The sequence below is a fragment of the Thunnus thynnus genome, chromosome 13 (genome assembly GCF_963924715.1).
Source record: "Thunnus thynnus chromosome 13, fThuThy2.1, whole genome shotgun sequence".
Lineage (NCBI taxonomy): Eukaryota > Metazoa > Chordata > Actinopteri > Scombriformes > Scombridae > Thunnus > Thunnus thynnus.
Window position 1 is genome coordinate 8,425,144 of NC_089529.1, and position 72,089 is coordinate 8,497,232.

General features: G+C 39.0%; 3 protein-coding genes across 6 annotated transcripts; all 3 read right to left on the bottom strand.

The window, feature by feature from the left end:
- Window positions 1–8,180: 8,180 nt before the first annotated feature.
- On the bottom strand, window positions 8,181–28,349 carry LOC137195357 (protocadherin alpha-C2-like). The gene is made up of 4 exons (XM_067607628.1): window positions 25,558–28,349; window positions 22,842–22,900; window positions 18,708–18,793; window positions 8,181–12,449 (listed from the first exon to the last, which is right to left on the bottom strand). Exons 1-4 carry the CDS (start codon window positions 28,096–28,098, stop codon window positions 12,139–12,141), a joined length of 2,997 nt encoding a protein of 998 aa, XP_067463729.1. The 5' UTR covers window positions 28,099–28,349; the 3' UTR covers window positions 8,181–12,138.
- An 8,080-nt stretch (window positions 28,350–36,429) lies between these two features.
- On the bottom strand, window positions 36,430–44,349 carry LOC137195358 (protocadherin alpha-C2-like). Of its 4 annotated transcripts, none has more exons than XM_067607633.1 (3): window positions 41,777–44,349; window positions 40,209–40,245; window positions 36,430–39,263 (listed from the first exon to the last, which is right to left on the bottom strand). In XM_067607633.1, the coding sequence occupies exons 1-2, from the start codon at window positions 44,210–44,212 to the stop codon at window positions 40,234–40,236; spliced, it is 2,448 nt and encodes an 815-aa protein (XP_067463734.1). In that variant the 5' UTR covers window positions 44,213–44,349; the 3' UTR covers window positions 36,430–39,263; window positions 40,209–40,233. The 4 variants fall into 4 exon arrangements, with proteins under 4 accessions (XP_067463734.1, XP_067463733.1, XP_067463731.1 ...); XM_067607632.1 differs by having other exon boundaries at window positions 36,430–39,266; XM_067607630.1 differs by lacking the exon at window positions 40,209–40,245.
- Window positions 44,350–47,692: 3,343 nt separating this feature from the next.
- On the bottom strand, window positions 47,693–52,798 carry LOC137195359 (protocadherin-10-like). Its single transcript, XM_067607634.1, has 4 exons — window positions 49,993–52,798; window positions 49,085–49,146; window positions 48,885–48,997; window positions 47,693–48,567 (listed from the first exon to the last, which is right to left on the bottom strand). The coding sequence occupies exons 1-4, from the start codon at window positions 52,519–52,521 to the stop codon at window positions 48,296–48,298; spliced, it is 2,976 nt and encodes a 991-aa protein (XP_067463735.1). The 5' UTR covers window positions 52,522–52,798; the 3' UTR covers window positions 47,693–48,295.
- Between the last annotated feature and the right edge of the window lie 19,291 nt (window positions 52,799–72,089).

Here is a 72,089-nt window from a genome sequence, read left to right on the forward strand (position 1 = left end):
AGACTTGACAAGTTTGGAATAAAATTTGCCATATAGTTAACCAAGCCTAATGCCCTCTGCAGTCAGTCTTGTTTGTTAGTTGTGGCATCTCCTCCACCTCACTTGTTTTCTCTGAGTTGGGTTGAACCCCTTTCCCTGACAACTTGTCACCCAGGTATGTCAGCTCCCTCACCCCAAACTCACACTTCTTCTTGTTCAGTTTTAGCCCTGATTTCTGTGCCTTTTTCAGTGTTTCCCTCAGCCGGGAGTTGTGGTCACTCTGGGAGTTGCACCATACTATCACATTGTCTAACAGCCAAACTCCTTTCATGCTTTCAAAGATCTGGGAAACAATCCTGTGAAATACCTCTGGAGTTGAGCAGAAGGTAGTCTTAGGAAACAGTACCTTCCAAAGGGGGTATTGAAGGTACAGAGTTTTGATCTCTCCTCCTCCAGTTCTATGTGATAGAATGCAGATTAGGCATCTAACTTGGAGAAATAACTTGCACATGCCATGCATGCTAAGATGTCAGCTTTAATGGGGAACCTAAAATGTTCTCTTTTAATCCATTTATTCACGTCATTTGGTGCCAATCACAGCCGCAGTTTTCTATCTTTCTTTTCATTTATCATTTGTGAGTTGACCCACTCTGGGAGGTTCCTCAATTCATCTCACAATTCCCAGTTCTGTCAGCCTGTCCAGCTCATTTTTTAATCTGTCCCTCAGTGCTAATGGCACTTTTCTGGCTGGGTGAATGACAGGTCTTGCATTTTCTTTGAGCTGTATCTTGTGTCTACCTGGCAGCTTCCCTATGCTTTCAAACACTTCTTGGAACTCTTTTGTGATCTCATTGTGCAGTTGAGTCTGGCCCCTTGACTCGGTGGCTAGCTGCACTGCTTCTTTGTCAATAACATACACTCTCTTTATCAGCCCCAGCTTCTCACATGCTCATAATCCCAGAAAAGGCTGTCTTTCCTCCTCTACTATAGAAAACAGTGCATTGACCTTTTTCTCTCTGCATTTCAATGTCGATCTTCGCATACCTTAAGTGGGGATTGGCTCATCATTGTAGTGGTACAGATTCTGCTTCTTAGGAGAGATTTTTGGTTTCTTCTGTAGCTTAAGGATCTCTTTCCATGGCAGGATGTTCACCTGGCCCCCCCTTCACCTCTCCTATATAGAAACACTGATCCTCTTCTTCACTGGTGTCCAACTCTCCACTGGCTCCATGCTCCTTCACAACCTTTACTTTACTTTTACTGTAGCATTGCAGCATCTGGCAAAATGATTGATGCCACCACATTTCCTGCATTGTTTTCCAAATGTGGGGTATTTCCTTGGTGCATGGATATTGCCACAGTGCTCACAGTCAAAAGTCTCTGCCATGGTCTCTTGTTGCACTACACATGCCCCTTTTGCCAACCATTTTCCTGCCCTTTTAGTGTTTATAGCATCAACTTTTCCATCACCCTCGCCCTCAAATGTCCTTAGCTGTTCTTTGTATTTTCTGAAACTTGGCTGCCTTCTCTATGCTCAAATCCTCACTTTTTTATCTCAGACTCCAATCACAATTGGGTCTTGTATCATTGAGTCACGCAGTATTCCAAAATTGCATGACTGGCCTTTGATTCAGAGGTTGATTACGTACTGTTCGATAAACTCATTGTCTCCCTGTGGTCTATTACGGAAAACATACCTCTTATAAGTCTCAGTCTTCCTTGGTGTGGAATATGCTTGAATTTAGCAATCACAGCTTCATAGTTGTCGTCTTCATGTTAATTTCACGTGAAGGTATTATCCAATGCTGCATGTCCTGCGATGGTTAGCAACAATGCCATCTTCATCTGCACCAGTTGCAAACAGATATAGTTCAACACTTTGCTTAAAAATTTTCCAGTTTTCGGCTACATTGCCAATCAGTGTCAAGTCTGCTTGCTGGTGAATGGAATCCATCTTTCAACTGTTTATATATTGGAAAAAGAACCCCACTCATTCAAAAGCAACTTTACTCAGCGAACAAGTTTCTTAAACACTACAAACTGGAGTGTCCTCTTCAGGCATTACATAAAACAACATATCAATACAGTTCTTATTTTGTCATTTCCTGTGAACATGGAAGTTTATTTTGAAAAGACAAGGTGCCCATACATGATCAGTGGTAAAACCACTCTATGCTGGCTGTGCCATTGTTTTCCTATGGGGAGAGCGATGGCGCCCAACTAGGTCGAAGCGCTACCCTTGGCGTGGTGCACCGCCCGAAATTGCCACAGAGTGCTGCGCTCAAAGTTAAAATTATTTCAACTTTGACCTTCGTTGCTGCTGACCTTTCAAAGCACAACCAATGAGATAACAGCTGTATGTGACATAGCCAGAAGCCACACATGCAGGCAGGGGAGGTAGAAAATGAAGGGAGAAAAACTCATATTCTGTGTTTCTCTGAGTTCCCCAAACTTTATAACACAACATTAAAAACACACCACGATCTCGCCAGGAAAAGTAATGCAATCGCTAGGGCCTTCTTTTGAAATAAACTCAAAGGCATCATACACAAAACGGTCTTTGACTGCAACTGATGGCATCTGGAGAAATTGGCGGCAATGTTCTTCAAATACCCTGGTAGCGTACTTATTGCCTATAAACATGTATAAACATGGTGAACAGCTACGTTGCCCACTTTTTGATGACATATACCTGTACTGCGCTTTGCCTCTGCACCAATTGTCTGCACTGTGCTGTGCGCCCTACCTCGCAGTGAGTGAAGAACAAATTTCTTATCATCTGAAGGCAACTTAACACAGAGCACAAGGAGAGAAACAAGCAATAAGGATGAACGGGGAGAGTAGGCTACAACAGGAGTTTAGCTCCAGTCAAGAGTGACAACAAGCTCTTACGTTGGTCTATGAACTGCAAGGCTGACTTAAGCTGGACCACTACACCATTGATATATATTGAACAGCCCTGCACATGCAAAACTGATGCTAGAGGGTTACCTAGAGTGTCATTGTTTGAAGTGTAGGGCCACTGACCAAGCTGCATTATTTGATGAATTGGGAATGAGAACGTGTTCGTCCGTGCCACCAATGAATTCTCATGTGCCAGTTTTCTTGTGTGTACTGGAGGTCATTTTAATGATTTACGCAACAACAGTTCAGTAGTCAACAACAGGGCGACATTGTGTGGAATTTCTGCATATGAGCAGGCATTTGATTATGCAGTAAAACACTCAATGTGACTGTATGTGTGCTTGCAAGCGTTGATTTATGACAAAAATGTCATGCAAACACATTGTGACAAGACTCCTTTCACTCCTTCCTCCTCTTCATCCTCCCCAACAGCCTTCATCCAGTGATGTCAAAATTGCAAAAAGAACATTTAGCCTAGTCATCTATACCTGTATGGACTCTTATTTTGGTTGTCATCTAATGTTACTTGAGCTCAGTCAAGTGACCTATGTTTGTTGTCACTGTCTAACGCTAAGTGACAACTGTCCTGCCCTGTACACCATTAAATCCCCCTTTGCAGAGGAAAAAAAAACACATTCTTGCAATGCCAAACACTTTTTAAATGATTTTTAAACTGGCTTCAACAGAATTGCTACCTAGGCCTATAATGTTCATTGATTCTGTTAAACAGTCATACCTGAGTGTTTGTTTGATCCTACTGCAAGATGTCTTGTTTTCTTGATTCCAAATGTCAGGAGGTAGTTTTCTGCTTTTCTGTTTTATGCCCTCTTAGGTCCTCAAGGTTTGAGTGACTTTGTCTTCATTTCTTAAATCCCTTGGTGGTAGAATTCAAACTCAGAGGGGTCTGCAGGCATCCAGTTCTGCAAAGCAATGCTGCTTAATGAGCCCATTTTTCAATTTCCCCGATTCTGAACTAATCTACCTTTTATTGATCAAGCATAAAGCCAAGCTGTGTCCTCAGTGTATCCCTTCTCCTCTTGTTTTGGTCCTGCTGATCCATGTTCACTCCATAATCACAACATAGCAGTATGCTACAGTACAGCTGCCCTCCAACACACTGTCCTACTATGCCTTGCCTTTTTACCTCCTCCTCTCTCTCCTCTCTCTAGCTCTCTCTCTTACTCTCCTCTCTTATTTCTGCCACTACCCTCCTTCCCAACATCCATGCATCCTGATCTACAGCTGGGTGGAGAACGAGAGCAAGGGGAGAGAGAGAGAGGAAGAGAAGAGAGAGAGAGAGAGAGAGAGAGAGAGAGAGAGAGAGAGAGAGAGAGAGAGAGAGAGAGAGAGAGAGAGAGAGAGAGAAGTGACTTGCATCAGTGAGGCAGGGACTGTGTGTAAATTACCATGCAAGTTAAGAAGCAGGAAAATGCACTGACAAGAACTGTAAAACAAATATAAATGTAGACAAAGCTGTATTAGTCTGAGGAGGCAATAAAATGAAAAAGAATAGAATAAAATATCCTTCAGAGTATAAATCCGTATTTGGTCTGTTTGGTCATGGACAGTCACAGTATTTCAAGACAATCATTGATATCAGGGTATATTAATTTCAAATACAAATGTCTTATCTAGAATTCGGTGAGATTTACATGTAAATGCAAAATGCTTACCTTGTATCACTACCATGAAAATCTATCCAGTACTGTTACATATTATCTGGACAAACATGAAGCTGTTTTTGTTGTTTACAGAACTAAATAAGTGTTCAGTAATATCCACCCTCATCATTTTTATTTACTGTTATTCTATTTATCTTCTTGTGAGTTTTTAGCAGAAGTCTTTGTCTAAACTAGTAGTTTCCTACCTCTCCTGAACAAGCATTTGTTCACTTTGAATTTATGTATAGCTGAGTATAATATGTGGATGTCCTTGTGTGCAAATCAAATCTTTTGTTTTTCTAAAATACAAAATATATATTTTTGTTAACATACAAACAAGTTTATAAATTGCATTGTTTCACGATTAAATTATCATCATGACTTTTTTTTTGGTCATTTTTTTTATAATATGACTGCTTGGAGTATAGTCTGAGGCAAGTTTGTCAAGTGTGTAATACTACAGGAGTGACAACAAGGGCAGCAAGTTTTATACATTTAAACATTTAGCTATTGGATTTCCAACATTGTTTCTGTGGATAAGTCTTACACACATGTATCATGTTACACATAGAGCTGGGCAATATATTGATATTATATCAATATCGAGATACAAAACTAGATATCATCTTAGATTTTGGATATCGTAATATTGTGATATTGCATAAGTGTTGTCTTTTCCTGATGTTAAAGGCTCCATTACATTAAAGTGATGTAATTTTCTGAAATTACCAGACTGTTCTAGCTATTCTATTATTTGGCTTTACCCTCTTGGTCATTGTATCCATTTGTGAAAGCACCAATAGTCATCCCTACAACATTGTTCAAATATTGTATCAAAAATATTGATATTTGATTTTGTCGATATATGTTGTACCTCAAGCACTTCCAAACATTGAGCTGCACACAGTATACAGACTGTATAGAAAAAAATAAAGGGGTCTCTTTATGTTCTTAGGGTTTATTATAACAGACAATGTAATATTTTTTAGCATTTTCACACCATATGTAACGTGAGAGGATTGTCTCAAATAGCAGGTGGTTTACAAAATGTGACAGTTGTTATCAGTAATTAATAAAATCCACAGTTACCATGTTGAGATTGGTTCATTGGAGGCCTGAATGTGCTGCGTTCAGTAGATTGCACTCATATTCCATCACTGCAGCCGTGGGGAACATAAAGCTGACTTTGTGAATAGCAAATTGTTCTATAGCCTCAAGGTGATTACACAACATTGTATCACGGAGAATGCCTGCTGTGCCTTAATAGCAAGGCACAACAGTTTTACTGTCACTGTAATAGTTTTGTGTGGTTTGCATTTAATCATCCCAATAGTTGACTCTTCTTTAAAGAAGTGTATAAATATTTGTAATCAGTTTCTTTCCCTAATTTTTTACTTTTAGACTCTTCTCTATCTGATCCTATTCATAAAGACTGATGATACGTATCACTACTTACAATAGTGACAATAAGCTGATAATGGGTGACTTCAGTCCAAGTCTAAGAACACTATATTACTGGTTAATTAAGGGCCACAATGGAGTTATTACAAATACAATCAATAATAATGAATAATGAAAAAAATTAAACCAACATGTGTGGGTGAGGAAGGCTGGCATTGTCTGTACAAAAAGGATATTGTATTTCTAATGGTTTAGATGCAATTAAAAAATATTCTGGTCAGGTGCAAAAGCATTTCAAGCAAGTAAAATATTGACTGAACTGAATGAATTGGCAGGACTGGACTTACATTTATTTAAAGCTGCATTCACAAAAACGGCCACTAAGGGGCAGGTGAACATCAAAAAGATATTTTAACAAAGCTTTTCAGACCAAGTTTAGTTTAGATTTTGGAGTTTAAGTTACTTTTGAAAACAGGGAAATGTGAACGAGAGTACCAGCATTTTTTTTGGAAAATTATTTTTGCAAAAATACAGCTCTGTAAAAAAGTTTTAGGTATTGGATTCTTATCCATCAGGGAGGCGTTTGATCGGTCTCAAATTTATTCTGCAGCCTGACAATAACGCCAAACATACAACCAAAAATAACTCTTTGGATCAACAAGAAGAACAGGGAGTCCTGCAGCAGATGGTATGGCCCCCTCAGAGCCCTGATGTCAACATCATGGAGTCAGTCTGGGATTACATGAAGAGACAGAAGCAACTGAGATGCCTGAATCCACAGAAGAACCGTGGCAATTTCACCAAACTGCAGGTACAACAAACCTGCCAAGTACCTTGAAAAACTGTGTGCTGGTGTTCAGAATAGAATTGGCACTATTTCGAAGGAAAAGTGTGGTCACACCAAATAATGATTTCATTTAGGTTTTTTCTCTTTATTGTACTTTGTTTGAAGTTTATTGACAAATAAAAACAATTTATAGCATTATTTTTGTAAGCATCCTCACTTTATTTTCACTGCCTACAACCTTTGCACAGTACTGCATGTTACATGTTACATTTTCATTCATGCACTGATTTTCAAGACTAATGGGCCACGAAAAGTCCTGGTATTGTTAAAGAAATGATAGGAGGAAAAGACAGAAAAGAAAAATATTTATACCATTGCAGATCAATCCTTTCTGCCTGATATCAATAATATGTGTGACGGGTTGTTCATTATCTATTTATTGTTATTTTTCAGTGTTAGAGAATATGAACAATGTGGGTCAGTTGCCAGTCTTAGTTTCCATCAGTAGGTGTCAGTATTGCTGGAGAGATGGACTCTTGGAGGAAGAAGGGGGATGTGAATTAATGATTTCTCCAGTCTACAGACAGGTGGAGCCCGTGGCACAGACATCAACAGAAAGCTTCCTAGACAACATTACAAATGAGGCTTCATTGCTCAAATGGAGGAAATGGGGAAAGGATTAAGTTCCCATGTTAAGCAGTATCTAACCCTCTATGGTCTCCTTGAATCCCCACCAGCTTCAGATTTACTGATATGTTGCAGCTGACACTTCATTTTTAGCTCTGTGGAGTATTCCAAACAGATCATATTGCTTTTATTACAGTATTAAATGATTCAGCCATGAAAAGTTTTATAAGTGACTTATGTAATCTTTTTGTTTATTGTTAAGTCTTGTAAGGAGTCTTTGTTCAATTGATTTTTTAAAAGTCACTGGGCAGTTATTTGGGTAATGTTTCCTTTTCCATGTTACCATCTGTTTTCCATCAAGATATAATTAATCTCACACTGTTTTTCATTTGGCAACTGAATATGTCTCAAATGTGTTGCAACAGTTTTAATTCTTGCCAATAAACTAGGATGTTTATGGCTTGGCTGAGTTGAACTTCAGTTGTTAGGGGGGTAATTGATTCAGTACGGACAGAATGTTCCAGTTTATGACCAGAGATTTCCTGGTACACATATTGTCTGATGGGAAAAGATTTTTTAAATAGTTTAACAGTTTAACTAAAATATTTAAAGGAACCATACTACATTACTACATTCTGTCATCCATTTATGTTTCATTAACAGTAGTAGTCAGGTTGTCTATAATATGCTGTTACCCAAACTTCTGATTAATTACTCTTTCTTGTTCCAAATCATGGCCAACTCTATCAATAAAATATATCAGGTAAACCTTCCCTTGACATAGACTCATGAGTTCGTACAGACCAAAGTCAAAACACAGCTTAAGATATTTAAGAAAAACTTTATTTGTGACTTATTAACAAAACACATTACCAGATTGATTAAATCATAAGAATCACTATTATCACCTTAACAATGATAAGCAGGTGTACAAAAAAAGTTATTAACAGATCTGCACTGTCACAGTCGACCGGCATGTGCCACTCACCGCCACACCCAGCGACTGACGAACATTCACTATACACAAGCAGAGAATACATCAACTTTAATTTTTTTTCAACCATTTTATGTATTTAAATTTTTTTTCTTACTTTTCTGCTCTTTTTTTCTCTACTAGGCAAGGAATAGATATGGAGGGTGAGTAAATGATTTCACAATAGTGTTTGTTTGATCATCATTTCAAAGCTTAACACAAGTTTAAGGACTGATTTTCTTATCTATGAAAATCATAAGGGTAAAAACAAACAAAAAAAGGCATTTCATAGCATAACACAATAGCATTATGTATATCTAGAAGATTAAATTCATTTTCAACAGGATAAAAAATGTGATTCTTTTAGGTTTTTCAACAAATTACTGTTTGCAATTGCTTATATGTATGTATTTATGTGTGGATGAGTGTGGGTCAATGTGTGTGTGTTTGTATCGCCTTTGAGAATGTGTATCAGAGGTATATGTATTCCAATACGCATTTCCCAGTGGAAAAACATATCTATGTATATATAGTATCTATATAGTATCTGTTTCCTTTGCTTATAACATGCAAACAGCCACTTGGTGATCTGACAGCACAGAAGTACACCTGAAGGACAGGGCAGAGGGGAAGGAAATGTGTGCATGGGAGGAATTGAGCATGATAGCAGCACCTATATACCCCTACTGTGACTGGTAATATGATGGTCTAACAAAGGAACACTGAGGTGCGATTTTATGACACTTTCCGTTCCATCATCTACTGCTTGTGGTACACTTTCTCTACCATGCTTGACCAGGGTTTCACAATATCAGGACCAAAGACTTGCAAAAGTTTCCTCTTCATGGCACATCCCAGCAGCATTATTCCAGACATTTGTGTGCAGTAATTAAGCAAAAAAAAGCATAATTTTATGATCTTGCCAGCTGTGATTGTTGACTTTGACCTTTGCTTGCTTGCTGGTATCATCTTCAATTGCACCACCATCTTTTATGTCATTGCACTCTCACTGGTGCACCATAAACAATGTTAGTAATGTGTTTCACCTCCATTAACTCATAAGAGGGTTTCCCCCCTTCCAAGTCATGTCACCGACATCTTTCCACTGCTGCTGAACTGCACTACACTTATGCTCAAAGTGGTTTTAGTCAGCCTGGGTTAATCAGCTGTCACTAACGGCCGACACAGAAATACCTCGGCTCGTGCAAAATGGGAATGACTCGCCTGATAGTTTCTTCTTCTTCTTCTACGCTGAAGCTACACAATACACGACAATGACTGCTACTTTCTGACTCTTCTTTTACCCTTCCATCTTGCCTCATTACATCCTGTACAGCATAATCTCAGTTTCTGCTAACCTGTCACATGTCCTTACAATACAATGCGTATAACTATGCGAGAGATGACAGAGCTTCCAACAATGAGCAATCAGAAGAGACACGCCGGCTGAAGCGCCTAAGTTCAGTTGAAGTTTAACCTAACAAATGATGTGTGTGAGTGTGTGTGTGTTTGTAGTGTATGTGCGTGTCTCTACTGTATGTGTGTATTCTGTGTGTAAATATGCAAATACACAAATGTTACTGTGTTACAACTGCACAGTTCATTGAAGGAAAGTGACTTTAAAGATGTCTTCCAACCATGTTGATTTGAAGAAACAGGAGTAGAGGGGGGGAACAGGCAGCGGGCAAGCAAATCCTACAAGCACTGAAGCAGTCGAGGCAGTGGTGCAGGGCTTGAAGAACAACTACTTAACATTCAAAGACAGAAGTAGAGGGATCAGGCTTGAACAGAAATGAAGCAACAAGCAACGTTCCTGCTTTACAGCCATATAATACACTCCCATATTAAGGATGGCATTGGCCTTCAGTCTTAGAGTTTCCAGAAGGGGGGTGTGTATACTATTTTAGTATATTTTTATAGTTTGTGTGTTTGTATGCCTGTATGTAAGAGAGAAAGAGAGAGTGTGTGTGTGTGTTTGCTTGTGTGTATGCATGTGTAAGCGGCAGAGAGAGTCAGTGTTTTTGTACAATAATGTGTGTGTCAGACTGGGTGTGCTGATACACAGCGGGATTAAGACCCCGGTGACCTGTGCCATATTCCAAGAAAAGAGGCAAGGTCAGGGGTCGGTTGCATCAGCTGCACGTAGGTTCCCTTGTTACATCCAAAATAGCCACTAATCCCGATTCACGCATTGCTAAAATACAAGCGGCAGCACCACAAAAATCTTAAGTAACAACTAAATAGTTAAGCAAGCAATAAAGCAGGTGCAAATGATACGAAGTCACACAATTGCACTCACTAACAGTAAAGCAGGATTTTTTTTCTTTTTTTTTGCGCATAGCTTATTTTTTCTTTAGTAATTCCATGCCATTTTAAAACTTAAAGGACTATCTTAGTGATTTCCACCCATTTTCTACTAATTATGTATACTTAACATTATTGCCAACCATTTTCCAATGGAGTTGTATATTTTTCAGGTAGAATCTGGTTCTTATTCCTTTACAATATGAATATGAACATGCTGAGACTTGCTTGACATTTGTAATCCATCATGTCTATGTTGAGTAATGTTATTGTGATAATGCAGTGCAGTTTTCAAATGAATCTCCACTTGAGCTATATTATCATGTGATGAAAATGTAACTTAAATAACAATGAAAGCAGACGTGTTCACTTCTGGATTTCTTAAACAATGATGGCCTGGGATCTACAATTCCCAAAACACAATTGTGTCCTCTGGAAAATGGTAAGCAGTGTCGTATACATGACTTGTCCTTTAAGAGTCAATCCAATCGTATCAATAACCAATCATAATTTATATGCCAATCTAGTCAACTACAAATCCATGTGGTTTGTACCCATTAGCAAGATAATTCCATTACTGACTGGCTACTCATCTTAAATCTGAATGTTATAACTAGCTACAGTCATAGAATTTCCCCCTTACTTAACATGGTACAATCGAATTCAGTAACTTTCTAATTGCAAATGAACTAGCAGTTATGAAGCCACTACTTTATACCCTAACCTGGGAACAAACTTGCGCATAGTTGGTGCAACCCAGTCCAGGTCCTCAGCCTCGACAATGTGCTATGTTACAATGAAACAGAGCTCTTCATACGCTTGTGGTCCAGCTTGTCTCAGCCACCTCATTCTCTTAAAGGCGCTAATCTCATGATATATATACTGTATGTTGTTACTTTTTCATTTTTCTTTTTTTTTTATACAAAAGACCACATTTTCTGAATTTCTACAAGGCCTCCATAATATTGAAGACAAAAGCCTCTGTTTCATTTTCTTTAGTTTGGCTTCCACTTCACCTCCAACTAGGTGAGCCAAAAGGAAAGGGGGCTGCATAAAGACTGAGATGCCAACACAGGCAGCCTCAGCTGACAATGGTCAGATACATATAGTACACCTTTACAGGTGTTTTTGTTTTCATTATACAAACTAGGGGGGCAGTAAATCACAGAAAGGCAAATCCAATCCAATAAAATCCTTTCTGTTTTAATTTGGTCCAACCTTTAGATGAAGTACATTTGTTTACCATAAACTTTAGACTTTTATAGGCCAAAGTTATTGGCCAAATGAGCCAAGAAAGAGAGAGTAACATGTGTTTAGCAAGTTCGCATGGTGTAGGGAGCCAGGCTTGGTCTAGTGAGGGTTTGGCCACTGTACAGTGTCTATGCAAATATGGTGCAAGGAGGCTCCCTCGGTTCTACAATATGCATTTGGCTTTTTTTTCTGGCTCTGTAATTGGGATGGTAGTTTGTTGGTAGCTCTGTTTTGAAGTCACCCTTTCTCCTCTATTCTTCCCCATCATCCTTTCCTTTCTCCTTCTTGTCCTTCTTGTCCTTCTTCTTCTTTTTTTTCTTCTTGGCCTCCTCCTTCTTGCCAAAGCTTATGAAGTCACCTTTGTCATCCACAGGGCCTGCATCATGGCGGATAGAAATAATGGCTGGGGATCCGGGGATGATGAAGGCTTCAGGAGGAATCTCACCGGGCTTCAGGGGCTGAGGAGGGCCGTAACTTTGTCCGGCACCATATCTGAAGTGCCAGCTGTTGCTGTTGACTCCAGCACCCACCGGGGGTGATAGCTCTCCACCACCCTCTCCATCTATACAGGTATGACAAAAAAAATAAATAAAATAGAATGTCTTATTTTGACTTTAAGATGTTCATAAATTTGAGTTAGGAATAATCAAAATCAAGCAACAACAAGCAGAGCAACAGCCTAATAATAGAGCAATAGCCACGGGGAGTGGATATTTTCAGGACAGCAATTCAGCTGAGACCACAGGAGGGAACACTAGTGGGGACTAACCTTTAAACCACAGGGATGTTTAACTTGGCAATGTGACTTGTATTTGTATTTGGATGATGCCAGCAATATAATCCTACTCTCATTAAGAGGCCAGAGACAGGGATTCAACTGTTAGTGGGCACAAGCATGGACAGAGAGAGGAAGCCAGATAGCAAGAAAAAAAAATGTCAGAGGAAGGGATCTATATATAGAAATATTAATATGTAAAGTGAAAATAAGACATAGTTATTAAGGTCAAAAGGTTAAAGATGCCAGAATGAAAAGGAAAGAGTAGATGAGATGAGCTGAAGAGAGAGAGAGTGAAACAGAGAGAGTGTGAGAGACAGAGAGAGAGAGAGTGAGAGACAGACAGGGAGAGAGAGAGCGAGAGAGCGAGAGAGAGAGAGAGTGGCAATAAGAAAGATGGGGGTGGGCGGGTTTTGCAGACACAGTGCTCTCAGGCCCACACCAGTTCCCTCTGCGCTGACCTACTTTCAGGCTGGATTTTATTTAGTTCAAACACAGGCCCTTGCAAAAAGATTCTGTCTGATTTTTTCTTTGTACGCTATTTATGACATAGCTGGAGTGCTCATCCACACTGTCCCGTTGGGAAGTGCAATATTTTGAAAATATGCATGATGTCCGTACACACAGTGTCCCACTGAGCTTGTGCAATGAGTTCATCAAGTATAAAAATAAATTGGACTATAATAAGAGGAGCTGTAATAGACACTATAACACTGGTCAGTATATAGTTCTGCATTATTACCCTGTTTAACCACAAAGAGCATACATAGAGCATTGGACACCTTTCACAGGGAGACAATATATGTTATTGAGCCATGACCCACTGAAAATTGATAATATATTAATTCATGCAAACATGATGGTGCAAATAATTGATTTTTTAATAAAGCAAAAGAAGTCAGATACTGTAACATGGAGTAACATACTGTAGCAACAACATACCATTGTGACGGGAACATAGGAACACAGACACACATAAATAATTTGTTTTCTACTTGAAAAAATAGAAGTATTCATTTTTAACTATATTAAATAATTAGCATGTGCTGGACCAAGATAATAAATGAAGCATTTAAAATCTGAAGAATCATGGTTTGACTACCGAGAATAATACAGATTTAGATTAGCTTAAGCTTTGTACAATTTTATGTCATTTTACACAATTTTTACATACATTTTTTTAAAAGAGACAACTGCAGCTAATTGACCTACAGGATGTAATTTAGCTTGTTTAATGAGTGTCAGAGGATATCATCTTATCTTACCATTAGAAGAGTTAGCTCTGTAATACTGCAATTGCTCATCTGTGTTTGAGGATTATGACATCTGATGGCATGGTCTGTCTGTCTGTATTTAATCTGGGTGTTAAACCTAGGGAAGAGGCTCTGGTATTTGAAATAAGTCCCATTCAATTGCTATCAATGGTTAGGGAAGGAAAATTGCCTTTTTTTCATGTGGAGGAGGACAAACGTGCTTAAAATAAACTGAAAAGACAGCCGGTGGGTTAAGGGAGATGTGCAAATACTGTGTGGCAGAATGGATAGGCACATTGAGCCAGTAATACAGCACATTGCATTATTGTACACAAAGTACCTCCATTTTATATAACTGACATGCTATTTCCTGTTACTTGAAGCTACTATTTAGGAAGGTGATTTGATGCCCAGTCATAGGAGTGAGAAAATACTTTGTATACAGTAGATATTGTTGATAGACAACTAGAGTTCCAAAAAGAAAATGTAATTTCTTACATTTTAGGTTTCATTTTTACAGGTTAATGTATTAAACTCTGTAATGCTATGAAAACATAGCATTAACTATGACCCAGGGCCAGCACTGCATACTAACGCTACAGAATAGCTACCCATGAACTCAGCTGATGTCATAGTGATATGACACACTATGGTTGGCTGAATATCACTATCAAGCTATCCAAACAAGACTAAAAGTGTAACGTTCTTCATGCTGCCTAGAGGGTACAATGTTCAATCCACCTCACATATGAATATGTTGGATGGAATCTGATTTGGTTATTCATAGATCTATACCACTGGTGAGTCTAAATTCTTTAGGTTTAACCTAAAGGAGAGGTCATGCACCCGTTCAAATTAAAAAAATTAAAAAAAAAAACTTTTCCCTTTTGGAGCATGGACATGTTTAGGTTATGATATACACTATATTCTGTATTAAGTTTAGAGTTTGGAGAGGAAAGGACGACAAGTATACAAAATGGAAATGGTTCGTCTTCTGGGGACCACAATAATAATAATAATACATTTTATTTATAAGCACCTTTCAAGTCGCCCAAGGTCACTTTATAAATCCTGATAAGACTGTTAATACTTAATAAAAGATAAGAGGAAGAACAACAACAACAATGAAATATGTATGCAGATAAAAGAATACAATCATACGTTCACCATGAATGTGCTCAATAAATGTCATTTCTATTTGCTTTAACATTGTGATAAAGCCTGGTGGAGGTCCTAGAGGAAAGGTCATTGGTTCATTAGAAACATTAGGATTCACCATTTTTGGCACGTGAATATTTACTTTAGATTTTATAGATGTAGATCAGATACGTGTGTGGATACAATGTCTTCAAATATAGGTTTAACTACAGGGGTTCTTGGGTCAGTGATCTAATGGTTTTGAGCAGACCATTGTAGTTAGGTTACTTTACTTAGAACAATTCACCATGGTAAAATAAAGAAAATGTGTTTAAAACAGTCCCTTACTCTATTCTTTATCAAAAGCTTTCTAAAAGTAAGTAGTGTGTACGATTATTGAACTGGTAGTAACACTGCAAACTGCACTATACTGTAATTACTGTGTCCCTGCAGCGAGGAAAATAGTACACTGTCACAGCAGTACAGTTGGCTGTTTTGGCTTATGTACACCTGATGGGGCTAGGGCAGCTCATATCCCTATGCATGACCAACTGAGCTAAAATGTCAAGTGGTTGTGTAACACTAATCAAATGAATATTGTCTCTGTGTCTTGGGACATCCCAGGGCTTTCTTCACTGGCTGTGACAAATCCAAACCCCTGACATTGTTAATTAGAATCCTGGCCCAGGTATTAATCAGAGATATTACGGTGTGTGTGTGTGTGTGAAAAATTAATTCCTTACGAGCAGGTCATGTCACCGCTTGGAGAAGTCGGTGCAACTAAGAAGAGCTTTGCTTCCTTAGTGCGACTGTTGTCTGCTGTGCGAATGTTGTCTAACATGGAGAATTATTTGTAACCCTGCCATTGCTTCATATTAACCTATATTTCACAGCAAGTGTTCGTCTAAAATGGATTATGTGTGCAACTGCTAGTAAGCAGGTCAGTATAGCTCCTTGTGAGGAGGTTGCCATGACACCTGATGTAGTTATGTGGGTGTTGGAAGCCTTAAATTGTAACCTGGTGTCCTACATTTAAAATAGGCTGTTATTTCCTGTCTTGTCCAAGATTCTATCTAAAATGAATCCCTCTGGTGGTTTGTAGCACATGCATAAATCTGACAGTTGTGTAGTACTTGCGTTAATATATGCGGCACATCAGATGTATTCCGCATCGAAGTAAACCATCCTTTTCTACATTATTTCCTCTCATTTAACAAGAACCCTCTTATTCTTCTTAATACCTGTCCTTGCCGAGTCCCCTTCCCTTGTCTGCTCCCTACTCCTTCCTTTTTTCTGTCGCTAAATCTTCCATTCAGAGATATGACTGGTTGCCATGGAAACTGCCTTCGCCCACTCCCTGCTGATGGAGGGTGCGGCTGCTGCAGCAATCTCTCAGTTAGACAGTGTTGCCAGGCAACAGGTCACATGGCGTTCCCTAGCAACAACACTACTGCAGGAACCTGCCAATCCTCTTAACCTTTCTCTTTCTCCATCCCCCCACACCTCGGTTTTTTTTTATTCTCTCCATCCCCCTGTACGTCTCCTCTGCTCTTCCTCTCCAAAATTGCTTTTAATGTTACTGGATCTCTCTTTTTTGCATGGCACTCTCTTTTTTTTTACTGATAATAGCTTCTTCTTTGCCCTCTGGCATCAGACAAATGTCTCCTCATCTGTGCCATGGGTCACTTACATAAATGCAGTTTTTGAGGGTGCCGCATTTAGATGCATCACAGCATACCAGACAACTTCATCATTATAACAATTCGCTGGAAACATGAAAATGTGTCACAAAAAAGGCTCCACCTCTTGATGCACAGTAAAGAGGATCAACCTGCAATCCAGTACATGGCTGTGCCTCAGCACTCAGCCACTCCTAACAAATGATTTCCTAATGCAACAATGCACTCCTGATAAATCTGCAGTTCGCTGTGTGCTCTTAAAGACAATATTTGTGTATTTGCATGACCAGAGAGGCAGCTTTCCATCTCCCCTAAAAGATGACACATTTCTCTGCAGCAAACTGGCACAAAGATACTGGGAACCGGTACAGCTTGTGTCTAGTGATAGACAGTAAGACATATTCTGTAACTGACTCACTGAGTGATGGACTGTGATGATACCCTCCACCCTCAAGTCTCTACCTATGTTCTAATTCTTGCTGCTAGACAGAAAATCAATGAATGGAAGCATTGCTGAAGGAAGGAGGGAACAGTGTACAATGTTCCAACGCTGCCTAAAAGCCTAAAAAGTCAACCAACAAAAGCTGCAAACGATGTTTCTGTGCTTTTCTATATCATACTTCAAAATTTTGTTCACACAGTCATTAGTTCTGAGCCAGTGTTTCTGTAAATAATAAAGCACGGGTCATCATTGAGGCCAGCTGTATTTACACTTGTCGTGGTACAACACATTTTCAGTGTTTCCACCCACTCAGGAAAAATCATTTCTTATTAAAAACAGTTGCCTTTCTTGATCTATGGGTCTCCATGCAGCTGGCTGCATTTATGGGAGGATATAGCTGTTTATCTGTGGTTCTGCATGAAGGCCTTCAGGCTTTTGGCTTCTCAGATAAGCTCTGTATGAACATTATACTGGAATTCAAGATTATGAAGATATTCAAGGGACAATTCTGTCAAATCCCCAGTTTTGCCATATTATCTAAACCAAGGTAAAGAAGAAAGATGAATTAAACTTAATATACTAAGGAGAATTTAATGCAATGGATGACTGTAATAGCCATTTAGGTGTGTTGAGAATTGTTTTTCAGTCATTTTTATGCACCTCCATGATTATCACAACATTCATGTTGTTTGTCCTATTGCCCTGTTGCAATAGTTTCCAACCTTTTTGGCTTGTGACCCCTTAAAACAAAGCGAAGACTACAAGAGACCCTTCGTCAGACATTGCATTGTCAACCAGTTAAAAGACAGAGGACTTATTTTGTTTTATTTGAATAACTTTTCGAGGCTTCAAGAGATAAAATAAGTAATTCACAATAAATAATGCCAACGCCCAGGTTGGGAACCACTGCCCTATTGGATTGTTTTAGGAATATTTCCCTTGTTATTTGTAAATACTTTAAGTGTTACCATTACCAGTATAAATGAAAGCCAAATCCATGATTCAGGTTGTAAAAAGAAAAGCAGAATTTCAATTTACCACATTACTTGGTTTTAAACCCCAGGTGCCTTTACCCCTACACTGCCCATGTGCCCAAACTTTATTGAGTACCATAATTGGATGAATACAGTTTAGTTCATTAAGCTCAAAATTAACAGTCTATGAAAATTTTACATTAAATGTCACTTTGCATTTATCCTGTAACACTGATGTTGTCTGCCTGCTAGAACCCAATTGGAGTAAATTTATTCAGTGGCTCTAACATTTGTTTGGTCCTGCTTGTTTTTTTTTTTAACTTACTATGCTGCATTAAACAGGTGTGTATACAATATAACTGATTTATCAAAAATATTACAGATAGCAGCTTCAACAAATAGCTTGAGGCTGTAGCCCATTTTATATAAACCGAATTAGATTGGATTTACAAGTAAAAGGGGAAAAATCAGTTGACTTCTACTTATATCACTTTTCTGTCAGAAGTTGACACTCAAGGTGCTTTTTCAGCGAAGATCCTGAATGCTAGACTTCCACTCACCGGCAGCGCTGGACACAGTGGGCCAGTTCTGGACCAACATCCCCTGGGCCCCCTGCATCACAGAGGACTCCTCCATGTGGACTGAACTGAAAGGCAGAACACATTCAACAAAGTCAGTGAGACACATCTAAAATATTTACTAATTGTTCAATTGAAATTTAACCTCTAGATATTCATCATTTCTTCCTTAAAGATTCTTTCAAATACAGTGTAATGCAAAAAACTGCAGTATTAATCACTTTTTCAAGCCTTGAGAGCAATACTTGCTAGTTGTCTGGGGTGAACATTTTGTGACTACTGTCACACATTTGTTGTGTTGAAGTTGTCCCTAGCAACCTCTTTCCACTTTTTTATTTTAAAAAAGAAGATATTCCCACCATTGATGTAAAATTGTAGGCCTCTTTCACAGGTGTAAAAGCACAAGTGTAACTAATAACAGTGACAATGGCTCTGTTCTATTCAAGTCTCCCAACAAGTCACGACAGTGTGAGCCAACATGCCGAATACCAGGACCCTGAAAACAAAGCAACTAAATGGAATTCAGCAATAATTAAATGTTTTCTGTTTGGCAAATCATTCCAACATGGTTAACTACATTTTAAAAAAGAAGATGCCTACTGAATTAACCCTTTCCACAGATATTTTAACATGTCATACCAGGAAAAGGAGTAATTAATAATGTGAATCATGGCTGCACTCTATTCACATGTGCAGGTTTTAAGTGTATTGTATTAACTGGGACATGTAAATGGAAGAGAGCCATTGGTAATGTTATTAGTAACACCTGTGCTTTTCCTGCTACGGCAAGTCAATAGGTCTGTTGTCTTCATCTGGTGTCACATGTGTAAACTGACTACTGGTTTTATGAATTAATTCAAAACCAGTTGTTTTCTGGTTGCTGAGGACCAGAAATGTGAACTACTGAACCATACACTATGATATGACATATGAGTAATAGCAGTAGATGTAGTCATCATCTCAGCTGATATAAGCAAGTGTCTGTCAAGTGAGTTTATCCTTATTACTTTATCACTGGTGGTGGTGGCCAACTTTGAATGCGAGTGTTGAGGGAGACTTCTGAGTTTTCCAAACTTGTTTCATTTTTCTGTTACATGCTTTAGTGTATTACATGCTTTAGTGTGGTTTACCATGTAACGCCACACTTGCCTTTTCACTGCATCCTTACTATCGGGGGTTACCATCCCAATTGCCATGTTAGCAGTCCACAGCCTAAATGAAACCATCACTGTTTCACTCTGTCACCATCACTGGGAAGTGATTGGGTCAACATATTGTACGTGGCTCTGTAGATACACGTAGGGAGGAGGTGCCACCTGAGTTTCACTACAGTAACTTCAGTATCTTCAGTGTGTGCCCGTAATTTTGCAGCTCCAGTGCCGCATAGGACTTGCAAATGTTTTGAATTCATTCCTGTTCCTCCTATCATCCAGGCCTTTAAGTCCATCAGTATCTACATTTGGACATTATTTTCACTGGATTGGTTTTAAATATTGCAGTGAGGATAAGAAAAAAAGAAGTAATAAAGATGAGCAACATTTGTTTCTGTGCCATTGCTGTTTTATGGAAACTCGGTTTGTGCTGTGTCCATATCATGGGTTTTGATTACAGTAGCTCACAGCATGGCATGTGCAGGCCAAGTATCCATCCTAATGGAAATCCACTATTAGTTTAGCACCTTTTGGATGTTGTATCTGTTGTGAACAGTCAAGCCAAAAGCAACATATATACAATTAATTGTAGTTCTTTTGTTGTTTTTTCATTTTCAACATACTTTGGTTGACATTTATTTACATACTCAATTGGGATACATAACATATTTAATGCCATTAATGGCATGCTGTAAGTACTTCAGATGATCTTGTTATGTAGTTATATTTAAATGTATGGTAATTATGTGTATAAAAAGTAGGACACCCCTACCACACCCAACGTGTGAGAAAAATAAATAAAAATTCACACTAGAAGTATAATATAGACTCTGAGGATGACACAAAGGTGGAGCTCTTGGGGCTTTAGATGTTTTTGTGCTTTTCTGGGCTCTTTTTTTTAAATTCTTCTTAGCTGGTGGGAAATCAACACACTGAGAGATGGCAGAGACAGTTCATTATAATTTCACTGTTACGGTTCACTGTCACCTTCTGTTGACCCTCACTTGAAAAAGGTCAATTAAAAAAACAATTGGTGGGGAGAAAAGCTTCCATGTTGCATATTTGAGAGCTTCATTTTAAATGAAAAAGAAATGTATTTATGTTTTAATTATGTTATATATGCCTGGCAGTATAGCATGTTTTTTATGACTGTAATGTCCAAATGAGTAAACAAACTACACATTTTCATTTCAAAATAATACAAGCTGCCAAATAAACTCTGGATTTTTATATCTTAATATGTTGACTTTGGGTTTTAAAAATATGTTATACTGAATACTGAATTCAGTGGAAAATGGGAAAATAGATGCAAGTTGCTTGAATCAGAGCTGTCACAATATCACAGTCACAATATTCTCAGAACATACCAGTTTAAAACCTAAGCTGAGATTTTTCCCCCTATACATTCATAATGAATAGAGCATACTGTACAGGAGGACCTATCCTGACTGGGCCCTCTGCAATGCAGCACATCTAGCATCTATCTCAAACTGCAACACACTTGTTATGTTGAATAGGGATTTGTCATGAATACAAAATGGCCATGTATGTTCTGAGCAGTGTAAGTTTCAAGTTTTTACATAAGCAAAGGTGTTGATTTAATGGGTGAGAATATGATAGGACTGGTGTTTTCTACACTGACTGGGTACACCAGGAATGTGGGTCAGTAATGTTGGTGCTACATGCTGTGTGAAGTCAGGGACATTACAGCACGCCTCTGCTGGGGTTAATTGTTAATGTGAGCATCTCTGTCTCTACTGTGTGAGTGTATGAGCCATTGTGGAGATGGCAGCGGCAAATTGCAGTGATGATTTATGTTAATCCATGTCATGTTACAGTGACTTGATGACATGATGCACATTATATTACCCTCCACACCACAGAAATTAACACTAATATCCAATTAAATCAAACTTAGCGCAGAAGACTGCACAAACGAGCAGTAAGCATTGTTAGCATGAAATCATGAAAATTCAGTACAGAGGATAGGCATGTGGAAGAAAAACTCATTAGCCCCTGAAGTTCCAGCTGTCCTCTTATCAAATTAGCAGAGCATTTCATTAAATACGCTAATGCAATTTTTGTAAGCTGATCATTACAAAACTTCAGTGACAGATGTAGATGCAAAAAAACCCCAAAACTACTATTTTATCACAACTGTTTTGGATCCTTTTTCAGTACTGCAACATGTAGACCGGAACACATTTACAAATATTTCTAACAGCCTAATCAAATACTGTTTTAATGTAATATTTAGTATATTGTGTGACAGCATATGTATTGAATCTATCTTTGGATTTATATGTATTTGACAAATCTATAATTGGGATTTGGTTAAGCAAATTGCATGCAACAACATCCAGTGATCTCCATTCATCTCCGGACAAAAAGATATAAATACATACAGAAACACACACAGGTGTGCATGCAGGGCAGTTGTACGTGTGCATCAGATAATCTGAGAAAGGTCATAGTCAGCTCATTTGTCCTTCATGCTTCCTGCTTAAAGACTTCAACTGGGGGAAGCGACACTCAGAATGTAGATGACCTATATAGTATTACACTGCAGAGGAGGAGTGCCATGCATCCACTGATGGGAGCTGCACATGGCTTTTCCCAAAGGAAGAATATGGGGTTGAGGGTCAAACAGATGCCAAGAGGCCACTAGCGGTCATTTCTGACAATGGCCGATACTGATCTGCAGTATTATGTTGCAGGATTTGGGAACAATCTTTTTTTCAATAGAGGTCATTTTGAGGTGCACATATCTGTGGAAAGTCTAATGTGTCAATAAATATGTTACTTAGCCATACCATACATTGTAGTTTGTGGTAAAGAGCAACATGAAGGGTCACTGTAGTGGTAGCACAGACTAGGTATAGACATGGTGATTATGATGAATAAAGGTACGTTTTTTTCTAGATGATCAAAAGTTGCACAAGAGTTAAAGATGGAAAGTGCTTACCTCTGCACCCCTGCCCTCAAAGATGCAGAATATCGCCAGTCAGCATTCGGGGCTTTTGGCTGAGCGAGCAAGAGGTAGAGAGAGAGGAGAGGTGAAAAAAGATGAGAGAGAGAGAAGGGAAAGATGGAGAGACAGAGAACGAGAGAGAGAGAGAGAAGGGGGGGAGAGAGCAGAGAGTTTAGTTTGATCTCATACAGTGCAGAGCCTGGCTGGGCCATGGTCTCATCAATTAATCATGATACACATCCCAGCTCTGGATTTGATAGGAGCACTGCAGTCGTTGTCCACATTGCAAGCACACACACACATGCATACATATTGATATCCACAGACGCTCCAGCACACACACACACACACACACACACACACACACACACACACACACACAAGGACTTTAAAAAGGGCAGTGACTGACTCAAAGCCATATTGATGAGTTTTTGGACAGTCTCTCACTCCATTACTCTATAAATGTGAGAGCCAGGAGAGTTATGCCCATTCCCTGAGTGCCGGGGTGTTTTTATAGACCCATGTATGCGTGTTTGTGTGTAGCCGGAGTAAATCTGTCTGCTTCTCGTGAACCTGAGCTGAGTGCTTGAAACTCCCAGCAGCCCTCTGGTAAATTATTGCCTTTAAAAACCAATAAGCAAGAGCCATCATCACCAGAGCAACCATATCCTATACCTCTGGTACGTATTAGCCTAGTGTGAAGGATGTGCTCCCTCAAGGCAATCATCTTATACAAATATGGCAGAAGAAACCAGACACTATATGGAAATGCAACATAGGGTGTAGCTTTGTAAATGTGTAGAATTTTGTATAGGACAAACCATGATTAACATTCTACAAATTGCCACTGCATAGTCTTTTTTTCAGCCAGACAAAGGCAGATCTATTTTTAGCTAAATGTATTTTAAATTACCCTGCTATAATGTTAATAGTGTTGAGTGAGTTATAGTTTTTGGACTGGAGCTATTCAACATGTCAAGGCTGCTCAGACTTCCATTCATTTACCTTTGATGATAGCCAAATTTTGCTGATGATTATGCCTCAAAGTTCAAAGAAGCATATGAATCTCATAGGGGAAAAGTAATATTTTTAATGAGCTAATCTTTCATGGCCATTAATTATGCCTGACCCTCTCATAATTATTTTCCTCATGAGTAGGTACTGCACACATGCGCCGCATAAAATAATAGTGAGCATTTTTATTACGGATAATGCTAAAATCTGTTAGCATCAAGTGGGCTGCAGCCTTGGACCTCGAGAGCACTGAATAAGAAGAGCTGTGTTTAAGATACAAACCTGCTCAGACAGTAGCAAGTGTCCCAGATAAAGATGGCACATTATGTTCTTCAGTTCAATTCAGAGGGGAGTATTTTCTGCTGGTACACCCAGCCTCTTGGACTAAATCTAATTTGCAGGGCTGAGGAACAGAGGCTGGAGGTTAATTTGATTGCCGCTGCTACACTTGTCTTGGTTAGAGATTTCCTCAATGTATAACTAATGTACCAGTGATAAGTTCTTTAAAGATTCATTCAGAGGCAAACTCCCGCCCTTTGGAACTTTTGCTTTAAAAATCTGGCATTAAAATTATATTATTCCAATATTTGAACCATCAGTCTGTCCATCCTCTCAGTCATAAAAGCAGATTACCATGTCTACCATGAAATATGGGCTAAAATCAAACTAAATTTATGACTTCTAGACATAAAGATATCAGCATTTCAGGACTACACACATGGTGTATGTATGCCTAAGGGAAAGCAGACATGCCAGACTTCTTGATGGGGATCATGCAAATTAAACAGCAAGTATATTTTTTATATATATTCTGATATTTTTCATATTCTTTATTTCTGTTTGATGTGTGAGAAATTAAAGCATTATTAATAAAGACACATTATGTTCTCTCAGGTAAACGCATTCACTGTCCTCACTCATCTAGAATAGTTGTAAAGGTTCAGAAAATTGTATGTAAATTGAAGTGTAGAGCAGCCTTTAAGACCAGGAAAATAAGCTTTGTCATGATACAATCTCAAACTATACCTAGTCTCATCACAGCATCATTACTACTTGTAGGTAAATCCATGCATATGTCACCTATAGTCAGAGGCACATAAGCAAACCAAGGATATCTGATTCAAGTCCTCCCAACTAGTCTCGTGTTGGTTTTGATCAAGCCAATTAACCCCAACTGCTCCAGTCTAACTGTTCAGTGTTACTCACTACAAGACTACATGACCTGTTCTTAGTGTAGATGTGATGACAACCTCAAACTGAGACACAAATCTCTGAATCATCAGAAATAACACAGGGCTGTTGAAAAGCATCAAGACTGACACTAATGCAGTGTGAGTGCTGAGCTGGGCTGGGCTGAGTGACTGCACAGTACAAGTGGGAACTGAACAAAGAGAATGAGGCATGCACGGATTCAATTCATTACAGGAGGAGATCAAAGTTGACAGACAGTAATGTTATCACACTAAGAAAATGAAATAACACACAATAGTGTTATGACATAACACTATAATAAGGTTATGACAGCGATAAATAGTATTAACCTTAGCAAAATGTCATGTTGGGTATGTACTTAAAAGTATCTAATATTGTTTGCAACCAAATAAAATTTCATTAAAAGCCACTAATATGTAAACACCATGATTCATGACCTTCCAGTTATGCAGACAAAGGTAAACATAAAAAATTAATGACACACCTCTGGGCACAGTTGCAGCGAGGCATCAGGCATACTCAGTCTGCGTACAAATCCACTTCCACTTGTGAAGAAGCGGTCAGCACCGCTGCCCCAAGTGCCACTGATGGGACGTCCTGTGTTGTAGAACATGAAAGTGTCACTGCCAGAGGTGGCTGTCAGGCAGGTCTTGTAGCAGTAAGTCTTTGTTAGGGAGCCATTCCCACGCACTTCTATGTAGTGAGGCTCCACTTTAAGGTCTCTCCGGAGCACCACATTGTTATTAGGTTGTGCTCCAGCTCCAGCATTGGCTGCCCCACCAGCACTTACACTACTGCTCCCACCATCTGGAGGGGGCTTCTGTGACACACAGCATGGGGAGCAAGACCCAGGCTGGGTGCAGTAGGCATGACAGCGGACGATGGCCAGCACCACCACAGTGACCAGGAAAACAAAGGTGGTGGCACTCAAAGCCACAATCAAGTAGAGGGTCACGTTGGAGAAAAGCAGGGTACTGTGAGGTCGGATGATCCTCTTGGGGTCAGGGGCCACTTTGGGTGGCACCTCCATGACAGCCACGTTGATGGTGGCTGTGGAGGAGAGAGCAGGCTGTCCATGGTCCTTCACCAAGACAGTTAGAGCAAAGGAGGTGGAGTTGTCCTCCAGAATCCTCCGAGTGGTCCTGATCTCACCTGTGTGTTCGTGCACCTTGAATAGGTCCAGGTCAGTGGCTGTTTCCAGCATGTACACCAGCCAGGCATTTGGACCAGCGTCTGCATCATATGCCACCACTTTGGTCACCAAGGCACCAGGCTCTGCATTCTTTTGTACCGTCTCCAAGGAGCGCGTGCCGTTACCCGGAGGGTTTACTATCAGTGGTGCATGGTCATTCTGATCCATTATGTAGATGTAGACAGTGGCGACGCGGCTGAGAGGAGGAATGCCCCCATCTTGGGCTTTGACCTGGAAGTGAAACTCTCTCAGTGACTCATAGTCAAAGGCTCGCAGGGCATAAGCCTCCCCTGTATCGGCCTTCACAGACACATAGGAGGTGACAGGGATGCCATGGTTGTTGTCATTGAGCACTGTGTAGGTGATGCGTGCGTTCTCTTTGATGTCTGCGTCTTGAGCTTTCACAGTGCACAGAGAGGCCCCGGGGGCATTGTTCTCAGTCACATAGACGGTATATGAAGTCTGTTCAAATCGTGGTGGGTTGTCATTAACATCAGCCACATCCACCTTTATGGTCTTCTGGGAGGAAAGGGGAGGGTTTCCTCCATCTGTGGCACTCAGCGTGACATTGTAGGCATCGGTGGTCTCACGGTCCAGGAAGGCTGAGGTAACCAGAGTGTAGTAATTTCTGAATGATTTGATCTTGAAAGGAAGGCCTGCTGGTATCTCCAAGCTCACCTGCTTGTTAGCGCCAGAGTCCCGATCAGTAACACTAATGAGGGCCACGACTGTGTCTGCACGGGCATCTTCCCTCACAGGGCTAGACAAGGATGACAGCACTATCTGAGGGACATTGTCATTCACATCCACCACCTCTACCACAACCTTACAGTGTGCTGCCACAGCCCCGGGGCCCTTGTCCATTGCTTGGATGTACATCTCATAGGAGTTGGTTTCTTCATAGTCAACATTGTTCCTCACTCTTATTTCTCCTGTGTTAGTGTCCATGCTGAACATCTGCCTCACTCTCTCTGGAGTGTAGCTGCTGAAAGAGTAATAAACCTCTCCATTTGTGCCCTCATCTAGATCAGTTGCATTCAATTTAATTACCAGGGTGTCTTTGGGCGAATTTTCCAACAGCTTCACCTTGTACACTGAGCTGTCGAACAAGGGAACATTATCATTTGAGTCCAAGACTCTCACATTGATTTTGGCCGTGCCTGTTTTCTCTGGCGTCCCACCATCAACAGCACTTAGAACTAATTGGTGGTAAGGCGTCTGTTCACGATCAAGGGGCTTTTTGAGCACAAGCTCGATGTGCTTTGTATTTAAGGAGGGCTTGTTAGATACCAGCGCGAAATGGTCGTTTGTGCTGAGCTGATACATACGAACTGAATTGGACCCAATGTCTGGGTCCTGAGCGTTTTCAATTGGGTAACGAGACCCTGGTAAAGCGGATTCTGTGATTTCCAATTGATACTCGTCTCTGGGAAACTGCGGCGCATTATCATTGGCATCCACAATCTCCACCTCGACATGGTGCACCTCAGTGGGGTTTTCGACCAGCACCTCCAGATTAATGAGGCAGGTGTTGGATAAATCACACAGTGCCTCCCTGTCGATCCTTTCATTGACAAGTAATTTCCCATTTTTGGGGTTGACAATCACATAGCGTTTACCGCTGTTGGATGTTACCTTAATTTTTCGGGTGGCGAGCTTTCGAATATCCAGCCCCAAGTCATGCGCCAGATCACCGACCAGTGCCCCATTTTCTAGTTCTTCCGTAATAGAATATCGCAACTGTCCAAACGAAAGGCCACAAAATAATGAAAATATCACAAAATAAAAAGGCACATTATTCCCTATCCGGTTGCATATCCCCGCCACAGCCATTGCAAGCTCATAGGATCCGCAGACGGATTAAACGCAGCCTTCCGCCTTTTTAGCTTGCAGTATCTTGCATCCCAGCACCTCATTAAGGTGGGCTAATTGGTCTCCGGGTAAATGAAACAGAAGCGGCTCATCCATCGTGTTACCCGGCGGAGGTGAATCCTCTCCAGCGCACCCATATTTCCTTTGTCCGTGATGCGCTTTTTTTTGTCTCCAGTGCGCGCTGCTGACGGGTGTGTTTCCCTGCCGCTGGAGCTGTGAGATCCGTCAAGACAGTCAAAATGTTCCCTAATAATAACGGAAAGCAAACGTCTTTCTTTCAATGTAAAGTGTCACCAATGTGTCACCACAACTGTTTTCCCCACTAAGTTCCATTGAAGATGCGGAGAAAATGTTCAAGTGGCCCATAAGAAGGCCCTCTATTTTTTTAGTATGTGCTGAAATGAAGGAGTTAGAGTCACAGCTTATCTGGATTTTAATAATTCCAAACTCATACGTTTCTTCATGTTTTTCACTGCTGTTGACATTATAAGCAATATGAGTAAAACCTTGCATTCTAAATATTTACTTTAGGTTTGTTTATATGGGTATGAACCATGTAGCATGGATGTCCTCCCTGTGTTTGTTTTATTTAAAAGTTTGCAGCACGGTATGCGTGTCCATTAAAATAGGATTTATTTTGAAAATAATAACCGGAAGTAATGCAATTGATTGTAGCTGGCTTGCCCTTGGAAGGACCGTATCCCACCCTAGCGCGCACTCAGACTCCAGCTCTCATCTCCACTGTGGCGCAGCTCCCCTCCTCCCTCCCCACCCATTTCTCTCCTCACATCCCTCCTTTGCGATGTCGGTGTAGGGTCTGGCAGCTAATGAACGACCAACACGTTAAAGCACCTCTAGTATAAAGAATGGCGACCACAGTTAACGGCCATATCATTATTTTTATATTCAGTGACACCAGTCGCTCATTCTATAAGTATATACTGCTGCGCAGCACATGACTGAAACATTTATGGCAAAATTATTGAAATGGAAAATATAAACCGAAGATGTGGTTTAAACATTTAATTTATTGGTATTTATTTGTTTGCACTGTTGCTGATACAGGCATGCCCAAGCATAATCTGCAGAATATTAAAAAAAACAACAAAAAAACATCTCCCCTTAAATGTAAGATAAAGGAAAACGTGGTCACAAACACAGACACATGTGGAGACTGGCTTATGTTTGTCCTCCATTGTCTGAACTGGAGGATGGTTAATTTGCCGGTAGCGATTCTGCGGCGCAGCCTACCGCATGGCGAGCATTTGGGCAAGGCGCAGCGGAGAGAAAGCATTGCACTGACAATCACAACCTTCCCTCCACATGGATCACTGTCAGTGGTAGACCCCAGACTGTCAGGTCACATAATCGTATTTGAGATGCCCGTGCTAGACCCCATAAAGCACAAGTCTCATTTTCTCACTATAACCTATATCCCGAAGAGATACATGATATAGAGATATATATGGGCACGGAAACAAGACGGCGGATCATGTGCATAAAATAAATAAATACAGAAGCTTTATTAGTCGAATACCAGGAAGGAAGAGGATTTCCTTTATCATGTGCAGAAACCAACAACAGCCTGTTTAAATGGTTCATTCTTGAATTTCCATTCCTCATTTAAATGCAAAATGTCCCATTTTTCACTGATTCTGTGAACTGAACTTCTAGGAATTAGCTTTCCATCCCAACAATTGGCAGCCAAAACTAAAGGAAGTATACTGTATGATGAAATAAGGGATACACAAGAAAGTGGTGCTATTTTCATGCTCTCATGTTGCTCCCGAGTTTGCATGTTCACCCTGTGGGTGCATTGGAGGATTTAACAGTTGTGAATGTGGTTGTCTATTTGTGTGACAGGATGATCTGGATAGGTCTGCTCTCTGTCTGGCACCCAGGGTATGCTGGGTTAGGTTGGTTAGATAGGCAGCTATAGGAAATGGATGGTAGGAGAAGTGGGTGAGGTGGTTTACATTAGTAAATATCTTTGAGGAATTAAACATCTACATGGCTCTGTTGAGGTTCATGGTATAATATCATAGCATGGTTAGGGCTCAGTTAAGTTAAAGAAAAATGGCCATGATCGCACACAAATCTCTCTCTCAAACAGGAAAATAACAAAAAAAAGGGTTTGATATCAAACTGAACAGAGTATCTGTTAGTTATACTTCATGTTTTGGTGTTGGTATGTCAAAAACATGCCCTGTCCTCTACTGGTTTCATAGATTAGATGGAAGCTGTTAATGCTGACAAATACTAACTGATTTGCTGTATTGGGGTATTTTACATAAGGGACAGTTCCTCAGGTTCAGGCAGGGTGAGTTGACAGAATGAAAGCGTTAGTGTAGCCACAACAACACTTCAAATCTGGCCTCAGTAGTATCACCTAACCTAGTTTGGGATTTTTGGATGTAATATACTGTATATATGTATATTACAGTTTAATATACAGAGTATGAAATACCATGTAAAAGATTGTCATTATCATTGTCAAATATAAAACTAAGCAGGTTGTATATACTGTACATATACGTATGTGTATACAGTACATGCATATACTATATATAAACCACCTATAAAATGTAAATAAAGTAACTTATTACATGACAATATTTACTCCTATGTGTGTATTTTTTCTGCTTCTTTTTGATTCTCTTTGTTCAGTTTTGCTGTTCTTGTTTTGGCTGTATGTCCATGTGTATCTTTATGAACATTGTTCTTCCAACTGTGTGTAACTATCCAGAGCCACTAAAAGCCAGTGTGAAATACCTTGTACATGTAAAAATACTTGGCCAATAAAGCTGATTCTGATTCTGAAATCATAATCCAGTTAAGCCCATAATCTAATTAAGATCTACTCAGTATGTATGGCTTACTTCAATATTATGTGGGTAATTGAATAATTAAAATAGGGATTGTTATGGAAACATATTGAAGTAGAAAGTGAGTCATACAAAATTAGACTAAACAGGGATTGCTAGGTCAGTAACCATGGCTCTCTTGTGTAAAATTTGTGGTAGAGTCTAGAGATAACAACAATCAGACAGTGAATGCATTAGCAGTAGTTGCTTCATGTACCAAAGGGGAAACTGGAGGAATATGGGACACGCAGCTTTTAGCTGAGTGACAAGCTACAATAGTAGCTGCAAACTAAAAGCAACAAAACCACTAGAAATAAAGAATCAGTACCAACATTTCACTGTGAAAGGGAGGCAACATTTTTTCAGGCTAAAGCTTAAGTCTGGGGAGTCTGTCCAAAACAGACAAGCAAAGTCAGTCACAACAGCTGGCAGGGCAAGGCTGTCCTGATAGCCTTAAGCAGAATAGATCACTGGGTGAATGCATCTAATGGAGGACAGCCATAATGGCTCCTTTGAATAGTCCATGCAGAGTGAGCTGGACCACTATGAGACATTATCACATTAGTAGAAGTGTTATAAAATGTTTTCTCTATCAAAACATAATTTAGTACATGCATACAAACAAACAAAAAAACATAATAAGCTCTGTATACATATTAATGATAAAAAAAAATCACCTGATATTAAAGCAGTACCCTGCTTAAATTTGGGCAAATACAGCCACTGACTTCTGAGAATTATCAGTCATACACTCACCTACACACAAATATGCAAAAAATTTTAAGTTTAAAGAATTTTAATCGACAGAATAGACATCCCCTTTCAATGCACTGTTCATTGTTCACCTGCCTGGTTATAGAAACCGTTTTTTGGATTTGTTGCATAAGACTCAGAAATTGCGTTTCCATAGCAACAGCAATTTGATGCATGTTGCACTGCCAGTTGTGATCACCATTCTAATTTTGATGTAAATTCCCCACACAAAACTCTGCTCATTTAACATAATTAAAATTCAGTATTCCAAAAAAAAGATGCATTTCACTCATGTATCTTTTTACTCATGTAAAAGATTCATATTTATAAAGATTAAATGATTATAATGTTCTACCTTTGTGGATGTTTTTGTTTTCGTCAGTGCATGTGTGCTAGTCATCTAAAACACCCAACACAAAATGGCCAACACAAACTAGTTCAGCAGTGACCCCATGGCAAGGGCAGCCACACACATAAATAACCTGCCACAGGCATCACTCAAGATGGAGGCTAAATCACACTGCACTTAACTCTATCATGGTACTCCCTCTGCCTATCCACCAGATCAACATACACCACATCAGTCATTGGTTCCCTTGTGAATGTAAAGCCTGTTTCTCATTCATGTATATGCTACGCTTCTATATATAAACATTATAATAATCAGGATCTACAACAGTGTTTGCCTGATTAAAACAAAATTTCAAAGATGTAATATGAAGGCAACGAGACAGATGATGTCTGTGGTGATCTTGCATTCCACATGACAGATTTTACAGATGCAGTAACAGATCTGTATTCCTGTCTTGTCCGGCATATGTCTCTAAATCAGAGCGACAACCTGTTCATATCTGTTTCTACGGCGATGCAATGACTGCTTTACATTTTCAAACAGCCCAGTCACACAATAAAATGTCACATCATTTCTCTCTCACATTAGTGGACAATCGCTGAAGACCCCTTTACGGTACCCCTTCAGCTGTGGTGAAGGCTCTAGGTGTTAAGACTCATGACGCCATTGTGCATGGGTTCCAGCCAGGGTATCTTCTCTGCTGATCTGTCACCCTCAAACAAATGAGTCAAGCACCCACATACTGTCTCACACTTGTGACTGTTGTAGTTGCAATTCTAATAGCAAAAAACAAAACAATACCCACAAAAGGTAGAAATGAAGATTTATTTATTCATGGTTTATTGTGTATGGCAACTGCAACATTTACAGTGCGCTTTGTGAAGTACATTTGCAGACAGCTGCATGGATAGACTTGTCTAGCAGGACATAATTGCTCTGACATGGCCGCATTGTATGTGATCTTTAGAATTTATTCCTAAAAATCGCATTAAAAACGACAGGTGTGATAGTAGCTATAGTTTACACTGATTATGATAATACTCAAATCTCATATTTGCACATGATGACACATCACTAACCCTCACATCCTCCACACATTCGGGGCTTAAAAATGCAGACAGAGGGCACCAGAGAACCCCTTCTACTAAAATGCCACTGCATGCCAAAGCTTGAACTGACTGTTGCAATCTGCAGCCTTAAGCAGGGAATTAGCCTCCAAATACTGAGGATAACTATTAAGGACTAAACCAAAATCACATGAATTAATGTAAAAGGAGACTAGTTTTAAGTTTAAAATTCATGTTAGAAATCTGTTAATACAGATGCAGATGCTGAAACTGATTTAAAATGGACTTTCTTATATTTTACTATGAACAAATCTAGACAAGACTCCACTAATGCACATATTCTAGTTAAAATATGCTTAAGCATCTTGCTCCCATCTTGGAAAATCTCCATTTTTAATAATCTAATCCTGAGGGAAGGCAAGTAGGTACAGACACTCTCTGTGAGGTGTTGTACATTGTGAGCTGGAAGAGACATTTCATCAATAACTTTATTTAATCAATATAAACTGTGTTGTGCATGAGTCTAGCTCTGCAGAGAAGGTAGTTCTCTGATTGTGAAGAAATCAGATTTCCAAGTGATTTATGATGAAACTCAAAGACTAGAAATTACACAGAAAACTGCAGCACTGCACAAAGAAATACTTATCATGTATAATAAGGCCATTCATCTCCTATTTTGGACAACAAAATATCATCGGATCAAGCTTATACTACTACTTTAATGTAGATAGAGGAGATATGGATTTCTGCTGTTTACGTGTGATATACATACAGTAAGTGTACCATGGAAACTCTCAAACACTATGTAAGCCTGCAGTGTCACCTGAGAGAAAAGGGTTGGTGGTCAATAACCAGTGGTGGAAAGTAACTAAGTACATTTACTCAAGTACTGTACTTAAGTACAGTTTTGAGGTACTTGTACCTTACTTGAGTATTTCCATTTGATGCTACTTTATACTCCCCTCCACTACATTTCAGAGGGAAATATTGTACTTTCTACTCCACAACATTTATTTGACAGCTCTAGTTACTTTTCAGATGAAGATTTGACACACTGGATAATATAACAAGCTTTTAAAATACAACACATTGTTAAAGATAAAACCAGCGGTTTCCAACTTTTTTGGCTTTTGAGGTTTTACAAAAAGCAGTGTGTAGTCGGGGTCACATTTCAGATGTCTGTGAGTTGTTAACAGCTTCAACAAATAGTGATTTTTCCCTCTAAACCTCATTTCAATAAATATTCAAATGATCCAATATTTCATGAAAAATCAAAGAGAAAAAGTCCAGAAACTGAAACCAGATTTGTGTATCAGCACTTTGTTTTTTCTTCTTTCCTCTCCCATTAATCATCTCACGAACCCTCAAATTTAACTGATGGCCCTTTGCAGGGTCCCAACCCCCAGGCTGGGAACCACTGGACTAAACTAGCTAACTGTATATAAAGTAGTTGAAACTAGCTCCACCTCCAGCAGCTACAATAGTAACATGCTGCTTACACACTGATGCTTTAGTATTAATAATCTAATGATGTCATATATAATAATATATCAGTCAGAGGTACCAAACCACTACTTTTACTGCAATACTTTAACTACATTAAGTTATTACATGAAGTTGATAATACTTACGAACTTTTACTTACGTAGGATTTTTCATGCAGGACTTTCACTTGTACTTTCACTTGTGAGTATTTTTATATTTTTGCTGTATTGGTACTTTTACTTAAGTAAAGGATCTGAGTACTTCTTCCACTACTGTCAATAATCTTCTAATCTTATCCCCCTCTAACATACATACATAGACAATATTAACAATTGCATAGTCTGCGGACTGATTTTCTAGACCAGCCTGTCTCTGTGCAGGGATATATCAGCACTAGATTCAGTTTACTTTAAGTCCCACTATTTAGCATTTATAAGCAGTATATAAACATTTAATAAATGGTTTATAACATACTATGATATAGTTGTAAGCAAATATAAGGATATTTTTGATGTGGTTTGTTTATTATTTATTGTGATGTTATTGTCAGTATTTATCAACAATTATAACTTCTTCTGAAGAAATATTCTGCATTATTACAACTTTGTTTTACTATATTAACATTTATTTCATGTTATTTCTTGTTTTTACAACTACATTATAGTGTGCTATAAACCATTTATTAGTTCATATACTGCTTATAAATGTGAAATAGGGGGACTTAAAGTGAAATGTTAATCTGCAGGTCTTTGAACTGTGAGAGCAAACCTCAGCCTGTTTATTCAGCCATTTAATTTCACATCATTCATTCTATTTGAATCGTTGAAAAAAATCTGATATCAATATTTAAAGCTGCCTTATATGCTATATTTATTTAAGATACTTTAAAGTAGAGAATTAATGTGATTATGTGTAAAAAGAGAATTGTGAGTGAATTGTTTAACAGAAACATTTCCAATTTACCTTCAAGTAAACATTGCAAAAAAAAAAAAAAATACACTTCAATGTCCTGGTTTATCTCAGCAGGATTGCATAACACTTTCAGCACCATGGACAGCACCAGTTTTGAAAATATAGCCCACAGGGAAGGAGAATTGATGGCGAGTATTACAGCAAAAGTCAGCACACATGAATGTAGCCACAGGTGCACTGCTGACTTCCACAGCCTACTTCCAATTCCTTTAAAGCACAAGTAATCTTTAAGGAATTTAAGGCCTTCAATATATATGTAGAATCGTCAGTGTTGTAAAGCACTGGTGAGGTGAGTTAAACTCCCATCTAACAAATCATATAACTTTTTTGAATTTCATATTTTAAATTTGCCTGATTACTGCTTTATTATAATTTCCCATTTCACTCTATTATTCTATCAGGAAATTGCTTTGGAGTGGGAAAGTCATATCAAAATATTGTATGCCAAGGGGAAATGCTCCTTATACAAATTCACAGGGCCCTGACACATCAGTCTCCTGTAGGACCGCAGACTGAAAGCCATGTGTGGTCACAGTGAAGAGCAGACTATGCAATCTGGCTCTAGGCTTTCACTAATCCTGACAAAGCTATTATTTGTCTGCTTCTGCGTTTTGAACTGCAGGCACATATCCTTTATTTAGTTTTCAATTTCCAAGAATTAGCACAGAGCGTTTTAGAGAGAAACTAGGTCAAAATGTGTGTATGTGAGGAAATTTCAGAGAGAGAGAGAGAGAGCATGTGTGTCCCATTCCAGAAGTCACTTTTGATAACTTCAGATTCATCACAGACACAACAGAGAGACAGATTAAAAAGCTTTATTCAAACTAGCATGATCAGGCAGAACATTAAAGCCAAATAAGCAACATCAAAATCCGACAATTAACTAGACTTGAAAATAAAGCAAGGCCATTCTCTCCCATACTTGTCTTTGATCCACTAAGTGGGATGGAACTGGATTACGTTTGATGCAACTCTTGAAGCATACTGTACAATCTGACTGGCAAATAAGCAGAGGAAAAACTGAGCTGTGTACACAAATGAGAAATGACACACTTTGACTATACCAAGCAAGAAGCACAAGCACTTCCTGTGCCATTCAATCACAGTGAATACAGAAGATATCAAAAAAGTCTACTGTATAAAAAACAGTATAAAGCATTTAAATTTACAGTAAATGCATCTACTGGTTCTGAATAGAACATCTGTTCTGAAACCAAAAGGCTGAGCCCCTATCCATCAATGTCTAGCAAATTCAAGGTGGTATTTTATCATGGGGTTAACTGTTAACTTGTAATACTGTAGGAAATGCCATTATTTCATTCATCAAAAGTCACATATACCTTTTACAATGCAGAAGGCACGCAAGGAGCTCATCAGATGTGCAATTTATTAATTCTTTAAACACTGTTGGAATCAACCGGTTCAGGCAGTGATTGCACACACAACATGTTCTCCACAGCAAAAGATCCCTCATTAAGTGTCATCTTAAGTCTGACAGACAGACAGACAGCTGTGTTTATGTCTGGGCAGCCTGCTGTAATATTGACGCCAGGCAACAGTGAGGGAGGAAAAGAGAGGTTAGGTTTTGCTGACTCAGGATATGTAGCTCGATACATCCAGAAACATTCTCTCTTTGCTGCATTACTGAGTGAGTGCTGCAATCACATTTAGATTCGGTGCATTTTTCAAAGGGCTGTCATCTGCTCAGTAGTTCTTATGCACTGTCTATGGGTTCAGCAGTGTTTTTTTTTTCTTTTTTTCTTTTTTTTTGTTTATCTGCAGAGTCAGTGCCAGAATACTGCAACTATAATTAACACCAAGTTCTCCATGTTCCTCCCATTGAGATTTTATCATTTAGCACCCTAATAAGTGGTCCTAATAAGCTCCTTGTTTCTGAGAAATTAAAAGTCCTAGGCTTTGCAGTAGTGCAATGGCGCTACCTTTGAGGTCAAACAGGTCAAGAAAAGTACCCTAGTTTCGATTTAAGTTATCTACACTACCAAAACAACATCATATGCACTAAACTACACATATGCAACACAAAATGCCCTTGAAGAAGCTCACAAAAGCAGCATTAAAAGTTAATACATAAAATATCTATAAAAACATGAAAATTCATAAAACAACACCTTGCCTGGACCTTAGATTCCATTATATTGTACCATGGCAAAGATAAATACATTTTCAATATTCTCACTCTTTTCCATAAACACAGTATTTATCATTACAAAATTTTTTTTAAATTTCTACTGCACCTGTATTTTTAATTGATTAACACAATTTGCACTGAGTGCAATAAATGACTGCAGTTTATTTTGTATTGCCAGTTTTTTCAGCAGTCATAAGGTTGGGAAGATAAAAGCTTATATAAGTAATAAGTAAAATCTTTTTACAAAGAAAGCTGAATTGACATTTTACCCTGTTTTCAATGTTTTACTCTCTGCCCACTCTGACCCCACCCCAATCTGTGATGTCAGATTTCCTCTGAATAAAAATTTTATTTGAGGGGGAACGTCCCCCGTGCTCCCTCACTCACCCCGACAAGCTGTGTGGGACGAGACAGGCTGAAACAGAGTAGACTTTGAAAATGAACATATTTCAGATACAATTTTTCGAAAAAAAAATAAATATTGCAGTGTAACTCCTGTCTCCACAATACATCCAGATAACTGCACAGCCAGTCAGCACACTTTTCTATAAGGTATGAATTGCACACCTGACATTTGTCGTGTCAAAATTTGTTCACCTGGATTACAGACAAACAAAAACCTCAAAGTTTTTCTACTTCTCTGACCTCCTTATCATTTCTTTAGAACTACAGAACATACAATCAAAATGAAAATTTACAGCTTTCTTGTCTTTCATTCTTTTTTTTCATTTTCACACATTCATCACTGTTGAGTACAACAAATATTGTTAAAAAACAGAGAAATCTTAAATCAAATCACTGATTATTTTCATTGGCAAATTACTAGTTGACAGTGTGAGCCTTACTTACCAGCATGACTCATAATACAGTAGAAATGTTTTATAAAAAACAGAAAAAGAAAAGAAAAACACCAAGTGTAAAGCCTGAAATACTGACATAACCAGCTACAGTTCAGTATTTAATCAGATTTATGGAAGAATCATATTCACCCTGATTCATATGTGTATTTGTGAATAGGCGTGTTTTGAATTTTTGCTTAAAAGAGTGTTGCATGATGATGACTTATGTATAGGTTGAGCTACTGATGGTTTCTAGAACTATAGCACACAGCGTAAACCCTGGAGGGAAGGCAAATTAGTCCATTGAGAAGTTTTAAAGCATTGAGGAGAGAATGATTTACTACATGAGGCCACTCTAGTAATGTCCTGATATCCTGCCATAAATGATATCTATGTCCAAATATTTTGAACCTGTAGAATCATGCAGATTCATGCTTAAAAGAGAAAAGAAAGGTAGAAATCTGAGGTGATTAGTGGTTGATGTTTGTTTGGGGGGTTAGAGGGACTAGAGAGAAAGAACAGTAGGAGCAGAGGGACCGAGGGAGGACAGATGTTTCATATCTTCTTTGTGAGTCACAGGGAAGAATTTCAGCCAGAGACTCCCATGAAGAGATGATTATATCATGGCAGTTCTCTTCTGGGTTCCTGCTAAGACACAGAACATAGAATTAGCCCAAAACAGAAAGTCAACCTTAATATAAACTTATAGAAAGTCCTCACTCATGCAACAGTGGATCGTGACTGGTTACTGCCACCATCATTGACATGTCATTGGGTTTCAGGGACATTGAAATTCAGGGAAAGTGAATGAATAACTTGTTTCTATATTTAGGTGCATTTTTTTCAATGTATTCTTTCAAATTAGTGTTGTTGGGTATTCAGAATTTTAGAATCAGACTAGCATACACAGCTAAAATAACATGACAACGCTATTAACCAATATGGGGAAGCATTAAAGCATGCACAAGCAGGCATCACAGTGTGCTATTTGGTATTTTGTGGGCCACTGGTTACGTCCACCGGGTGAGTTTACCAGAGGGGGAAAAGAATAGCCTTCAAATTATTGTAGGACATTGCCCACAGATTTGAAATACGTTCTCGTGCTTGTGTGTAGGGATGCGGAGATAGTTGGTACAGTCACTGCTCTTAGGTACAGTATGTCACATGCTGAGAACCTATTAAGGACAACTCATTCCTTAATCCCTTTTTTGCTATCTGTGCCATCATTTTGCCCTGAATCTCCGCCAAGCTAGCCAGATGTGGACAACGCAACTCTGACCAGCAGCCAATTTTATCCTAATCTCAGCTCTCAGTAAGCTGATAGGTTTTCTCACTTGAGAGACTGGCCAATTTAAATTTTAGTGCTCACAATGGCATCACATTTGAGCAGAATGGTGAGTTAGTGGGGGACAGAATCTGATCGGGGACAAATATGCTATTCTGCTCCATTTAATCATGAAACTGGGAACTGTGACAGTTTATTAAACCAAAATTTTGAGCTGAACCAAAAAGATTGATACCAAATAGAAAAATAGAAAATGTCTACACAATTATAGTGGCTCTACAGGATGTAGTTAGCAACCAGCATACCTCCAGTTGTAGAATGGACTTCCTTTCATTTTGAGTACTTAAGAACAGAAAAAAGAGACAAGTTCAGTGGTACGTGTGAAACTCAGGCAGTCAAACTCACACTTACAATATACAAACATCTTGCACAGGTCTCTCTTTCTCTCTCTCTCTCTCTCTCTCTCTCTCTCTCTCTCTCTCTCTCTCTCTCTCTCTCTCTTTCTCTCTCTCTCCATATACACCTGTGCATTTAAATATATTCATATTGTTTAATCAGTCAGTATATCACTTGTTCCAGCTTAGTCTGCAGGTCCAGCTGTACAAAAGCAAACAACATCTGGGTCGGTTTCAGCAGTTCTACATTGATTACAGTCTACTGTGTGCGGGAGCGTTGCTGAAGATGTGACTGCAGATTCCCAGCATGATGTATTCCATGTCCTTGAAGAGAACCCTTCCATGTCTGGGCTTCTTTGAAGTACTCCCCCTCTTAAAGCCACTAGTTATGCTCTGATTGTGCGTTATGCATCTACAATAAATGACCTACATACCACATAAGACATCGAACAGTGGCACATTTTCAGTTTGTGGGGGCGTTATTTGTTTGGCCTAATTATGCAATGAGATTGCAGATAGTTGGCTCTAGAAATACACTGATAATGAACATCAGAATATGTTCTTATCTTAGTTGTAACTCTTGCCTTTGAAAATAGATGCCTTACAGTCCATTATATATCTATCAAAAAATGAGTGAGGAAATAATTTGGACCAAATGCAGTATTTTTACAGCATCATCCTCAATAGCACTTTGGCCAATTTCTTCTTCTTCTTTTTCAATTGCATCATGTTTAAGTTTTAGATTTCACAAAGAAAAAGTTTCAGTGCCTAAAACTGTGCACATATACATCGGATATCAGCAAAGACCATAAAGTAAGAGACAAACTCTTTACCAGTTAATACTTAAAAAATTATGAATAAAAAGTGAATAAAATAGAATGAGCAGAAACATGATACATTGATACCTAGGGATGAGAGAGGAGTGCACACCAGTGTTGGAGAGGTGCTGACCAGGATGAAAGAAGTTGCACACTAGTAGCCACGATGCAAGAATAATTGAATAAGTTGCCAACTTTTCGACAAGACAGTCTTTTTAATGGTATTGAATCAATAATATAATCAATATCAATACCTTGAAGACGACTCATGTCGAAACATTGGTCAGGTATTCTTACATCGACTACAAGTGTGCAACTACCTTCCTTCACTATATTGATACTTAAGACATTGATAAAAAAGTTTCACATTTTGAATATTTGACCTATTATGACCTATTATATATGTATTCTTGACTACAAAATGATGGTAAGATACATGCTCATTATTATCATCCACAGCAAATACAATAAAACATTGTTGGCCTTCCAGGGAAAAAATAATGATAACTTTTTTTACACTAAGTCCCTCAACACAATTTAGTTCTGCATTGTCTGTAAGCACCACCAACAAAAGTGTGCTGCCATTTAAAATAATGTCCCGTATCTGTCTGTTAACAATAACTCACAACCAACCCCAGCTAGTATTTCACTTATACATACCTCCAGTGTGGATGCTCTGGAGTCTGTGGTCTCACTTGGCCCTATGCTCCTGGGTATACTGGAAACAAAATACCCAGCTCCTTTGGGGATTATCGGCTGTCTCACAACCACTTTGCCTTTCCTGGTCTCTGCGAGGAACAAACTGTACCAGTAGGCATCACTGGAGATCAGGGTAGAATCTGCGATGGTGGAGCTTCTCTGGCTGATCACGCTGTTCCTGCTGATCACGCTGTTCCTATTGGCCGGAGGGATCTTGATGGCCTTTGGCTTTGGTTTTTGACACTTCAGCACAATAATAACCAAGATGGTAATCAGGAGCAGAAACGACACAGCGCCTAAACCGATAACTAAATACAGGTTTAGGTCAGTGAAGACGTCATATTCTAGTGGCAACTCTGTGGTCTCTGAAAAGGACATCACATGTTCTACTGTTGATATCTTGATGGTGACAGTGGCAGAGAGAGCAGGGTCACCATTGTCTTTGGCAACAATCACCAGCCGCTGTTGTCGAGGGTCTCTGTAACTGAACATTCTTGTTGTCCGGATTTCTCCATTGTACTGATCTAGGCTGAAAAGGGATGCATCACTGATCTGCAGGAGCTGGTATGTGACCCTGGCGTTCTGCTCGGAGTCCGCATCGATGGCGATCACTTTGGCCACCAAGTGTCCCTTATCTGTGGACCTTGGTATCACCTCCTCAATGACAGAGCCTTGCGCCCGCCAAGGTGACACTATGAGAGGAGTGTTGTCATTTTGGTCCAGAATGATGATGTGTACCGTCACATTGCTGCTCAGTGGGGGAACACCAGAGTCTCTAGCCTCAATGTGGAAAAGGAAATCCCTCTCTCTCTCATAGTCAAAGGTCTTCAGGGCATAAAGATCACCGTTCTCTGGATTGATGGAGAACAGCATTGACATAGACGTGTTAACAATCTCCTTCTCCATTATGAAATAAACCAAGTACTGGTTCTCATTAAGATCTGGGTCAAACGCACTTAGAGATGTCAATAACGCCCCTGGTAGATTATTCTCCACAACATGGATTGTGTAGAAGGATTGGGAAAACGTGGGAGCATTGTCATTGATATCCAGAATCTCTAAAGTGATGGTCTCCTTTTCAGTTAAAGGCGGCGAACCTTTGTCTGTCACCCTCAGTATGATGTCATATTTGCTTATTATTTCTCTGTCGAGTGGCTTTGAAACCAGCAGCTCAAAGAAACCCTCTGAAGATTTGTTCAGAAGGAACGGTAAGGTCTCTTGCTGACTCAAGCTGAGCTCCACTTTCCCGTTGACTCCAGAGTCCCTGTCGCTGACACTGACCACCGCAATCAATGTCCCAACAGCCACATCCTCAGTCAGTGAACTTTTCAGAGACTTGATGGTCACCTCAGGGTAGTTATCGTTCAGATCTGTGATGAACACCATGACTTTGCAGAGTCCTGACCGCGGGTTGGCCCCTCTGTCCTGAGCTTGTATGTGCATCTCAAAACTCTGACTCTCTTCATAATCTATCACCCCTTTTACCTTGATCTCACCAGAGTTTGGGTCAAGTGAGAAAAGCTCTTGTGTCTTCTCAGAGGTGTATAGTGTGTATGAATATAATAACTGAGCGTTTGTGCCTTCATCCAAGTCTGTTGCATTTAAGGTCATGACCACTGTCCCTGCAGCGGAGTTCTCTGGGACGTTGACTTCAAATACTGGCTGACTGAACAGGGGGGCGTTGTCATTGATATCCAGGACATTAATAATGATGCTGGCTGTGCCGGAGCGGGGAGGGACCCCTCCATCCACAGCTGTTAAAATCAAATTATGAACTGCATGCTCCTCTCGGTCCAAATTACCACTGAGCACTAAATCGACATATTTGGAGCCATCGCTGCCGGTTTGTATATCTATGTTGAAGTACCTGCTTTCGCTGAGATAGTAGGTCTTGATTGAATTCGCCCCCACATCCGCATCCACGGCGTTTGTCAATGAGAATCTCTCACCGGGAGGGGATGCTTCCGAAATGTCCAAGTGCATTGTCCTCCTGCGAAACACAGGCGCGTTGTCGTTGATATCCATGATTTCTAGTTCGATGTTAAAAATACGAATGGGATTTTCAAGTATGACATCCATTTTCAGAAAACACGAGGTTGTTTTAGTCATGCATATGCTCTCCCGGTCTATCTTCTCGCGGATGATCAGCTCCCCGGTTTCTTTGTTGATGTCAAGGTAATTTTTGCTGTGAATGACATCGAGCTTTGCTCTCCGCTGCACCAAACTGCGAACATCCAGACCCAAATCTGTGGCCAGATTGGCAACAAAGGAGCCCTCTTCCATTTCCTCCGGAATAGAGTACCGAGTGATGGAGAGCGCAAATCCCCATAGTGCAATAAAAGCAAAAACACCCACCATCAATCGTGTCCGTGAAGGTGCAATGATAAGCGCCGTCATTATGGTAGGCTATGTTTAAAGATAGAGATGAAACAGATCAGGTTGTCTTGATGCAGGGGAGCGCCGGTGTCATTCTTGCTTCTACGCGTTGTAGCTGTAGCTGCAATAGGCCATGTACAGTACAGCACCGCTGGAGGAGCTGGGCTCTCACAGCAATGCTCTGCAGGGGCGTGCGCAGCATTTGTGTGGCCTCAATGGAAATAAGGGATGCACATATTTAAAGGCAGGTACCACAAATTCCAATTAAGAAATAACAAATTTCTGATCCATTTTTTTTCTTTGCAGCAGCTGCTGCTTGCATTCTATGTTGACCTAAAATATGAAGAACAGTTGTTGGATGTGATGAACACTTTCTTTTGTAGACATATATGTAGCAACAATTTTTGATTCTAAAGAAATTTCCTTTGTGGTTACAAAGTAATATTTCCATGAAGTTACCAAAGGTTTAAAAAACCTAGCATTCAAAATTCTCAGCAGGTATGGTTCAAATAATTTGTTTTATTTGTTTATTGCATAATTAGGAGAAATTCAACAAACACTCTCTGGGCGCTCCTAGGCATTTAAAAAAAAGAAGCTAAAAATGAGTGATGGATTGTTATTTTATTATTGAATTATTAAACATCAGGGAGTCATCTTAATACGAATGAATATTGTCCTTTGAAATGACAAGTAAAGGCAAGGCAAGGCAAATTTATTTATATAGCGTCTTATCCTGCACAAGGCAACCAAAAGTGCTCCATGAAAATAGTGAAATAATACTATAAAATAGCACAGAAATAGTAAAACATTACAGTAAAGATAAACTTTGGGGAGACTGATCGTTGTGCCATAGCTCAAACAGGTTTTACTTTCTGTCATTATTTGTGATTGCTGCTTAATTTTTAATGCTAGGGAGATATTTATTGACATGAGGGGTGATAAGAAGAGGATGACCCTCAACATTCCTCTACTTTAGCTCTCTCCAGTGTCAATTCAGAGAATTACAGGGAGATCTGGACTTCACCCACCACACACACACACGTCATGCTATCTGTTATGTTTAATGGATTTAAGAGGTTATTTTGAACAAATGTATCCATTTGCTGTATCAACCTTCCCTCTCTGTCATGTCTATATTCAAAAGAAAATATATCTGTTGATTATATATTAGTTTATCTCTAATGAAATTTTACAACATTGTATTTTTCTCTCCTATTGAATGTTTTCAGCTACACTGGAAATATTTTGAAAAGTCAGGTAATTAACATTTGGCCAGTTGTTCATGGGAATCAGAAAATACACCACCAACCAACAAAACTGGGAAAAACTACAGGCATTGTACAGTATATCACCAGTATCTGTGGTTTGTGTTAAAGGATTAAAGATTTTCTTATGTAATGGAGCTCATCAGTGAAAGAGGGTTGCTGTCCTGTTGTTTGGCAGCTGTATCAAGTGGAAGAATTATGGTAAGAAGACAGCTTTTTGAGTGTACTAATATTTGAGTACACTTGAGTAAGCCATAATGGTAAACTCAGATTCTGGAGTTTATTTTTTGACTAGTGAGTTGGATGTTAGTCTGACCTTGCAGGGAAACAGAAGTGTAAGGGGAATTAAATGAGTCTTTTCCCTCAAATTTCTTTCAGTATTTTTTTTTAAACTACAAGGGGCTACAGGGCTCAGGTGATAGACTTGGTCAGCAAGACACTTGCACACACTGAAACCCACATTGCTCCCCATATGTGCATCAGAAAAAAATATAAGCCATTTTGAACAAAAGCTAAATTATTTCAATGTAAAACTAGGTAGAATGTAGATAAAATACTGTATATTAAACAGTACCCAGAGAAGAAATATACTCATAACTTGCCAAATAGCTTTGTCAGAGTTAAATCTCCAGTTTTAAGATTTTCCTTCTTGTAGAATGACCCAATGGCCCATCGCACATAGTTCAGATGTACATTTTAATGATCAAATGCGTAACAAATTTGCAATGAACAAAAATGTTGAAAGCATTTTTAGTATTGTCACAGTCATATGTGAAGGTAGAAAGGACAAGAACTATCTAGGATAGATAAAAATCTATCATAAATTATTGATTTTATTTCTTATTTGTCTGGTGCAGATACAGTATTACTTGTAATAGAGATATAGAGGGTCCTGTTTGCTCATATGGATTTTTAATATTATCTTATATTGATTGTTTGTTATTGTTTTTGATAATATATATGTGTATTACTATTATATATATTATAATAGAAACTAAATGTGGTCGTTTGTTTACTGTATGCACCATATATGAGTGTATGTAGCAATTTAAGAGGTATTTGTGAGGGAAAGGCACCCTCTAGTGGAATAAATGGAAACTGTTCAACTCAGCCAAAACTGTGGAGAAAGGTCGGAGCTGAAGAGAAGTAAAGCAACATAAATTGGCCTTTGGACAGATTTTACATGGCACAGAAGCTGCACATATGTGTCTGTGCTTATAGCACATGGGACATATGTATTAGAATGACTGCTAAGCCTGGCTATTTTTGGTACTGGTTGTGATACAGCCAAATATAAATCTTGGCTCACCTATTAGTAATTATTGGCAGGATAAAGTAGTGAGCCTATCTGAATATGTGTTTTAAATTCTGGGTGTTCCAGTAGTCTCTAAATGACAGGGATTCTCCTCAAAGGTTTTATCCATCTGATTCGGTCTTCAGAGTCTTCAAAATAAATCTGAAATTGGCCCTTGGCACTCATATTTTTCTAACACGAAGCGGTTTAGTGAGGCAGTCAGGCCCAGATTAACCCATTGGTCTGCGGTAGTTCAGTTAGAGGCGATGGATCTTGGGGATTAACTCCACAGTGGTAGTTTAAAACCCTGGGTTCACTATCTAAGAACGTCACGAGAAAAGGTTAAATGGCACTCAGAGCCTTAAGTCACAGCACAACAATAATAACAGCTTCAGAAACACAGGTGTTCATGTCATATAGTGAGGATCCACCTGGCCATGACTGTGCTCTTGACTTCTATTTCTAGACTGAGCAAGAGGGATGAGCTGTAAACACAACCTCTGATTCCTCTTTGTGGGGAAGCAGGATTAAATGGTTCAAATTGTGCAGTGGGGTTATATTTGGTGTCCCCAAAATATGACTCAAGGGCTCATACCTGTGACCCCTGTGGAACTGAATCTCATTATCAGTATCCGTGCATAAAATGACTGCATTTGTAAGCAGCTCTTTTACTTCTACTCTTCTCTGCTTACTGAGAGGCAGTTTTGAAGCCAATTAGCTAACTGTGCTCCTGCCACGTTTTATTCAGTGCTCTCATTGCCATGAGATTGCATTTGATCTTATGAATCTGCACAAAGCTCACATACTGTAATTGTGAATACATTTATTATACTACGCTCTCACTCTGATACAAAGAATCTTCAGTGTCAGCTCTTGATGGTGGCAAAATGATCAGTTCAGTTTACTGTCACTGCTTTCCTGTTACGTCGTATTTGTGTTGATGTGTTTATTTATTCATGAAGAAATTCATGCTCATGTGACTCTAGCTGTTATTTCAGAGTGACATAAATACATAATCACCTCAGTCTCTGACACAGCGTATCCTCCACCAATGAAAGGTGTAAAAGTATATCTTGAAGCAGCTTTTCCTTTGAAGGCTATAAGGTTTATTGTTTGCACAGTTATTTCACATCTTTGACACACAGAATTGCACTCAGTACAGCTGTCGCTATAACACAAAAAGGCGGCGCTACAGAAAAGTGACTGGTACTTGGATAACCCTTGTGCTGAAATCATGAACTGCTGAGAACCAACAAGACAGATTACTGCCTTCAAACTAGACTAAATTGATGGAAAAGTCATTTTTTGCTGCTTGGAGATCTCATCGTAACTCATAATAGACCTACTTGATTTCAGTATTTACAAAAATAAAAATATACTTGTGGTGAGGATTGGTATTAAATTACACCAAGAAAAGGAGAAATATAGTCTGCTAGCCTCCAAGAGCAATATTTCCACTATAGTGAAGCAATTCATAGTTAATAATGGAACCAGTCAGTTAATGGCATATGTATCATACACAGAATATACAGTACAATTGGTGTGTCATTTAAAGATATCATTACTTATGAGATCATCATCATTGTCAAAAGACTGTTCATAGTTTGAGATGAATCTCTTTTTCTTCCCAAAAGTAGAAAAGGTGTTATACACATCCAGTTCACCTCTGGGTGCAAGCTTCAGAGTGCTGTATCCAGACGTGGTGCCAGGAATGTATACATTGTGCTGGTAGTCTGGTGGTTCACAATGAGGCTGAGTGTACTTTGGAGTCCATGAGTAGTTAGGAACTGCTCCCTCTTGAAGAGACATCTTGCAGTCTGTAAAAATGTGCATAAATTACAATTTGTATCGGAAGATTATTTCTGCAAAGACCTCATATTTACATACAGTATGTTTCATGTGAATAAGGTGGTTTTAAAGGCATCTTAATTTCAGCTATTTTTCAAATAACACTTCTTGCAGCGACTTAAGCAATCCTCATGTTGATGCATTAAAATCCCCTCCGTTTTGGGGGCCTGGTGTTGTCTGCTTTTTCATTTACCATTTTATATTTCAGACTAAATCCTTAAGTACAGACATAAGGAGAACCTCCACCTGCCACACACCACCCTGATGAGCCCAAACTTCCACCTACCATTCATATGGCTTCCCCAGGTCCAGTACTGTGGTGCCACAGAGCAGGAAATCCCATCAGCATCATATTTTTGTTGACGTGTAAGTGTACCCTCCATATTTGCTGAACTATACCTGAAAAGATAGAGACAACACAAGTATAAATTTAGCTGTGTGCATGTGTGTGTGTGGATGTGTTGTAACTGGCTGAGCTGTATTCACCTCTTGTAGGCCGAGTTGCGCTGGTTCTTGGTCCAGGTCCAGTCCTTGTTGGAATACTTAAGCTGCACAGTTGAAACATAAAAAAACTTTTTAAATCAGTGACCAGCTCAAGTACAAATGCCCTGCCTAGACACAGTGACACGCCTTTTTCTCCCTTGTTTATGTTGGAAGCCAATAGCTGATAAGTTCCATAGAGAGAAAGTCAAGTTTTAGTGAAACAGCTGGAAACCATTACACAGTGTAGCTGACTAGAACACAAATACAGCAGTGGCAGTGTTAAGATCAAGAGAAAGCTTCAAGTCTAGGGTAGAAATGTTTTTCTCTTTTTATCCCTGCATCACTTTTTATCCCTGTGTCAAACACCTTGTCACACTTTGATAATTTACCCAGACTGCAAGGTATGCTGTCACAGCACTGAGGCTATGTTTTCTACTGGATTACATAAAACATTGAAACTTGTTTTCATCCTACAGACAATAAACCAGGTTTGAAGAATTTGTAATAACAAATCTATGATGTTCATCTTATCCTTCTTGACATTTAAGATCATTATAACATTTTATAGTTTAACATCCCTTTATATTAGACAAGTTTTTTAAAAACAAAAAGTAATAAAGAGTGGTCTATGATAGAGCTTGTTGGAGCGCCCCCTAGTGTGTGAAATGCACTGTTACATTTGCTATTGTACTCAACCTTTCTGTCATTTTTAATTGAAGTGAGGACGACTAATGAGAGAGTGGATGTAGTTTTTGGATCGGCCCAAGTGTAACACTTACACCAACTACTGTGTTGATTTCAAAGTCTATCTTTCCCACAGTGAAAAGTTAATATTTTACTGTTTTGCCGGCAAACAACATAAAATAAGAGGCTTCATCTCCACTTTCCAGTATATTTTGAAGTTACTGTACCTCGTTTGGGGTTGCGGCTCTGTTGTTGGTCAGTTCATTACGGTCCAGTGCGCTCCAGCCAGACGTCAGGTAGTCTGTACTCTTTGCATTATTCTGCTGAACTGACATTACCGGACTGCAAGGTTTGAGGAACATGAAGTCACTTTTAGATAATTCCGGTGTCAGACACATTTTATAGCAATAGACCTGAGGAAGTGCGCTGTTGCTGTTTGCCTCTGCGCAGCCGGACGCGCCGGAAGACATCCGAACATTTAAGTTGGACTTTTTGAAAACCTCTGTGGCGGTAGATGTTTCTGAGCGAGAACAGCAGCAGCAACACTCGCTGATGGAGAGGAAGTTGGACTCTCTGTTGGACGGTCTGCCCTTCAGTCTCCTCACTGCAACCAGGACAATTATAGCCACCAGAAATGTGAAGGAGATTGCGCCCAGAGACACGATTAAGTACAGGGTGAAGTTGGAGTTGTGATGTGGGCTTAGTGACAGGTCACCCAAATCGGGCTGTGAATCTGGCAGGCTGTCAACTACTGACAGGATGATGGAAACTGTGGCCGAAAGGGGTGGCTGACCATTGTCCTTCACCAGAATGACCAGTCTGTGCCTTGTGGGGTCTTTCTCCACCAACTGGCGTATTGTCCTGATTTCGCCTGTGTACAGAGCAATGCTGAACAAGCTCGGGTCTGTTGCTTGGAGCATTTGATAAAAAAGACGCGAGTTTTGACCTGCGTCTGCATCCACCGCGTTGATTTTGGTGATAAGGTAACCAGCGTCAACTGATCTGGGCACCGCTTCGGTGGGTACCGTGCCGTTTTGTGGAACTGGTGACACAATTACGGGTGCATTGTCGTTTTGATCCAAAATAAAGATATTCACTGAAACGTTGCTGTTCAGCGGCGGAAAACCGGCGTCTTGAGCTTGAACTGTGATCTGAAAGTTTTTAAGCTGTTCGTGGTCAAAGGATCGCAGCGCGTAAAGGTTCCCGCTGTCTGAGTTTATGGACACGTATGTGGACACAGACATTCCCTGTATGTCACCATCCAGGATAGAGTAGGATAGGTACGCATTTTGACCAGAATCTGGATCCAGTGCGGTCACAGAGCAAATGGATGCCCCCGGCGCGTTATTCTCGGTCAAATATACAGTATAGGAAGGCTGTTTGAAATGAGGCGCGTTATCGTTCACATCAGAAACTTGGACCAAAATAGTTTTCCTAGTGAATAAAGGTGGGGAGCCCATATCTCGGGCGGTGAGGGTGATGTTGTACTCTGCCACTGCCTCCCTGTCTAGAAAATCACACGTTACTAACGTATAGTAGTTCTTAAAGGATGAGTGGAGCTGAAATGGGACGTGATGGGGGATCTCACAGTCCACGTTCCCGTTTTCCCCTGAGTCTCTGTCCATTACACTGATGACTGCTATCACTGTCCCCGGGGGTGCGTCCTCCTGCACAGGTGTGGACACTGATGTTAAAATCACCTCAGGAAGGTTGTCGTTTTTATCCAAAATGTTCACTAGTACTTTACAGTGAACTGCTACAGCGGAGGGACCTTTATCTTTAGCCTGGACATAAATTTCATGCATCCTGGCCTTTTCATAATCTATCACTCCTTTGACTTTGATTTCCCCCGTGCGCGAGTCTACACTGAAAAGCTGTCGCACTTTGATGGGAGCGTGGCCGCTGAATGAATAGGTGATGTCAGCATTGGGACCCTCATCTAAATCGGACGCATTGAGTTTTATGACAACTGTGCCTTTAGGTGCGTTTTCAGCAAGTCTCACTCTGTAAAACGACTGATCAAACACAGGCGCGTTATCATTTGCATCCAAAACTGTAATATCAATTTGCGCAGTGCCGGATCTCTCCGGCGCGCCTCCATCCACTGCTGTTAGGACCATTTGATGCGCACTCTGGTGCTCTCTGTCTAGTGGATTTTGTAGGACTAGTTCTGCAAATTTACTGCCATCACTTCGCGTCTGTATATCTAAAAGGAAATGTTCATTTACACTCAGCAAATAGGTGCGTAGCGAATTGGATCCCACGTCCAAATCCTGTGCGCTCTCAAGTGGGAAACGGGATCCTGGCGCAGCAGACTCCGATATGTCCAGATTAAATTCGGTCCACGGGAAACTAGGAGAGTTATCATTCACGTCCAAAATTTCTATCTCTACCCTGTACAGCTCCAGGGGGTTTTCTATGACCACTTGCAAGTGAAAAGAACAAGATAAACTCTGCTCGCATAGTTCTTCACGATCAATTCTTTCGTTGACAAATAAAACTCCATTTTCTAAATTTACCTCCACATATTGCTTCTTGGCACCTGAGACTATCCGGAATCTGCGCGCAGAGAGTTTATCCAAATCCAAGCCCAGGTCCTCTGCAATATTGCCAACAAAAGCTCCATGCTCCAGTTCCTCTGGGATTGAGTAGCGAATCTGTCCCCAGACTGCATCCAGGAAACAAGTGAACAACGCAAGACGGCACACTGCATGCCATTTCCCACAGAGTCTTTTCTTCGCCCCTTGTGTGTCCATCTGTAGGCTGGATCAATTCCGCAACTCACAACAAGGACTGTGTCTCTAGTCTACCACTCATAGAAGATGATTAAAACAGAACTGTGTAAAATACAGTCTGGAAAAAAAACTTAACATTGGTGGGACTGGAACAGCGCCTGCCTGCCTGAGAGAAAAGAGAGGAGAGAGAGAGATGTGCAAGGGCTACTAGCCTATCTCAGATTAGTGTGCGTTTTGTGTGTCTGTGTGTGCGTGTGTTTATTATTGGCCCTACTGTTCCAATACGGGGGGGGGACGACATCTGCTCGGATAATCTTTCCTGCCTACTAGCCCGATCACATTTATGTCACAGCCTCTAGTCTTTGACCGTAGGTCAAACGTTGTTGTTTCAGTTTCTTTTAAGTGTGTTTCATCATTTTGAACTGAAATTGTTGAGCATAATCCGATACAAACAAATCTTCCTGCAGTATATTCACTCTAATTTATACAAGTGAAAAGTTACAGTTACAAACGGATGATTATTAATCAAGATACTTTTTTAAATGATTTACTTAATGAACTATTGTTGTAACAGCTTCAGATGGTAAAGCTTGTGGAATGAACTTGTTCCTCTGGAGATTTGGAATGAAAGGATTGCATCAGAAACTTGTTAATAAACTCTTGTAATCAAAGCATGATTTTTTAGCCTATGAAATGTGCAATTATCAAACTGTATGTGAAAGAAAAGTGACATGAAAATCCATAAATTTGTGTTTATGTTATTAACTTCAACAATAATAACATAAACTCAAGTCTCAGGGAGTGAAAAGTGTTTTAGTTTATCAAACCAGAGAAAAAGAGAAGAAGCTTAAACACAAACCAGCTTTTAACACCTTACTTAATGAAAAAGAATGATAGTAATTCTTTTAAAGAATACAAGAAAAGTATGACAGAAAAACTCCATTAAAAAGTTAAAGTCCATATATTTATCATAGAAACAGTTACTATAAATGTACTTTTAAATAACTATCAAGTCTGCAAGTTAGAAGTAAAAGTAAGAAAAACTGTCCTGAGGAAGCTGCTCAAATTCAGCAACATCATTATAGCACCCTAGCCCAGATTGTTCCTGTATAAAACAGCTTTTTACAGCCTATTTCAGTGTATTAATACTCAAATAGATCAGTTGTATCTGTTTATCATCCACCTCAATGCACGCTCCACCCGTTTGCTCTGAAAAACCCAGTTCCCCTGGTTAAAAACTGAAAACACAATCTGTCTGCAGGAATGAAACTGCAGCAGATGGTGAGGTTTTCCATGGGCTCATGCTCTTTTTAATTAATGGAATGGAGATTAGAGGGCATTTTCCCTGGATCATTAGTGAACAGAGGAATTAAGACATTTTGTGAGAAATAATCCCAAGGCTATCCATGTGATGCACATGTGGTTTTCTCTCAGTGGTCATATTGACCTGCTTTTCACAGCCTAAGTGCATGGCATCACTTACGCAGTGCAGAAACTAAGTAGCTGGGATAAGGGGACACAACCACCACATTTAGGGATCAAAAATACAAAAGAGATTATCTCTCTGTCACTCTCTTGCTCTCTCTCTCTCTCACACACACACACACACACATGCACATACACTCTCTCTCCCTCCGTCATTCTCTCACTCAAGGGCAAAAGTAGAATATCAATCCCTTTGTCTTTAACTACTTTCCAGCTTTAAAACTGTGGGATTAGGTTAGGTTAGCCTATATTCTGCAGCTTCTAACACTTAATCGGTTTTAGCTGCAAACAGTATTGTGCATTCTGCTTAAATGGTAAAATGTCTGTCATGTAACATGTTCTGAGTGCAACTAATTATTTTGAATTTCATTTAACCCCTTGGAAAACATTGCAGATGTTCTGCACCACCTGGTATGAAGAGCCAAAAGCAAACTGACAGGGATGACTTCTCGCATGATTGATAGCTATGGTTATGAAGTAAATTCTAACAATTATTCTCCCCTTTGTATCCGTTGCCACATAGTAGCCTTTACATTTCCAGTTTTTGCAGCCATGCTGTAGGAACTGTTTTATTACAGTATTAATATAGACAGTCTTGTGAAATGGGTAAAGGTTGTGATCCTGGCCTTTAGAGAGTATGTGCCTACATTCACATGTGGGTTGGTCAGAAACAAAGTGATGGTTTGAGTTTATCAAATGCAATCAGTAGAACAAATAACATTAACAGAAAAAAAGGGATTTTGGCTCCACTTTGGGTATTCCATCTGTAAACATAGATTTTCATTAATAAATTAAGCAATTCAATAGTCTGCAAAAAGTCCATTTGGATATTACCTCTTGCGCTTGGTTGATCGTGTTCATTATTAAAGTCTCTGTTGCACCAAGAAAATGTTGTTCTCTTTTTCTTCAGAGTAGAGAAAAATCAGAGAATGAAAGGAATTGGAGATGAGATTTAAAGTCTGTTGTCCTAGATTTTTACAGAAATTGTTAATTAAGATGAATTAATAGTAAAATAAATAGTAAAAGTAATAATAAAATGAATAGAGCCAGTATTTTGATATTCATCCTTATATTAATATTTTGTTCACAGGTGTGACCTCTGACATTAAACACAGATTGTGTCTAAGCTGTCTATAAAACAGCTCCACTTTTATGTGAATCTACCCTTCTCCCAGCCTTCAACCAATTTACAGTAGCAGCACATGGGTTTTCATGTGGTCATCACCTGCGTTATTAAACTAAGCTCAATGTGTTTGTTGAAACTTGAAATGAACATCAGAGGAAAGAGGAGCAGGTAAGAGCAGAGTTGTTATTGGAGTTGTCACGTGAGAACCTTCTGACAGTGATAGTTGGCCCAGAAAACCTCTAGAATCACTAACATTAAATACTTGTCTGGGCGTCCCGCAGCCACAGGAGGTTGGAAAGGCAGAGTCAGTGGTGAAAATAACCTGTTTATTATTCTGTCTTATTTCCATTTCATATCAATTTTATATCTAGACAAGAACCATAAATAATCATATTTTTCCCATTTATAAATGAATGTGTGCATGAGGCAATCACTACCTCACTGAACAGTGACGTTATGACATTTCGTGTCATGTCATGCGTGCAGTCCACGGAGGGAATAAGCTGATCATCATATGGGAATATCGTGCTGAATCTTATATGCCCATTATAAACTGGTGCCCTATTTAATGGGTTTATATTAAGTATTTAACAGCTTTATTACATTGATTTTCTATGCTTTCTACTTCAATTATAAGCCATATAAGCCATAGGTTCACAATTTTTCAAGTGTGTCTTAAGACAATAGTCAGGTGCCAATATGAATATCAAAAGAGGTTTTGCTCTCTGTCATTCATCCTGCTCATATTGACCATTAGAAGATCCCCTCCAAATGTGCTTATAATGTAAGTGATAGGGGACCAAATCCACTGTTTTCACCAGGTTTTGAGCAAAAATGTATTTAAAATTTATTGTATTTATCTGATGATAATGTGAGATAGATTATATAATATTCAGCCATATAACTTAGTCAACTTAGCTTCAAATAAACTTTTAAATTCATTTTTGCATGAAAGGTGGCCTGTGAATTTTGTCCCCCATCACCTACACTGAAGCATTATGAGGGGATCTCTTAATAGCCAGTATGAACAGGTTGTGAAAAATCCTCCTCCAGCATGACACTAGTTTTTTATCTAGCTCTTTAATTCAAGACTTTACACAACCTGGCAATCCAAAAGTTGTTCTTGTTGATGGCTTATAACTGGTTTCTAAAGCATTAGTAAATGTTCATTAACTATCAATTAAGCCATTAATACCAGCTCATAAACTTTTTGTAAAGGGTGACTTATTAAAGAATGGTAAATGACTAGGTATTTACTTCAATGTGATACAGTTTCAACAAAAATATTGAAAAATTATAACCTTCACAAAGATGCACTTATATTGCAAAGCTTTTCCTTTGGATGACCTTAGATTCACATTATAGTGCCCAACAATGTATTTATTGTATGTATAGGTTCTGTAAGATTAATTCAAACTCAGGAACAAAACCCAGTCACCAAAACAATGAATTATAACTACCAGTTTTATTGAACACATTAGTAAGATAATAACCAATAGTAATGTGTGTCAGACATCAAATCTTCTGGTAAACCAACAAGTCCCTATACCTAAATGACAAAATAGGTTTTTGTCAGTGTCCTGTGCAATAACCCATATGATAACTATGTGCTTTCTGATCTTGGTTTAGTTTAGGACACTACTTAGTTAAGGTTAGGTATGACTGCTTTCATGACTAAAGATCCCAGACATGTTTAAAGACACTGAAAAATATTCTTCTTTGCATAATAATGAGTGTCTAATGTGGTTTTTCCATAAACAAAAGTTCAATTGCCTACTTAAAAATAAAATAGCATCTTCTCCCTATTGTTTATTGAAAATTTCTGAATCTATGTATATGCTAATATTTTTTTATTTGAAAAGTTTAACTGCTAGATGCAAGATGTCCCCTGAGAAGGCTCAGGTCCTTCAATATCTGCTACAAGATGCTCCACATGTTCTATCAGTCTGTTGTTGCGAGCATCATCTTCTATGCTGTGGTGTGCCGGTGTGAATGAATCAAAGCAAAGTTTGACTGAATAAACTCATAAAGAGGGCTGAGTCTGCCATTGGATCCAAGCTGGTCACACTGGAGGAGGTAGTGTAGGACAGAAAGCTGGCAAAACTGCTGGCGATCCTGGAAACCCCCTACACAACATGTCAGCCAAGCTAAAGAGCACTTTTATCAACAGACTCATTCAACTGTGTGTAAAGGAGCGATGGAGGTCATTCCTGCCAGCTGCTATCAGACTCTACAACTCATCAGCCTTTGCCAGGCCAGCTGACATTGAACTGCTCATGGACTAAACTTGCCTTTATTATTTATTTTTAACACTTTGCTCTTTGCACATCAGGGACTGAGACATACCTTTTTATTTACTTATTCTAATCAATTTGCTCTTTGCACACTGGAGTGTTTGACTATATCTGGATGTTATTAATCTGCAGCACTTTATGCCTTCATCTTGTACCTTATTTATAACCAGACTTTCAGTCAATATTCCCACTTATCCATTCTTTAAATCTTAAATGCAGATTTAAGGTGAGCATAGAGAAATTTTGGCCCTCTAGTGTCATCATTTTGCAGTGAAGCTCAAACATCCAAGTGAAGTAACAACAAGAAAAATACTTTTGAGCGCAGGGGGACTTTAAATTCAGGTACAGATCATGGTTTATGGTTAATGAAAGATCACCATGATCAATAGACAATGTGACTATTGGCAGGATAAAGGATGCTTCCACTGTCTGTGATGATAACGTTTCACGCTTTTTACTCCCACCCTGACCTTATCCACATACTAGTGGTTGCTATTAAGAAGTCATCAGAGTAATGACTACAAGCACACATCAACAACAGACAATGAGGACAATATTGCGTATGAGGAAGACAGTGTCTCTTGAAATGCAGACTCAGAGATTACAGAGCAATTCAGGTCACCGCCAGATATGGATAGACTGAACAACTACTCCACCAACAAGCAGATGTCTCTGAGATACAACACACCAACAGTATGCATCAATAGAGAGGCTGCTCAGTCTGTGTAGCATGGTCTTCTTTCCCAAGAGAACAGACTGTTAGACAGCCAATTTAAGAAGCTTCTCCTCTCTTGCTATGATCATTACGTTGCAGGAGAGGAGAGGCAGACTGCAGACAGCAGCTGAGATTACTCTTGACTGAGTTTGACCTGTTATGTGTTGACATCTATCACAAAGGCTTGATATTTACATTTCAAGGCTTTTCAGTGTTTTTGCAATGTAATAAACAAAATCCCAGATGTCATATTATCATTTTCACTTGCCACTTTTGATAATATTTAAAAAAAAAACAACAAAAAAACTTTGAAAGTTGAAAATATTGCTCATGACATTCTTATTTTATCATCACAAAAATATGACAAGGGATTAATACAAGGTTTAAAAATTAGGAAAATAATTATAGCAGTTTCACAGCAATAAAAATAGCTTAGTATAAGGTACTGTTTTAAACTAAATGTTTAGCCCACATTTGGTGGGCTAAACATTTAGACACTGGTGAAACTGCCAATAGCACAAAGTCAGTCTTATGCTGTGTTCCAGTTCTATATTTTTTAACAAATAAAAAAACAAAAACAAGACAAGAATTACAAATAAAATGAACAGTAAACATATCCAGCAAACTCTCAATAAATTATGTCTTATAAACATAAATAAATATGTCTGAAAAGGAGTAGGAAGAAGTATACACTTATATGGCCGTACCCCTTCTCCATAACTCAAACAATCACATATTACAAGGCATTATTATTTTTGGATTAATTGATTGATCATTTAGTGTCAAGAAATTGTGAAAAATGCCCATCGCAAGGTGACATTTTCATATTTGTTCAGCCAACAGACCAATAAACCCCGAAGCTATTCAATTTACAGTCATATAAAACAGGGAAAAGCAGCAATTTCTGACATTTGAAAAGTCAGAACCAGTAACATTTTTCAGGTTTTGCTTGTAGATCAACTTATCGATTAACTGACAAATTGTTTGAGGTCTACATTCAGCAATGGTGTAAGAAGTATTCAGATCCTTACTTGAAAGGCCTTTTACACCTATGGTAAACCCACACAGGTAATTTAAATTATTTTGGCTAATTAGACCACCTTCAGTACATGTACAAAGGAGTTTTTATCAACAAATCTTCAAAGTGAACTGACTACTGAATCACCATTGTCGCTGACTGAATAGCTTTTAGCAGTTGAGCTCCCCTCACTGGTGACTGAGATCACTGTTGTCAGCTCCACTGGGATTCACAGTATGTTATCTCATTAAAGCATATTAAAAGACTGCTAAAGCTACAGAAACAATATGAATCTGATAATTGTATCGTAAATAATACTAAACTTTTGTGCAGTGCTTGTATAGGCTGGTGGACTGAACTGAATGTGACAGCTTGCTTCTGTAGCAAGCAACTATAATAAACTGAACATACTACTGAACTGAAGACATCAGAGTCGGCACTGGACGTGGAGTCATAAGAACAGTGATGTGTTCACTTACTGTTGTAAAGTACATTTGAACGCTGATGTGTTCACTTAGTTATGTAGGTACTGAAGTGTATTCGAATGGTGATGTAACCGTCAAGCTTAGGAAAAAAGTCAGTAACAACAAATTTTTGAGCTGAACTGAACAAAGAGATTCGAATCAGCAAAGTGATTCATGACTTCCACCTCTAGATCACTTATCAGGACTGCACCTGCACAGACTTTGCTTGATTGACATCTCTCTCAATAAAGTAGCCTGTGACCTCATGTAGCCTAATTCCAGTGCAGCTTTGTCCACCTTCCACCTGAACAGAAGTCTAATCAGCTACAGTTATTGAAAATACCTGTGTTGGTGCACAGAGCCTCTAAGTAAAAGTAGCAATAGGCCTTTTGGAGGACGTTTTGACATGTCACAGTAGGAAGACCACATCTGTAAATAGCCTAATACAATTAACTAATTTTAACCACTTTATTTAGTGTTAGATAGCTTAATCTACAGGCATCATAATGCATCATATTTTACAATCATATGTTTTGTATGTAAAACTTTCATCAGCAAAGTAATTAATCTAGCTGTCAGATAAATATTGTGGAGTAAAAGTACAATATTTGCCTCTGAAAATGTAATGACTCAAAGACATGTTTTAAGATGTATGTAAAATATTCTACTTTGAATAACAATTTGTGTCTGATGTTTTTTTCACAAAAAAGTTCAGTTATCTTGTTAAAATCCTTAAAATGACACCTACTCCTTCTCCCTCATTAAAAATCCAGTATCTATTAATGAGATTAAATAATTTTTCATCTCATTAATTTAACATCACACTTCTCCTACTTCACTGTAAAGTCTATTCTCAGTGTTTGTGCGCTGGAGGCTTCAAGTTTAAACATCACACTTGTGTAAGTTGAATATTGGACCAGGATTGGCTTCCAAAATATTTGTGACATCACAAATCATGCTGCAGGCATACCCCTTAAAATTGGATTTTCCATGAGCACAAAGAAAATTTCCACTTTCGGCAGATTAATATGAAAACAGCCTTCTAGTGTCCAACTCTTCACATATATCATTCTGCACAGTGAAACTCAAACATCCAACTGTAGGAACAAAAAGAAAAGCATAATTTTGAGTTTGTGTGTATGGGTGTGTGTGTATGTATGTGGGTGGGGGTAAAGTAGCCTATTAACAGCTCAAAATCGTATCGTATGCTACTTAATTGTGTAGGCTACTTAATGACATTGCTCCACTAGGATAGTGATGTCAAACCTTGTCAAAGATCGCCATCTATACTGTATATCTTTAATAGTCACCAAAGTTTGACAGGCTATGTTTTATGTGGCGTTTTATTGCACAGGTCTTCCGTGCAGGTGGGCGTGGCCCAATTTAAACTTTCTTCAGACCGCGCTTCATCGGTACAAAACCGGCGCGTGCGGTAAGTCAGCAGCCAGCCATATTGTGTCGCATTAGCTTGCTAATGTCAAATATGCACAAATAGTTTTCGTGTTACACAAAGTTTACACCAGCAGTATGGAGGAGGACTCAGTTGGGGCGGAAGGGAGGAGGAAAACAGGCGGACTTCAGATACAAACAATGCTAGCAAAGCTAACTTCTCGGCGGCTAGCAATTAGGCAGGGGAGGCCCGTTTAACCCCTCACCTATGTTCCCACAGGCTGCTACTGTTGCAGGCGTTGGGTTATTTTGGAGTTGTCTAAGCACCCAAAGTCTACAGCATACCCAGTAGGTTTATACCATACTAAAACGATGACCATTTTTGAGTGCATGGTATAATGACAGAGACTGGCTAAGGCAGTTCATAAAGATATTGTTTTGCCTGTCATCACTTCAGTGAGTTACTGTTACTGCGCCAGCAGAAGTAAGTTAGTGGACCTAGCTTTCACTATAACTTCCTCAAACGTGCTGTGACTGTAACTGCACTGCTACATGTGAAAGCTTCTTTTCCCTTACTTTTTTCATATTTTCACTGAATATAGATGAGCCATGCCACACCTATGGAAACATATGTCCCATATAATAGAGCTGACCCTCCAGAGAGACCTTACCTGCAGGCAAGGATATTATGATGTTATCCTGAGACTGTCCATGCCTGCACTGCCTCCTCCAGGTATTTTAATGGTGAGTAAAGCCATTTTTAAGCCGTTGCATTGTTGGGTCTCTGTAGTGCTGCAGGTTAATATGTGCTTCACATTAATTTGCCACATGATCTGCTTTTCTGTCAAAGTTGGCGCTGTCTGTGGTGTTGAATCCTTGATGTAATAATAAGTCAGTGGTGTATTGGGTATGCACAATGTGTTTGTGCAGGATTTGTTTGTCAATTTTGGTTTCGTCACAGTGCCCTTCATAGAAGAGCAGTCTGGTAATTCCTCCTTGTTCAACAGCCTCTGAGGTTACCCATTAATCTTTTTGAATCTTTAATGTGTGTCCTTCTGTGGAAGTATACTCAGTTGCCAGTTTATTTTCTACATTTACTGAAAACCTATGCAGTGTAATACATTATAGCTGTGCAAGAAAATACTATACTCTACTAAAAGGTAATTAGTCTACCCTCATTATTATAATAAATGGGGTTGGACAAATCATACAAACACCTCTCAGTATAACACAGTACAGATCAACAGCACCACAAATTATAGAGTCTCTAAAAAGACCACACACATGATTCAGCACCTCTCCAAAACAGTTCAAACAAAAACCGAACATTATAACCTAGATGAAGGTGTGATTTATTACAAGGCTGGTGTATTAGACTGCATTAGCTCGAACCCATCGGCCGGCTGGGGCCCTTCTGTGCTTCCTCCCACATACCAAAAACATGCCGGTTAGGTTAATTAGTGACTCTAAATTGCCCGTAGGTGTGAATGTGAGTGTGAATGGTCGTCTGTCTCTGTACTATATGTTAGCCCTGTGATTGACTGGCAACCTGTCCAGGGTGTACCCCGCCTCTTGCCCAGTGTCAGCTGAGATTGGCCCCAGCTCCCCTGCAATGCGCAAGAGGATAAGTGGTGAAGAAAATGAATGGATAGTTTTGGCTAGGTGTAAATTAAAAACCGTCAACTGAATGCAAATCTGAGGCCTGATCACATTTGCTCTGGCTCAGACTGTGAAAACTGTGTCCCTTACTGTGAGGCTTTAAAGCTTGTTTTGTCCTTTGTTGTTGAATTTCTAATCCTTAGACCCTGCACACTTAAAACATATCTGTCTTCTCCATGTTTTTAATGACTTTAAATCTACTTGTGAACTATGCTGTAAATGTCTGTATTTTAAGCCATTTACACATTAATACATGGGCTCTGCTTTGCTTTGTTGGTTCATATACCATCTTGGTTCTTGTGCTGATTTATTCTCAGCATTTAACTTTTTCTTGCATTTCAGTATTTTATTCACATTTTAGTACAGAACCCTCCTTTTTTATTTTTGGCCCCTTCTATTTCTCCTGTCATTGTGTATTATCACAAACTTATTATTATGTCAGCCTTCTGAAGAGTGCACTCCTCTTGTGTCAGACAATCAATAACTGACAATTATTAACCAAAAGTGTTGTCTTTTTTTTCCTCGCTTAGTTTTGGGTCTGCTGAGGGTTATCATCCCGTCAGCCATATAGCTTTCATGTCTCAGAGGTATGACTAGTCACCTTGACTCATTCATGTCAGTGTTTCAAAGTAAACAAACTAAGGGCCAAGATAGTCAACAAAGGGTAGGGTAAACCTGGACTGCTACTACACACAAACATATAAACACAGATTAATAAAACACAATGAGCCTAATACAAGAAGCACTCGTTCAAACAGATTCATTCTCAAGATGCAGTACAAGTAATTTAAGAACATTTGTGGCATTCGTTAGTTTTCTTGTGCCTAGAATTTTCTCTCAGGTATGGCTGAAGTGGTCCAGACCTGTTGTACGTGTGATGAATAGATCATCTCTGCCTGTCTTCACTGGGGAGAAACACTTGTTTGAATTATAATTATAATGCTTTAATCTGAATTAACTAAGTTTAAATATGATACCGACATTAACAAATTGAATGCATAATTATTCTGTTTACCATATTTTCATCATCATGAAAGGGTTTTTTTTTTTTTTAGATTTTATGATTTTTATGGCCATATTTTGGCACAGCAACTTCTACATTTCAGTAGTTGCTAGGAAACTTCTCTCACTCTGACAGCTGCCTCTGTGTCTCTCTGCAGCTTTCTGTCCAGCATCATCTTGTGTTGTAGCTGACAGTGTAATATCACCTGCAGACTATAATATTCTCTCCTCTAATATCTCTGTGACTGTCACATCCCTTGACCGCCTCCCACCATGGTGCACTTTCCTTTTAGAAAGATGTTTTTTAGCATCTAACTTCACGTCAAAGCATTCCCTCTTTATTTCTGTCACAGTGCAGAGCTGTTCTGATGACAAAGCAGCTGGATTCATATTTTCTAATTGTTTCAGATCCTCTATTACTGACACTCCTAAATTTGTTATGTGTTTGTCTTCTGATTTCTGAAAGCAGGACTTCAAGCAGTGCTGTGTTTTTACTCTTTAGGAACTTTTTGTGAATGAAACTTGCCCACAAATGGAGTGGAACATGGAAACTTCTATGGCAACATTTAGGGGCATGGATTATGCTAATGATCACATCTCACGAACACGCACCTCATGAACAGGTTACATTCATCAGGCTGAAATGAGCGATTTACGACAAGTTCATGCAGTTAAGAGAGTTTGGTGAATCTGACTTGAGTTTTGGGATAAAATACCAAAATGTTCTTGCTTCTTGTGCAGTGAACACGGACTTTTATAGCTTTCACAAAATGCATTTAAATGTTATTTGAATCATGATCATAGCTATTGGAAATAGATTGTAACAAAAGAGATTTTGTGGATTTTTAATTCAGTCATCCCTCAAGTAACACATCTTTCTCATCAGGGGCCTGTATCACAAAAGTTTGCCAGCTATCTTTGAGTTCAACTTTAGGTATCACAAAAGTTGCTTGCTTTTAACAGGGGTAGAGATCACCATGGCAACCTTTGCTGCATGGCTAACCTGCTCCAGAGCTAATTAGATGAAAACCTGTCAACAGCCCACCTACTGACCAGTCAGATCACAGGAAAAATTGATTCATCATTCCAACAGGATCCTGATATGCACATAGGTACTGAGTTTACAAAAAAGTGACTAGTAATAAAGAGCAGTAGATATTTTTATAGATCAATAGAATCACTGTTCCAGGCTTTCCTGTCTGGGTGTAAAACAAGGCTTCTAACAAACTGATGGACAGTTTACCATATTAAATACAAATTTAGGGACCATTATAACTGCATTTTAATTGCTATATTAATTGCTATTCTGTTCAGTCCTTTTGGATTGAATTTAACTGAACAGAACTGAGGACGTTGTGGTTGTTTGGTATGCACCTTAACCATTGAGCTATTGGGGCGCCCTACCAATTGTTGTCTTTTATTAGAAAAAAAATCCTGACACTGTTAGTTCCCAGTAAATTATAAATGCAACATTTTGGTAAGATAGACCTTATCAGACATTAAAGGTGCAGTGTGTAGGATTTGGTGGCATCTAGTGGTGAGGTTGCAGATTGCAACCTCCCCACCCAAGCGTGTAGGAGAACCTACAGTGGCCTTGAAACTTGTGAAAAACACATAAGGCCCTCTCTATAGTCAGTGTTTGGTTGTCCGTTCTGGGCTACAGTAGAAACATGACAGTGCAACATGGCGGACTCCGTGGAACAGGACCCGCTCTTTATGTAGGTATAAAGGGCTCAGTGATCGAAAACACGATTCTTATTTTCAGGTGATTATACACTAATGAAACCGTACTTATGAATATTATATTCCATTTCTGCCAAGTCTGTTCTGCCACTAAATTCTACACACTGCACCTTAAACTTATTTTCCTCTCTGCATTTTCAGCAGAAGCAGCCTTACATCACTCAAGTACATCAAGTATTTTTATTGTATCAAAAAAACAAAAAAGAAAACGTACCATATACTACTGATCATGTTGAAAAAGCCAAACCTATTAATAGATATATATTATATTTCCCACCCTTATTTATGGCTTTCAAAAATTTGGGTATTATTACTCAATTAACTTCATACAAAGTGCAGTATACATAAAAAAATGAAATCAAACCATTTAATTTGACCATGCTTTGCCTTTAAAATGGAACCAATTCTTCTCAGTACACTTGCACACAGTTCTTCAAGGTACTGAGCAAGTACATTGTTAAAAGAATCTTGGAGAACTTGACACAGTTCTTCTGTGGATTTAGGCTGTCTCAGTTGCTTCTGTCTCTTCATGTAATCCCAGACTGACTCAATGATGTTTGACATCAAGACTCTGTGGAGGAGAATCTGTTGCAGGACTTATTGTTCTTTTCTCTAAAGATGGTTCTCTATGATTCTGGTTGTATATTTAGAGTCATTGTCATTATGCAGTATGAATTTGGGATCAATCAAGACACGTCACTAATGGTATTGCACAACTGATAAGAATCTAAACATCTAAAGTGCTGAAAACCTTTGAACAGTAATGTATTTCACCTTGCTGTCCCCTTTTGCTGCTGCAATAATCTCATTTCCCCACAAGTGTCACTGTTTCATTTCATGTCACATTACATACTCCACTCATGGTTCTGATGATGATGCTTGTAATTAAGAACTCTGTTAAATCTGGGTTTTCCTATCTGGCTTTGAGCACGTTCATGCAAAAGAGGCAGAGCCAGTTGATAACCAGCTTTGTGATTCTGGTAATGCAGGGCCATCAATGTTATGCACAGTGAAACCAGGTAACTCAAAGAGAGCCAGACTAAGTTAAACTTGCTTTGTGACACAGGCCCCTGGTGTCAGGTAATCATGATAACTGAAGCTGTCAGAGTGGTTGCAGTTAGTGCGGTGGCAATATTGGGTTATGGCACTTCACTATCATATCTTAACCATTATGCAGTAGTATATGCTGCTATTATGTTACATGGGCGGTCTCAGTAACTAAACAAGGTGCATTATCCCTTATCCTTGGGAACTGCATGCAAAAAACAAACAAAACCTTTTATTGTATTCTGTGTTTGTCTCTTTATGTTAAGCAAGGCCTTGGATAGCTAGTCTAAAACATTCTGCAAAACAATGTGTTTTTGACCCTTGCTTTCATCAATGATTCAGTTAGCACTGGTGATAAGAGGGAATACATTGCTATGTTTTGAAGAAAATTGCATTTTGTAAGATGTCCTGGCTATAATAAAAAGCTATATTCATATACCACAGAACAACAAGCTGATAAACACTATCCTAAACGTTACAAGAAGAACAGTTCAAGTTCAAGCTTGCAGACAAGCCATGTTGTAAAAATCTACAATTTAGTCATACTGCAGTAGTAAAAACAAACATGCAGTAAATCAAACAAAAAAGAAATAAAACATTAAAACATACAGTACATAGCAGATTAGTAAAATTTAAACGTGCCAAGATATATGGACTTGAGAGAATGCAATAACATGTTTTTATTATTGCATTATACTGTGAAAAAACAAAACAAAATCATTTAACATCTGTTGCAACAGAGAGGCAAGTGAATTAGGTGTTTTATAGTAAGTGACTCTTTTAAGAGGTCTGATAGTAAGTGGCTGAATTGCTTATTTTGACGTGTATGTTATACCTTAATGGCAATAAGACATCAAATTCCACCCATTTACTTTGCTATATAATATTTGCTTTTATCCAAAATGTCACTCCAGGCTTGACTTTAATGGTTTTTTATTATGAGCATTACATTATGTAATTTTTCTTTCAAACATGACAAATATGTGATTGATGATGACAGTAGATGTATCATCACCACCACTTCATGTAACGTTTCAAATTGATTTGTGTTTTAGTAGTCCTGTCTGCCTTGTCAAATGCAGACGCACTATAGCTATAACAATTTATCGTCTTATTTCCCATCATGCTTAGAAATGTGCAACCATTTTTATTTATAAAGTAAAGTCAGTGTGACAGGTTGGCCATTTCTGTCAACTGGTGCCGGACCCATATGTCTTCCCATATAAGGCCATACTCTTTAGTTCATTTCTCAAATTAAATTTTTTGAGTGGTAGTGCACAGAATAGAGGCCTAATATCAGAATGTCCCTCAGCAGTCACTGTTATATATCAAATATTATCAGTGTCAATGTATGTTCATTTGATTCATGTATGTAAGTGCTGTTTTGTGGTTGTTTTACACTTCAAGAATGAGATGACCATGACAGTCAGTTTCACTATGCAAGGAATGCAACATGAACTGTTACAGTGGACCTTATTGAACAAAAGTAGAAGCTTGGCAGTAGTGAAAAGTACAGGCATACTTTCCCCAAATAAATAAGGTTTAAAACCCTGTGCAGTGAAACATCATTATGTACTCCTCAGTTGACCAGTAAGCAGCAAGTTTCAGCCAGAGGACCTTGTGAATGAGACCCCTGCATCTGTCTTTAGCTCATATGCCAGTCACCATTAATGCTTGATGCACCAGCATGGCTTTTCCCTCTGCCTGACACTCACTTGTACTCAGTCTACCCTCAATTGCTGTCACTTGTGTCCTAAAGGCTGTCATCTCCACTTTGTGCTCCATTGCCACCATGTCTTCTCCACTGCTCTATTTTTCCCAGTTCAGTCAGGCTTGTGGCTGTTTGTCAGTAGAGGCTGATAGCCCAGTTATTTGGTTTAGCTGTCTGCCTCCCTGTTGCTCCACTACACTACATTTTGGCTCCAGTGAGACATTTCATTATCTATCAGTGCCTCAGACTGCATTTCTTATTCTACCTCATGCTCATTGTTTTGCTCATTTTAATGAACTAGTGTCATGCTATTTCGAAACATCTACACAGTTTATAGACACACATGCCTACAAACACTGTTTAGTTTTTAATTTGAATAAAAGCCCCTTAATATGCTCCATAAAGTGAGGTGGGATCTGTCAAGAATGCAAGGCAGAATCAAACCTGTAGAGGTCAGCATCTGTCTAATCTTTTTTCTAATGGAATATGGATAATATGTGGACAGAGTTTTATCAGTCTTCCTCTTCACAAGCTAAAACAATATTTTCACAGGGAAAATGCAGTAAATTTTGAGGATTTCTAAATATTTCTAATATGACACATACCAAAATAAATGACCGTTGCTTCTTCTTTCGTTCAAACGTCACGTTAATCCCAATGCTAGATCATTGATTCAACTTGTAATGTATGATTTATAGATTATCAGGTAAATCTAGCAATTAACTGATCTAGCTTTCAACTAATCTATCCACTAAGGTTATAGTACTCTGTCACTTTCCCAGCAGGATTTAATACATAATACTCAGTTCAGGAAATAATATTGTTGCAACATATTAATCCAATGTTCTTATGATTCATAAATGTTGGTTTGGGTTCTTGTTTAGAAAAAAAATCATTCTTGTTTCTTTTGCACAAAATAATCTTGTTGATTTATGAATATTATAATTCAATGAACATATTCAGTGAAATTAAAAACAAACCATACAGCAAAATATGACTTTGTTGGCATAGACTGAGACTAGATTTAGATAATTTTTTAATAATTTTGATTTTTTTAGCAGCTGCACGCCAAAATAATGAATATGTATGTGTCAGTTCTTGTTAGTGTCCATGTCATACCAGTGCCACTTTTCAACATAGTGATTCAAAAGCTTGATGATTATTTGGCAGAACTTGTCAAAACTAAAAGCCTTCTGGCAATTGGCATTTCTGAGTATAACATCCGTGATTAGTCATTGAAATGTGTCATTTAGAGATTTGAAACACTGAGTAGTGTATATGTACAAGGTGTACCAATCTATACAACATATCTCTCCCAAAGCTCCTCAACTTCCTCTCTGTATTTGGAGCACCTATAGGAGTGCTTCATCTAACCAATTATAATTAGCTGAAATCCCTCAATGTCAAAACATGCCAAAATGGATTAATATCTAAATTTGTAAATGTTCAATGCCTCAGGTAAAGCCTGTAACATATAAATTAATTACCACTCTTTGCAATTTAATTTGCATCAGAAAAGTGGCACATTTTCATGGCTGAATGCCAAACTAGTATATTTTCCAGATGTAGGCCTAGATGAACATTACATCGGCTAACTCTGAGTAACAGGAGCATCCCTCGTAGATACATACACAAATAGCGCATTTGACACGTGTGCTTGTAAAGGTCAGAGAGCAGGCTTGCCTCTACTGCAGCACTGCTGGAGCAGTTTGGGCTTCAGTGCCTTGTTCAAAGGGAGTTCATAGTGGTGCTGTGTAATGTAGATGTAACATCAGTCACCCTCTAGTTCCTAACATAGTACACCTACAGGTTACTGCTACCAGAAATCAAATGGCGACCTTTCAGTCATCACTCGGCATCCCTACTTCTGGGCAAACCTGCTGCCCCAGGAGGGTTTTCGTTGCCAGTTGTCAGCAGGACTTTGGTTTTGAAATGTTGGTGAATAAAATAACAAACTCCTCTACCACTGTGTTATAAAGTGCATAGGTATTGCAGTCAAAGCTGATGCAAGGACTTAATTCTTTTTGCATTGTTATTGCATAGTACAAACAAATGCACAGGAAAACTGTGCTGAGCCAGGATGACATTGATATACAGTATCTACACTGAGGAGGTACCCAGTTTAACAACGATGTTCACAACAACACAACATGCTGCGTGGGTAAAAACTAGTTAGCAAGTGACAATTGACAGATAAATGGTTCGAAATATTCTGCTTCTGCTACTCTAAATAATAGTGGTATCGTCTAAACATAGACAATCCCAGGATCCCTATGTCTTGTATGAAAAAAACATTGTAACAACTGTAACAGTATCTACTTTAATATAATTTATTGCATAAAATAACACCCAGTTTAAAATAAACTCAAATTAACACATTTGTAATTTGGCATGTGGTGTCAGTTTAGGGGTACTTGAGCTCATCTACAGGGCTGTGGTGGTACTTCAGACAAAAAGGTTGGAAACTACTGGAGTGATGATAGAAAAAATTGAGCACAAAAATTGTATTAGAGAGACAGCCTTTAGATAAAAATAAATAGAGTAAGTTCAATTGGATCCATAATCTCACTGATACTATGCAGTGTTTCCCCTAGGTTGACTGCATTGGAGCCAGGGTGGGGGGGGGGGGTTGTTGTCATATGTGGGGGACATATGAAAAACTCAAGACAGAGACTCATCGGCTAGACATTTCTCCATTCTCTGTTAGACAGCGGCTGAGATTGACACTAAAATGAGAATTGCTGGTCCATCTTAAAAGTCAGTCCACCTGAAGTGAGCCTTGTCAAGTTAAGCTAACGCGTTGTTGCTAACTTCAGGGCTAACCCCCTTCGATAGGTGTGTATTTTCTTTGTCTTGAGGAGCTGCAGCATTTATTAACTGACAAACGGTCTGTACTGTACATTTACTGCCAGATTGACAACTTACTGCTAAACTTTTCCTCTGCTCAGCTTGCGTTCACGTCATGTTTCTGCTGCTCACCCTCGCCGCTCGCGCAATACACGCGCACATTTACACACACATATCCACACACAGCCTTATTCCTTAACGGAGCTACGCTACTCTTGTACCTTTCACGTAGATGTCCTTTGAAGAATGAAGAGAGGGAGGATGACTAAAGAAAATCCACAATAACGTAGGGTGTTGCACAGTGTGCGAGTGAAAATCATTAGTAGCTTGTTGATATTAATGATCATCTGAAATTTTAGCAGCGGTGCTCATAATTTAGCAGCGGCGGTGCACCGCTGCTAAATGAATATAGGGGAAACACTGCTATGAACAGCAGAGAAACTTTTATTTCTGGAAAGGTGACATACTGTAATGCAAACATGGACGTGCAACTAGTTTGAGTGGACAATCAATCAGTCAATCAGTCTTATTTGTAACATGTAATCATATAAGGTACAATCAGAGTGCAATGTAATCCTGCCAGTTCCTTCAATTTGTAAATTAGAAAAAGTTTAAATAGAATAGGAATAGTAATAGAGATATGTTTATGATTTTGGGGTGGGGGGTGGAGGGGGTAGCCATAGGCAGTGACCTCATTTAGGATCCTAGTGGCCTGAGGGTAGAAGCTCTTCCTCTGCCTCTCAGTGCTGCCTGCTGTATCCAGTACCTTCTTCTCGACTGCAGCAGGGAGATAAGGCCGTTATCTGGGTGGTTTGGATCCTTAATGATTCTCCTAGCCTTATTTTTGCAGTGCCTGGTGTAAATATCCTTTAGGCAGGGTAGAGCGCCACCTATTGTATGTTCAGCCAAATGAACCACTCTCTGCAGGGCCTTGTGGTCCTGTTTGGTGCTGTTCCCATACCAGGCAGTGATGTTCCCTGTCCGGATGCTCTTGATGGTGCAGGAGTAGAAATTTGTCAGAATTTAAGGCAATACCCGGAATTTCCTGAAGCGTCTGAGGTGAAACTGTCTCTGCCTTGCCTTTCTCAC

What these genes read in the sequence shown, in the direction of transcription:
- LOC137195357 (XM_067607628.1), bottom strand. Translation starts at nt 28,098, where the DNA reads ATGGCTGTGGCGGGGATATGCAACCGGATAGGGAATAATGTGCCTTTT. An exon ending in CGCTGCAACTGTGCCCAGAG is followed by an intron (nt 22,901 to 25,557) that starts GTGTGTCATTAA and finishes TTGCTCGCTCAG; the next exon opens with CCAAAAGCCCCGAATGCTGA. An exon ending in TTGAGGGCAGGGGTGCAGAG is followed by an intron (nt 18,794 to 22,841) that starts GTAAGCACTTTC and finishes TCTGCCTTTCAG; the next exon opens with TTCAGTCCACATGGAGGAGT.
- LOC137195358 (XM_067607629.1), bottom strand. Translation starts at nt 44,212, where the DNA reads ATGACGGCGCTTATCATTGCACCTTCACGGACACGATTGATGGTGGGT. An exon ending in CCAGAGCATCCACACTGGAG is followed by an intron (nt 39,267 to 41,776) that starts GTATGTATAAGT and finishes TCTGTGTCTTAG; the next exon opens with CAGGAACCCAGAAGAGAACT.
- LOC137195359 (XM_067607634.1), bottom strand. Translation starts at nt 52,521, where the DNA reads ATGGACACACAAGGGGCGAAGAAAAGACTCTGTGGGAAATGGCATGCA. An exon ending in GAGCCGCAACCCCAAACGAG is followed by an intron (nt 49,147 to 49,992) that starts GTACAGTAACTT and finishes TCAACTGTGCAG; the next exon opens with CTTAAGTATTCCAACAAGGA. An exon ending in CTGGGGAAGCCATATGAATG is followed by an intron (nt 48,568 to 48,884) that starts GTAGGTGGAAGT and finishes ACATTTTTACAG; the next exon opens with ACTGCAAGATGTCTCTTCAA.